The 72,089-nt window shown below is 42.1% G+C and overlaps 2 pseudogenes; both read right to left on the bottom strand.

The window, feature by feature from the left end:
• Positions 1–26,121: 26,121 nt before the first annotated feature.
• On the bottom strand, positions 26,122–27,160 carry LOC147724089 (28S ribosomal RNA; annotated as a pseudogene).
• A 10,548-nt stretch (positions 27,161–37,708) lies between these two features.
• On the bottom strand, positions 37,709–38,747 carry LOC147724088 (28S ribosomal RNA; annotated as a pseudogene).
• Between the last annotated feature and the right edge of the window lie 33,342 nt (positions 38,748–72,089).

The following is a 72,089-nucleotide window of genomic DNA, read 5'->3' as shown; positions in this document are numbered from 1 at the left end:
CAATGCATGTAGTTTTATTTTGTAAAATTTACATTGCACAAAGGAGAAAGTGGATCAAATCTATTTTAAAATTGTGGAGTCTGAGACAATGCCGACCTGCATTCTTGGCATTACAAATGCTAGAAAGTGAATGTTTTTCAAGACCCTCTGCACTATTTCTGAAAAGCACAATTAAGTGCATAAAAACTATTTGCACATGAACTTGCTCAATGTAATTTGCACAAAGTGTTAATAGATTTTATTATACTACGCTCTGAAGATTACTGGTTTCTTAATCAAATTTTATGATACTCTACAATATGTGTTTTGACTTTTAAAACTGTATGCTTGTATGGTTTTTATCTGAAAATTGAATTAAGCTTATTTGATTGATTGAGTGATTGATTGATAATAAACATATAAAAAGAACACATATTATAATGCTAATTACATATAACTAAAAGGTACAAATATTATAAAAAATAAATAATAAATACATTTATAAACAATATTTATTTAAAAGGAGCAAATATGAACAAATAAACACAATATTTAAATCATAAATGTATGCATTTTATTTCCTACCCTATAATACCACACCAATGAAAAAAGACCAACATTTTTATTTAAATGTATTTCCACAATTAACATAATAATGAATATAAAAATATGATTAATAAAAATATAATAAACATTCATTAAGTACACATCCTTTAACACTATATCTGCAAAACACCTAAAATTAATTACACAATTACCATAATTATTTAATAATGAATTAATTTAAATTAATTTAACAACTAATTAATAATTCATCAATAGAAAATAATTTCTTCCCACCATTCCCAGTATTTACACCTATAAACACCACAACACACACCTAAAATTAATTACACAATTAGCATCATTAATGACTAATTAAATAATTTTAAATAATTAACAACGACATAAATCAATTTACACATTGAACACTATAACATCACAAATAAACAAATATTAATAAATAGAAATTGTTCAATAAATGTTATAAAATTAAATAACTTCCCACGCTACTCCCAAATAAACCCACAACCCACTAGGGATCTAAAATTGCAAAGATCAAATAAAAAAATGAATAACTGCTAAGAAATATTCAATACATTTTATATAATTACATTACTTCCCACCCTATTCCCCTTTAAAACCACAACCCGATAAGGAACTGAAAAAGCAAAATTAAAATTAAAATATTTTAAGAAGTACTAAAATGTTAACACATATAATAAAAATTCTAACAATTCTTATATAAAAAACATCACTCACATATAAAATATATACTAAAATATATAACATTAAAAATTCGATATTTTTATTAACTTTAGTTTTGCAAATGATATTAAACACTTCGATTTTTTTTAAATCAATATTACTTCCCTAAAATCCATATTCTTGACCACCAGAATTTGTCTGTCGATATTCCTGACCCACAATATTTTTGACACAATATTTATGCAATTCAATCTTTTTTCTCAACATTCTGTCCCTGCCTCCTCCTCCCCATGCACCTTTAGTTTCCAGATAGAAGGTTTTATTGTTCTGGAGACAGAAGGTTGCAGGGAAGGGTGGAATTACTCAACTCATTATCATGCTTCGGGGGCGTGGCTTGCGCGCCGCTTCAGCATGGCGTGTTGCGCTTGAGCTCCGAGGCGAGTTTGTCCCGTTGAGCGATTTTCTCCATTTCTTGCTGCCCTTCTTGACGGAAAAAGCAACCCTCATCAGCGGAACATGTGGAGAACTGGTTGACGCTGTTTTTCTGCTGTTTTGACCACCGGCTGCATGATTTCTGCCTCACGCTTCACAAGCGCTCGCATTCCTCGCGAGCGGCAGCCATTTTCCCGCTCATGACGTTCCTGTCATTTTACTTCAGAGGCGCCGCCACGGATACAATTTTGCTGTGTTGCTTGTCTGCCTAATGCATTTCGTCCTCGACGCCCACTACTGGTAACATTTTTGCCTTCTTTATGCTACTTTCTTGCTGCTTGGTTGGGTTTTAAGCTGTTCTCACGCTATTTTTCTCTCAGTCCGCTTCTTTCATAGAGGTGTTGACATTTTGGCTACGAACTCATTACGGTGCTCCCCTGCTCTGCTCATACTTTCACCGCTAGAATATCATAGCGCACTTTGAGCTTGCTCTCCTATTTTTTACTATTTGTGGGTCACTCTGCGCAACTTTTGTGTTTTCTCTCTTCCTCAAGTGGTATTCTTGCAGGCTATTACCTCAACACTGTCAATATGAATCGGTCTTCGACCAACAAAGACTCTAAGGATGTTGGCACGTCGTTGAAAAGGCTTAAGTCAGTCTCTCCGACGCCCGAGTCTCCTCAGTCAGACACTGCTTCCACATTGGACACGATATTAACACGCCTTAATGAAGTACATGATATTGCGCAGTCAACAAAAACTAACACAGACTTGCTACAAGTGGAAGTGTCTGCTATCAGGAATGACTTTAAGGCTCTTTCTCTTCGTGTACCAGCGACAGAATCACAAATCAGTTCTGCAGAGGATGGTATGCAAAAACAATCCAGATCCCTTAACCACTTTGAACGCTCAATGGCGGCATTGCGCAGAGATCTCACTGAGCAGGAGGACCGTAATCGTAGATCTAATCTGCGCATTTTTGGTCTACCAGAAGATACAGAGAAATCATCTTCCTCTATGCTAGACTTTTTATCTCAATGGATCCCGGATACACTCCAAATATCATTCCATAGAGATTTTGAGATAGAAAGAGCACACCGTGTCCCAACGTTTCGACCTAAGGCAGCAACCCAGCCAAGAGCAATCATTTTTAAGCCTTTGCGACATCAACACACTGAGTTGATTCTCTCTCATATGCGGAAGGTTAAGCAAGTCAGTTGGGATGGCCATCGTATTTCCATTTCCCAGGACTTTGCCAGAGACACAGTCATAAGAAGGAAGGGCTTCCTGAACCTTCGAAAACGACTCACGGAAATGGGCATTCCTTTTTCGTTTTCTGGTCCATCCAAATTTCGCATTACACATAAAGGTCGTTCCAGAATCTTCGATGAACCGGCGGATTTGGCGACATTCCTGGACAACCAGTTGGAGATAGAGATGGAAATCCAAAGAGCAACTTCGCAGACTCCTGGTGCCTCAGGAACTTGAACTGTCTCTTCTCTATCTCTGGATGTGCTTTTTATGGCTAGATGCCTCCTCTCTTGTTCCAGCTAATTTACTTGTCGGTTTATCCTTCTAACAATGTTCGTCCTAACGTTGTCCTTCTTTCGTCCATACTAATCTTGTTTTTCTCCTTCTTCCTTATATTCAACCTCCCTATATTTTCATATTGTTTATCCTACGACAACACTTTTTCTTATCCTTCCACTCTTTCTCTTCTTACTTCCTATCTGTCGTCCTTTTTTCAGTTCCTTCTGAATATTTATTTAACACTGTCGTTCCTCTTTTTATTCTGAGTCTTTTCCTTTCTCTTTTTTCATCCAAGTTGTCTCACCTCTCTGTTTTCTTACTTCGGTGATTTAGCTTCATATTCTTCTCTATTACTGTCATAATTTGTTTTCACTTATGATGTTATTGTTTTAAAATATGCATTTTACCTGCCTTACATTTATCTACTGTTTAAAACTTTTCATATATAATTAGCGTGTTAGTACTTATTTCACTAGCATTTCTTACTCGCATATATCTCCTGCTAGGATGTTCTTATATTATAGTTGATGTACAACTCTCTTTCTTATTTGCTCTGCTATTTACTATAATTGTTCTCTTTCTTCTCTTCTCTCCCTCTTTTTTATCTACAATACTCTTTTTCTGTTCTCTCACGCACCTCTTTTTCTTCCTTCTGTTAGTCGACTTCATAGTGAGGTCATATGCAGGTCTACGTTATTCTTTAACTATGTCTTAACTTTCTATAATATGTATTGTATTCAATTAATGATATATGCTGGTTAGCTTTTTCGTACATATTTACACTGTTATTATTTTTCTCTACTATTGTTGCTTAGTATAGATATTAATCTCGCTAGGATATTGTTACTCTATTCTGCATTAGAGTATTCTCTTCTTTATCAGTTTAATAATTGCATTATAATAATGTTTTCCGGTGTTATTTGCTCCTTGCTTTTCCTATTATCAGTTGCTGTATTTTAGTATTGGGCTAATCTTTTTTACCCACTTATGCTCCTAATACGGGTCCCTTACTCGCTTCTTCCACGTTCTCCCTTGCATGATATGGGTCTTTTTTAGACCTCCCCTCCTGCCTCTTCTCTCTCTCCTTTCTATTCTATTTTCATCTCTTCCTTTTCTTTTTTTCTCCTGGTTCTCCCACATGGATGCTCCCACAGAATTTCTTTTGATTAAAATTTGGTTCCTTATATTTTTCACGTTCGTTCTTTTTCTGTTATCAGTGTTGTCTTCTTTTGATCCCTCCTTTTTTACATGCCAGGTTTAAATGTGTTATCCCTTAATGTTAAGGGTTTGAATCACTCAGTGAAAAGGTCTAAAATCTTGGATTACTGTAAGTCCCTCTCTGCAGATTTAGTTCTTTTTCAAGAATCCAAGATCACTAGCAGAGAAGCGCTGTTTTTGAAGAAGGAATGGGTGTCGGATGTTTCATGTTCCGATGCCTCTGGCAAACGAAATGGAGTTGTTACGTTAATTTCAAGGAATTCCGGTCTATCAATTCTCTCTTCTGAGCATGATTCTGAGGGTCGTTGGCTCTTATCTAAACTGTCGGTTGGACAACATGATTTGTATGTTATGAATATTTACGCTCCGAATGTTGATGATCCAGCGTTTTGGAAATCCATTACTAAAATTTTGCATAATACCCCACATGCTGGCAATCTCATTGTTGGTGGCGATTTTAATTTACCAATGGACCCTCTTTTAGACAGGAATTCTGCATTTCAGTTTCGTCCTCCTAAAGCACACAAACAAATGCTTAACATGTGTTCCATTTCTCTTCTTCACGATATCTGGCGTCTTCATAATCCCACTGGTAGTGATTTCTCTTTCTTCTCCTCGCCGCATTCCTCCTTTTCTCGTATTGATTATCTCCCAGTTCATTCTTCTCTTGTCTCCTCTTCTTCTTCTCCGCTTATACACCCCATTGTCGTTTCTGATCATGCCGCGGTCACTTTTACGCTATCTTCCTTTGCTCCTAAACCGCGTGGTCATTCATGGAGGTTAAATACTGAAGTGTTACATGACTCCTCTCAAGTGGCGGAGTTTTCTACGGATATAGATACTTTTTTCCGTGAAAATGAGGACTCTGTTTCTTCTCCAATAACTCTTTGGGATTCTTTTAAATGTACTTTCCGGGGTCAAGTCATTAAATGTATGTCCAAACGTAATTCGGCTATTAAAAAAGAGCTTACTGACTTATCATCTGGAATCAAAACTCTAGAAGCTTCTTTTCGACACACCAAAGATCCGACTAATCTACAGCAAATAAAGCTCCTAAAATACAAATATAATACGATTGTTACTAAAAGGGCTCATATTGGTGTCCAAGCACAAAAGTCCAAGAAGTTACTTCTGAAGAATCGGGCTGGGAAGCTTTTGGCTGCTACCCTAAAATTTCAAGATTTCTCTTTTAAGTCCTCACAAATTTCTTCTATTACAGATCACACTGGCTCTAAAAAGTTTCAAACGGAAGAAATTCTTGAAGTTTTTCGTGATTTTTATAACAAACTATATACCCCCTCTAACCAATCCTCTTTTGACAAATGTCAAGATTTTTTACAATCGATTCCGATTCAGTCAGTCTCTGAGGAAGATCGTTCCATCCCGAACGAACCTATTTCTCCCGAGGAAATTGTTGCTGCGATCAAGGCCACCCGTTCTGGGAAAGCCCCTGGCCCGGATGGTTATCCAATATTATTTTATAAAACCTTTCTTCTGTTGCTTGTCCCCAAGTTACAATCTGTCTTTAATGCTTTTGTTCAGGATTGCTCTGTTTCTGGTACGGCTGCTGAAGCCACCATAGTTGTGATCCCGAAAGAAGGGAAGGACCATTTGGATCCTAAAAACTTCCGGCCTATTTCGCTCCTAAATATGGAAGCAAAGATTTTTGCTAAAATCCTGGCTAAGCGTTTAGAATCCTTTATTCCCCACCTTGTACATCCCTCCCAAACTGGCTTTGTTAAGGGTCGTCTGGCACGGGATAATATCCGCACTTTCTGTCATATTATCGGTGCTGCCAAACGTTCCCAACTCCCGGCCGCGGCCTTGGCCTTAGATGCAGAAAAGGCCTTCGATAAGGTCTCTTGGCCATTCCTTCGCGCTGTCCTATGTGCACATAACCTTGGAGACTCTTTCATTAATATGGTAATGTCTTTATATTCCCAACCTAAGGCTAACATTAGAGTCAATGGTGCTACGTCTTCATTCTTTAATCTTTGCCAGGGCACAAGACAGGGTTGTCCCCTATCCCCACTCTTATTTTTATTATCTATTGATCCTCTTCTTCGGTTGATTGATTTACATCCTAATATTAAAGGTTTTTCTTTTGGTTCTCATTGTCTTAAAACTGCCGCATATGCCGACGATGTTCTCATTTTTTCAGATGATATCGCCTTGGCCATCCCTGCTATTTCTGACACCATCTCCTTGTTTTCAACGGTATCGGGGTATACTCTAAATAAGGATAAGACGGAGATGTTTCCTTTAAATGCCTATTGCTTTCCTGCTCATATGGGTTCGGCTGGTTTTAAATGGCAAGCTACACATCTCAAATATCTGGGACTTTATTTCTGTTCTACTTTGCATACCACCGTTGCTTATAATGAATCTCAGACTATTACCAAAGTACGCCGTCTTCTGGATACATGGTCTCCAAAACATATTTCATGGTGGGGTCGCTTACAAACCCTTAAAATGATGATCACGCCGATTATCAATTTCGTCTCCTCCATGTTGCCGCTTAAACTGTCTGATTCCTTTTTTCGAGAAATTGATGCTATCACTTCTAAATTTTTATGGAATGGCAAACAAGCTCGATTAGCATATAAATATTTACGTCGACCTTGTGATATGGGTGGATGTAACTTCCCGGACTGGGAGAAATACCAAACTGCTTTCTTGGCCTCTCAGGGTGCTTTTTGGTTTTCTCCTCCAACTCGCCATGTCCCCTCTTGGATACTCATAGAACAGGAATTAGCATCACCTTTACCACTTGCCTCTTTTTGTACTACATCCACTTTGCATATTCTATTTTCCCGCTCTATCATTATTGATACAATTACTGTGATTAAGAAATTAGATAGGAAGATGGTAACTCCGTTGCATAAAACTAGGTGGTCTTCTATCTGGAGAAACTTCAAAATCAAGATTGCTATTTCTCCCGCCCTCATGTCTTACTGGGCTGCAAAGGGAATCTCTCTTGTCCAACATTTATATAGTGATTCTGGCGATCCATTACCTTTCTCTACCTTGGCACATAAACACTCTTTAACAAATCTTGACTTCTATACATTTCTTAAAATCAAGGTTGCTGTTTCTAAAACTCGTCTTCACCCCTCCTCCTCCACCATTTCGCTTTTCCACATTTGGCTCAAAGCTGGTCATGTTGCTTCCAAAATTTATAAATTTCTGTCTTCCACGTCGCTTCCTGATCAGACGGTGGCACAACAAAAATGGTTGCGCCATTTTGATCACAACATCACAGATCATATCTCATCCGAAGCTTGGCAATCCATTGGTAAATTGGCTCTCCGTAATAAAATAGCTCCTTCCCTAATGCAATCTAAATTTTTCTCGATCAATCTCCTCCATTGGACGCCTAAGCGTCTTCATTCGCTCAACCTTAAAGACGACGACCTCTGCTGGAGTTGCGGATTGGTGGCTGGTGATTTTCCACATATGTTCTATCATTGCTCCTTACTTACACCTTTCTGGGACCTTATTCAGCAACACTTATCCCTTATTTTTAATATTGAGCTTCAACTTTCCTTTCCTATAGTCTTACTAGGCCCCTTGGCTGCTCCTACTCCTCTTCCTTTAGACCCGATAGAATTACAACTGTTAGATCTTCTCTTAACTGTAGCGGTTAAAATCATTCTTATGGAATGGAAATCCTTTTCGTCTGTCTCTTATCATACATGGTGGGCGTGGGTATCCTTCTTACGCAGTGCCCACACCTCAGTGGATTTGGCACACCTGTCGCCTTCCATCTCTAAAGGGGTTTGGAAAGCCTTGGATGAATATATGGAACTCTCCTCGAAAGGGTTAGTACCTCAATTCCCTGTTGATCCGTCTGTCTAATTGTTGTTTGTTTTTTGTGTCTCATTGGGTCGCTCGTGTGGGAATCCTTCTTTTTTCTCTTCTTTCTTCTTCTTTCCTGTCCTCTCATCCCGTTCTTCTTTCTGCTGTGTTTTCCTCCCTTCTTTTCTTTTTTTCTTTCTTTTCTTCTACCTCCTCCCTTGTCCCCATCCTCAATTAAGAGAGTGATGCGTTTTGCTTTTGATTACTGACAGCCTATATTGGTTCATATTATCAACTTCGCATTGAGTGTCTTTTTTAATTTTATTTACATCTATTTTTCTTACTTCTTAAGTGATGTATATGCTTATCTTTTTCACTTCTGTCAGAATGTATCACCTCTATTGTACTTGGTTTTTATTACTTGGATCATTATCTCTCTCAATAAAATCTTCTTGAAATCAAAAACTCATTATCATGCTTCCGCCGACGCTTTATGGAAAGGGTGAGGAGGAGTTTAGGAAGGAAGTAAGGAGGGCTTAGGAAGGTACATGCAAATGCAAACATCCACCCACAAAAGAGTAAATATTGCCATTCACAAGCTGCTTTTCTAAATGTATTACAGCCAAAAAGGACCCAAAACAATTTTAAGTGTACTGCAGCCCTGCTTTATAGTACGTCCAGCACCACACATGCTTCTGTCAGTCAGGGACTTATATTAAATATTTTAAATTAATTTAACATGTACGCTCTAATAAAATGTACAAAATGATAAGTAACTATAAAAAGTATGAGGGTGTGAATATTTAAAAATTATTTTTAATAATACTAATTACAAATTATTATTTTGTATTTATTATTAATAACTCATGTGATTCGAAGCATTTCTCCGGTGTCACATTCTATTCATTTAATTCTATATGAATAATAAATAAAGTTTTTTACATGTTTTATATATTATGATCATTCCGTTATTTTTTTAATAATTATTAAACGTTATTCATTTTTCTTATTACTGTCAGAAAGGGTGAAGAGCAAAAAAGTCGAAAGTTACTCGTAGGTGCAAGAGTAAATGTACACGTGAATAAACCCGAAATTGTAGATTTACCTTTGTGAATAGATACCTGAATGTCTAAAGCCTCTTTACTCTAATGTAGCGGACTGAATGAGTTTAATGTCAAGCCGTAGTTGCCAATGTTTTTCCATAGCATCATATGCTCACACCTAACAGTCACCTCCTTATGTGTATTCGGAAGCCTGTGCTGTTTAGCTGAGGGCAAATGCCAGCAATTGCTATTAAAGGTAGCAGAAAAGGCCTCCCACCATCAGAAAAACGCAATTGTCACCTATTTAAAGAATCAAAAGAAGGAATCTGGCACGCCATGGATGAAGGTAACCAAAAGAATATAAACGGTCGGCTTGCGCTAGGGTATGTTACAGAATGTATGTTACAGTTTTTTTTTTTTTTTTAGAAAGCTCATATAATAGCGAGGGGAAATGAATGTAGTTATTTGTCTTGTAAAGTACAGGTTAGTGACAGCCACTTCATAGCGCTTGATATGCATGGGTATTTGTAGCTCAGGTTTGGTTGGCTCTTTGAGACACGAGCCTGTTCTCTCATTGAATGACTGCAATGACGAGGCAGGTGATGTTTTCTTTGTCCAGGCTCCTTCTTCTAGTTTATGTGGATTTGCGCGTCACCGCGCGCAACTGGAGAAGTTCTGTTCCTCCACCTTGAGAAGGGCATCTTTTGACAGGGCCTCTCTCTTGCCCTGCCATTGTGCTGGTGCTTAGACCAATAACCATGGCAATGTAAAAGGCTCCCGTTGTCGCGTTTTATTGTGTGTTAACACACAGCCGGCCCATATGGATTTTCCAGTCTGAAGAAGATGCTGACAAGATGATAAGGGTAGAGTTGATAACAAAAGAGTCCCCTATAAGACAGAGGACGGGCGATGCATAAAAGGAGAAAATCAATAGGATGCCTGCCATAATCTAATCCATTAATAACCCTCGCGCTATAAAGTCAGCTATATTTCGGTGGCTTATCAGATAAGGAAAAAGGGGGATAGACATTAACACAGCGGAGGTCACAGAAGGGATAGCGGCGGGGCTGAAGGGAGCACGTGGCACAAAACCAAGCGCAGGCTGGATCCCGATGATAACCGGCGGGAAGTAATTCATTCCGCGCGCTCTGCAGTTTCCTTTCTCCTTGACAAGACAACAGCAACGTGTGCCGGGCGCTGCGCGTGTAATGGAAGCGGAGACAAAATGTGCCCTATCAGGCGTGCGGCGCACAATGGAAAGCGAGCGGTGCCTAATGAGGGGGGCTCCGTCCTGACAAGGAAGATAATCAATGAGGCAATATTCGAATCTACAGATGTGCCTTTCATGACCTCTGCGGGGAATCGTACATAATTAATGATGTCAGCCCTCGCAGCGGAGCAGGTCAGCCTGTTTCACAAACCTGCCGAGTCCAATTAAAACCTACCATGCGCTTTAAACGGCAGCTGAGGGTTGCCACGAGCCGCGGGTACAAAAGCAGCCACTCAAGCCCTCTCCAGACTGAAAAGGAAAGGATTGGAGTCATTGTAATGGGAGTTAGGGCCATCTATCACAACACCTTTAAGGAGTATCTCTAGTGAACCATGCTGAGAGCAACGTACTTGAGGAAAAGTGTTTTATACTATATGAGAACCTGTGATCCTTGACAGTGAGTTCGCCTCCTGTAACCGGGCGAAAACGTACCTGCTCAACATGAATAAAGTATAATACGTAGGATCCTGCTATCCCTGTATGAAACCTGCCTCTAATTTACTTACTACAGGAGACCTGTGATGCACCTGTTCACTTGTAATAAAGAAATTCCATGGCTGCTCAAAAGTAACAAAAAACGACAGTTGATTTCTGGCATCACAATGTCTACTGTCAGAGACAGCAGCCAAGTTGAAAGGCAGGACACATAGCATAGGATGCAGTTAAAAAAAAGGGATATTTTTTTGTTTCTCCTCTGTTTTTAGGTCTCTCCTGATGTAGCACATGCGCTGTCACTTGTGAGTGTCTAGGAAATACAAAAAAACAAAACATAAAAAGAGCTTTCAGCCCACCTGGTGCCTCTCCTGTGTGAGTCAGTGTTCGGGGGCTGAGGCAGCCCTGCGAGCACTGAATCACTGAAATAGGCCGATCGGCTCATTTCAGTTTCAGTTTCATAAGTTATGATGTTAGCGCGCCATGCGCTCAATCGTCATTACATATGAAAATAAAGGAGGATGGAGCAGCTCTTCCCCACCTCCTGAGGCCAAAACAAAAGAAATGAAATCCCTCTGCTGAAAACAGCAGAGGGAATATGCAGTGGTGTGGGGAGGACGTAACGGTTACGTCAATGGCACACCACTGCTGAATTCATGGACTTAACCGATACATCCATGGCACAGAACTGGCTAAACAACAAAATGACATCAAACGTGTAAATATAACTCAGATGCACACAGAAAACACCTTTCACAAACTGCATGTGAGAGGACTGCAATGGGATACATGCAAGCCTAAATATGTGGGGGCTTGCCCGCTGAGGCAAGAAATGAACACCTTGTGAAAGTAGTGGTTTGGGGTTGACTTTGTTGTTGAAGGTGGTGGTGCATTCCCAAGTGATAAAAGTAGCAGAAAAGAGTGCATCCAATGGACAACAACCTAAACACATAATACACCATGCACTTCAGCTTCAGAATACTGTGTGCTGATTCTGTGACAGACTGTGGTTTACTAACTGCCAAACTGGACGTGTGCAGAGTATTAGCAGTTATATTTCTTCTCAATCAAATGTAAAACTCTCAGCTGGCTGGTGAGAACTGACTGTGCTGGGTCATTACACCCCATACCTACAGTAAAAAAAGCACTGTGACTTGGCCAGAATTGACCACATCATAGTGTATTTATTTTCCCTACTTTTAGAATTGTTGCACAGCAGCGAGACCGAGATGGGCTGCCAAACGGTACACTCCTATGGAGTGATACTCTTTAAAATGAAATGACAGAAGGTAATGGGGAGGCAAGCAACAATGGGGTGAGCAACGATGGGACAGAGTTGGTGGGACAGATGGGGCAAGTGAATGAATGAATATTGATTTGTAAAGCGCGGACTTAGCCCAAGGGCATCAAGGCGCTGCCCGCGAGGCATTAGGATGTGGTGATAAAGGGAACATGCTCAAACTGTCGTATCCAAGAAAAGCCAGGTCTTTAAGGGACACCTGACTAGAAAGTGCTTCTGGGAGGGAGTTCCACAGTTTGGGTGCAGCCATCGAGAAGGCTCTGCCACACCATTTAGCCTTCTTAAACCTAGGAACTATCAGTAGGTTTTTGTCCGAGGACCGAAGCGGCCTTCTAGGAACATAGTGATGGACCATCAACTTAATGCCCTCTGAGCCAGAGCCATAATAGGCTTTGTGAGTCAGGCATAGGGTCTTAAAAAGGATCCTACAGTCCACCGGCAGCCATTTCAAAAGCTTAATCGAGGCCGTGACTGAGTGATGTTTAGGAAGATTCAAAAACAGCCTGGCCGCAGCATTCTACACCATCTGCAAACGACGAACAAGGCCTTTACCAATGCCCAAATACAGGGCCTCATAATAGTCCAATCTGGACGTTACTAAGGCAATGACAGCCTTTTTGCGTGCTTCAAAGGAAAGGTAGTGAGAGATTTTTCTAAGGATCCTAATGATCCCGAAGCAGGTGGAGACAGTCCCATTGACCTGAAGGTCAAGAGAGAAAGCGTTGTCCACAATCACCCCTAAGTTCTTCCTGTGAGATACTGGACAGGGACAAACACCAAGTGTGTCCGTCCACCAGTCACTGGACCAGATGTCCTGTTTACTCCCAAAAATCAGGACCTCAGTCTTCTCTCCATCCAAGAGGAAACTGCCTCCATACAGCGCCTAAAATTGAGGGCAGAGTCCATTACACTCTGTTTTATAGAAACCATTATTTGGGTGTCGCCTGCATAGGAAAACACCTCAAGCCTAAGAGATCTCACCACATTTGCGAGCGGGCCACATACATATTTAAAAGTGTTGGGCTCAAAGAGGAGCCCTGAGGAACACCGCACAGCAAAGGTTTAGGGGCTGAATAAAACTGGCCCAACTTCCCCATCTGTGCCCATTCACCAAGTAAGGAGGCAAGGAGCCCCAGAGCAGCACCCCCGACACCCATCTCTCTGAGACAAGCCACCAGCCTGTGAGGAGACAGAGTGTCAAAGGCTGCAGTGAGGTCCAATAGCACAAGAAGGGTAGTATGGCCTTCATCCACCTGAGTCCGGATGTTGTTAAAGACAGCCATCACGGCTGTCTCCATGCTGTGGTGACTCTTAAAGCCATGTTGGGAGCCATCCAGAATGTGGTGGTCTTTTAGGTAAGTGCTAAGATGAAGATTAGGATAGGCCTCCAGAATCTTGGCAGTGACAGGAAGCAAGGAAATTGGCCTATAGTTTTTCAATTCCCCAGGATCCAGGGACGGTTTCTTCAAAAGAGGTTTCACTGTAACTTTACACAGGAAAACCTTGAAGGTTCTACACACATGAACCCTTGCTGAATTCAGAATTTTGTATACTTTCTAGAAATGTATAGCTTACCGGGATCCATTATTGGTTTCACACTAATTTCTACCGCAAACTGAAGAAGGTTGAAAGCACAAAAAACAGGGAAAATAGGCTAGGTCCCTGTAAAATGCAAAAAACTGCATAGAACATTTTGGTTTTTTGACAAAAGTCTGCCTGTTCCTGAAATCTGGGAAGAGGTGATTTTAGCACAACAAACCCTCCCTTTGTGGATACCATTTGCAGGGAACAAACTGTACGCTTTCTTCTGCAACACTTTTATTCAATGTTTCACAAGAAAAAACACATTTAGCTGTATTTTGCCTAATTTATCCGTCCCCTCCATGGGAATTCACAAACCCCTGGTACCTTTAAAATCCTCAGGATGCAAAAAAAGACGACGACCAAATCACATCGATACAGATTAAACTGGAGGATATGTAAAATCGACAACGTCGCCAAACTCTAAGACTTTTTGGTGTCCGTGAAGGCTCAGAGGGGGCTGACCCGAGGACTTATACGGTGCAGTTATTTCAAAAGGCCTTCCCTGATCTTTCTGATTGGGATTGGGACTCTCAGCTGCAGAGGGTTCATAGATTGCCAACAGTTCCAAGTAACAAAGTCGGGCAATATCCACGACCGATTATGATTTATTTTGGTATTTTTTTGTTGAGACAGGCAATTGCTTTCATAGCTTGACCTAATTCACCAGTCAAGGTTGAGGATGTTAGCTTTTTTGTTAGATCGGATTTAAGCAAAGCTACCATGGATAGGGGTTGGAGGTTACGTCAATATATAGATCCAATAAAAGCGCTTGGAGCTCAGGTTTTTTTACAAGAACCCGCATGCTTAAAAATCTTGAAGGATGGCCAAACCTACTTCTTTGTTGGAGAAAAAGAAATCGAACAGGCCATTGCTAAGTGGCAAACCGGGGTTACAGATCAAAAGTATATGGGGGCTATAAAGTATTGGCTTCTGGATGTCTAGAAATCCTGCATGAATTCTAATGCATACCTTAGCTAAAGCTCAGATTGTATCCATGGTTAAGCAGGAGTGGGGTATCCTACATTAAGATTGTAAAAGAAGCTGACAGTATTATTGCCTGCAGTATTAATCCTTTCTCTCCCTTACCTATTTTGTTTTTCGTTCTCTTTTTGAATGGCCAGAAGGAAGGTAACTGTGGTCTAATTTAAGAATTATTCTAAAGTCTGAAGAAATTGTTGATATATTTTATGAGGGAGTGCGGGGGCGAGGCTCATGGCCGAAGCTCGGCAAGGAACTGCTTTGCCAACAGCAGCTGGGTAAAGGGGAGAATCGTCTTTCATGGGACAGGGAGGGGGGAGGACGTACATGTCAAGTTTGGGGTTGGGGGGGAGGTCGGTGGAAAAGAGGGCAGAAAAATGAAAAATCATCACTAGGGCACAAAAGGTTTAGGATAATTGTTGGGGTGTTAGCTAATTTTGTTAATAATAGTGCATTAAGAATTGGTATATTGGACGCAACAGTAGAAGTAGAGGAGGAATTGTTAAAAATCCGAAAATGTAATCATGGATAAGTTTAAATGTATGGTTTGGAATGTGACGGGCTTAAATAGCACAACTAAACGTAAACTAGTCCATGAGGAGTTGAGAATGTATCAACCCCAGATAGTAGTCATAACAGAAACTCATATTGCTTACAAAACCGAAATTTGCTAAAACATTTAGGGTACGCGGTCATTATATGTACTACCCAATCAATATCTGCGAAAGGTGTAGCAATTTTAATAGACAAGAAATTTAATTGTAGAGTGCTAAAAACTCAATCGGACCAGCGAAGAAGGTGGGCTATTATACAGTATGAGAAGGGGAGTAAAAAATGGGTAGTTTGTGCAATATATGGCCCCAATGTAGATGACTCTGCTATTTTTGAATATCTTAGTATGGAAGTGTTAAACTGGGAGGGCGAAAAATTGATCATGGGGGACTTTAACTGCGTTATAAATTATGGCTTAAACTCTTCTGGGAAAGGGCGGATTCATAGAATGCGCAATACGCGGGCCGCCATACTCCAAATGGCAAGGTTACACTCCGTTAAAGACCTATCGAGAAATAAATATGCAGCAATACCAGGATATACATTCTTCTCTGCTCCTCATAAATCTTACTCAAAGATAGATATGGCATGGGTATCAGAGGGTCTAATTAGAACAACAGATATGGAAATCTGCCCCCGCGTAACAGCGCATCATAATCCTATTATTTTAGTATTTAAGATCGATACAGTAAGGAGGGAGATTAGACCGTTCTCTTTCCCGAGATACTTGCTGACAGATGGTGATTACCTTGATAATATGGCACAAGACTTAGAAGAATTCTTTAAAATTAATACAGGGACAGCATCACCAATAATTGTTTGTGATACAATGAAAACATTTGGCCGGGGTATTACACAAAAATATATTTTTCTCCAGAATAAGAAACGCAAAAATGAAATGGAGTCTCGGTTGAGCACTCTACGAAATTTTGAGTTGCAGCATGTGGAAGCGGTAAATAAGGGCCAGACAAATCAGTAGACTCTACTTCTAGCATTAATTGATGCCAGAGTGTTAGTGAAGAAGTTTCTAAGAGATAAAATGGCCACAAGCTATACTAAATGTCGACTTGAAAAATATGAATATGGGGAGCATATAGGGCAGGTACTGGCCTATCAAACTGCAGAGGCAAAAGCAAAAACAAGAATAAGTGCTATAAGGGGGGCGGATTGACATCTGCATACCGAATCATCTGCAATTTTAGAGCAATTCCATATGTTTTATCGGAAGCTTTATTCACTTGCATGGGCCCCAAATCAGGAAGAAATTGATGGTTATATTGAGGATAGTTGAATACCAGTATTATATGCGGATGCAACTACAGTAGAGGATATAGTATCAGTGGGAGAGGTGGAAATGGTGATATCGACACTACCAACGGGAAAGGCGGCGGGAGATGACTCACTACCTTTAGAATTCTATAAATCATTTAAAAAGGTATTGTTGGTACCTATGTGTAGAGTGATCCAAGCAATGGCAAGCAATGGACAAATACCAAAATCGTGGAACATAACACAATTTATATATTTTTTTAAAAAGGGTAATTCACCAACAGAATGTGGATCCTATTGAAAGATTTCTCTTATTAACACTGACGCTAAGATCTTCTAAAAAATGTTGACTACTCGATTAGCTCCACTTATGCCTCATTTAGTTTCAGATAAACAGCATGGTTTTATTATGGGGAGGGACACCACTACTCACGTAAATACGGCCATAGCAGCGTTTGATTTCGCAGATAAGAAGGGGATCGAATTTGGGATGTTGTTTTTAGACGGTGAAAAGGTGTTTGATCGCGTTAGATGGGATGTTTTATGGGCAGTACTGGCTAAAAGCGGTTTTGCTATTCAGTTTTTGACCTGCGTAAAGGCTTTATATTGCAATCCGCAGGCTAAGCTACCTTATGGGGGACTATGCTCACCTTTATTTCAGATTTTGTGTGGGACAAGGCAGGGATGTCCTCTGTCCCCACTGCTATTCGCTCTGCATATAGAGTATTCATATTCACATTAAAAAACTTCATGCAGATTAAACCATTGGAAGCGGGGATTCTTAATCTTAAGATTACGGCTTATGCAGACGACATTGCGATCTGTGCAGTCAATCAGGATGAGGCGTAATAAATATTAGGAAAGAAGCAGAAAAATTGGTAAAGTTGCAGGGTACAATCTAAATGCAGATAAAACCCAGGTGCTCACAACTGCTGGGCTTCATTATTCTAACATTGGTTTTCGTGCTGAGGTGACCTTTTGGGGTGTAAAGCTAGCAGCGAAGATTAACCAGATCATCGATTTAAATTATGAACTCCTTCTAAAAGAAACGATTAAATTGCTAAAAATTTGGCACAGGCTCCCTATAGGATTTCTAGGCAGATGCAATTTGATAAAAATGAAAATCTTACCCAAATTCTTATTTTTATTCAGCTCTATCCCTCTGAAAATCCCTGATATATTATTCAAAAAACTCGAAGGCGCTTTCAGTAGCTTTATTTGGGGTTACACAAATTCTAGAAGAGCGATTGAGCTGCTCAAAGCTGGATTTGAACAAGGTGGACTTGGTCTTTTAAACTCCACTTCTGGGCTTTCCTCAGTTTAGGCGAGAACGACTCTATATTTACACTCATGCTAGGAAATCAGAGAGATAAATTCCTCTATGGAATCAGAGACCCACATTTTTACAAATGGGTAAAATTTAAGACCATTGAAGATATTGTACATATCTGGCAGGCAATGGCTATAAGGTGCAATTTACTGGCATTTCATAAAAACTACCCGATATGGGGCAATCCCTTCTTTCCTGTTGTGTTTAACGATCAAGCAGGTAAATCCTGGGCGACCTTTGGAATAACTAGTCTGGGCGATCTATGTAATGATAGAGGGCTCAAGCTATTTGAGGATTTACAGCTAGTTTATAAACTCCCTGATCACTTTTTGTTTAAATATATGCAGATTAAAGACTATCATGCGTCCAATGTGGAAGCAAAGGAAATTAAAAAATCAGATATCTGGGATTGTGTTTATGGGGGGAAGTCTAAATCTATTATCAGCTTAATGCATGCTCATCTACACAGCTTTAGACGGAACATTGGACACAAACATTGGGAACAAATGTTACACTGAGAATGATTGAACAGGTTTTATGTAATGTTAAGGACTCGGTTCATTCTGTTAGTTTGCAGCTCCAGCAATTGCGTACTACTTGTATGTTATATTATACCCCGGCAAGAATAGCTAAATGGGCTCAGGGAAACAAGACAGGGGATAAGGTAAAGTGCCCAAAATGTGGGTTATATGAGGCGAATTTGAAACATATGTTTATGGAATGCCCAAAATTAAGGGGATACTGGAATAAAATTGAACAAATACTTTATTCTAAACTAGGACTGCATCAACCGCTTATAGATCTTGAAATTATGTTGGGATTTAAGGATAATGCTCCAGCAATAGCACGCCTCTTTATAACCGTGATGGCTGCCGCCAGGCTGGCTATTGCCAGGGTGTGGGCCTCTGTCACACCACCTACGGCAGAAGATTGCTGGGCGATTATTAGGGATATTTATGGTTTAGAAGCAGCCCTAGCAAAGGCAAGGGGAATCAGATCACTGGTCAAGTTAGAGACGCTATGGGGACAATTGGCTTTGGATGGAATATAGTAGGCTGACTTGTCTAAAATGTAATATTATGTCTTCCTCAAAACTTCTTTGTACATATTATGTTACTATAAGGTTTTCTATTTGGCTCAATGTATTTATATCTTAACACTCTTTACATTTATGTATATTATTTAGTTTTAGTGTATATTAATATGACTTCCTGCCTGATGCTCAAGATTACACTAATGCTTAGTTTATGTTTATCGTACCAATATGCCCTTTATGATGATGATGATGAATACATTTTTTTTTAAATAAAAAAAAATCCTCAGGATGTTGGAAGAAAAGGATGCAAATTTGGTGGAGATACCTTATGTGGACAAAAAGTTATTGAGGCCTAAGCGCCAACTACCCCAAATAGTCAAAAAGAGGCATGGCATGGGTGGGTCGGAAGGTCTGCCAGCGAAGGGGTAAAAATAAATTTTTAATAACCTTTTAAGTGTGGCAGTCAGCCAGAGGCTGACAGCTGCACTACCTTCCTAGTGCATGATATACTTAAAGGCTCCTCTGGTGCTCTGCAGCACACAGTGCAATATATATTTGAAGGCCCCTCTGGTGCTCTGCACCACAGGGAGTTCTTTATGTTTATTGTTTTACATTAGGCTGCTCTGGGAAGAGCTGCCTGAGCAGTCAGATTTTTGTTTTTTTTACCACAAATATGATCAGTGCACAGGGTGCACGGACATCATTGCAGTAAAAGTGAAAGTAAAACGAGTGGATGGGCTCACTTTACCTCACTGATTCAGTTCTTGAGGCTATATTTCAGTCCACCCAGCATTGATTCTCATGAAAGAGTCATCATTGGAAAAGGGAGAATGTCCCCTTTCATTTGGTACCTGCTTCCCAGTAGATCTGTCCTAGGGGAGGATGTATGTCATTACATCACATACCAATACCACGCATGCCATTACAACGCAGGTATTATTACGCGATCTCAATGATAACGACATGACATTACATTGCAAACATTTACCACAACTATGCTTTTACCAAGCATGCCATTATAACGCAAAGGCATGCGTGGTAAAGCTATACTCATGGTAAAAGTATGCAAGGTAAGTGCCTCTACCCTACCCTAACCTAAACACTAATATAGTACCCCTGCACAACCCTCCCCGACCCCCAGTCCATACCCTACAATAACACTACACTACCCTGCATGACCCACCCTACACTATCCTAAAACACTACACTATACATGCACTACAACACTACCCTAAACCCTAAAACACTACACTACTCAAACACTACAACACTACCCTAAACCCTAAACCACTACACTACACAAACTATACAACACTACCCTAAACCCTAAAACACTACACTACACAAACACTACAACACTATCCTAAACCCTAAAACACTACACAAACACTACAACACTACCCAAAACTCTAAAACACTACACTACACAAACACTACAACACTACCCTCAACCCTAAAAGGCTACACAAAGACTACAACACTACCCTAAACCCTAAAACACTACTCAGACACTACAACACTACCCTAAACCCTAAATCACTACAAAAACACTACAACACTACCCTAAACCCTAAAACCCTACACTACACAAACACTACAACACTACCCTAAACCCTAAAACACTACACTACACAAACACTACAACACTACCTTAAACCCTAAAACACTACTCAAACACTACAACACTACCCTAAACCCTAAAACACTAGAGTACACAAACACTACACAAACATTACAACACTACAACAGAAGTAACCCCCACCCCAAGCGCAAACCCCGTTACCTCACTCTCCTTGTGGTTCCTCTCTCCTGCTTCCAGCAGCGTCTGAGGAGCGGAGTACGTCATTGTGAGGAAACAGCCTCAGTTCCCTCACTATGACATGAATAGCCATTACATCGCATGAGTTGTAAAAGCACATGCGATGTAATGGTAGTGCGTAGTAAAATCCGCGTTGTGATTGCTGTTTCCCCCTAGGGGGATCGCCACACTATATCGATCCCTAAGCAGCGATCCACCAACTAGACACAAGGGATAGAGTGAGCTGCTCCTTGGTGAGGGCTTGGGTTCCCCCATGACAATTTATATATGTTATTCTTTCAGCCACCCTGGGGGTGCTGGGGGCAATTACTACAGATCTGCCCCCCAGGGGGCAGGAATTCCATTGGTATGGCAGGGATGTGTTCTTGTTTAAATATAGGGGTGGGGGCTGCTCACCATGGACATGGCTATGCCCTAACCCCAAATAAATGAGGCAACAGTCTTACTGCCACCTCTGGGGGGGGGCAGAGTGGTGTAATTACCCCCCAATATTAATATTCTCCCAGGGAGGGGCAGAAAGGCCACTAGATGCCAGGAATTTGTTTGTAAATATAGGGCAGAGGGCTGTCCAGCATAGACATGACTATGCCCCCACCCCTAATAAACAGGGCCGTAGTCTTTCTATCCTGCCTGAGGGCAGATGGGTGTAACTACCCCGATCTGCTCCCCAGGGAGGGTTGAAAGCAATCTAGATGCCAGGGAAATAAAATAAAATATAGGAGGGGGCTGCCCACCATGAGCAAAGCTATGCCCCCACTTCAGCTACCCCAAGGTAGGCATATGGGGTAATTACGTCCAACTTGCCCCCCAAGACGGCAGGCAATTCACTAGGCTTTAGGTTTAAAAAAAAAAAAAAGGGGTGGGGGCTTTCCAGCATGGGCATGGCTATGCCTTTCCAAGCAAATGGGACAACAGTCTTTCAGCCCCCTTGGGGGCAGGAATATATAATTTTAATAAAATAAAGAGGTGAATCTTGCCCATCCTAACATCAGGCTCTGTTGTTTAGTTCCTACAAATCTATATAGGACCTGCACATTTAGACAACATAGACTAAAGCAGGGGTCTCCAAACCGGTCCTGGAGGGCCGGATCCATGCCAGATTTTTTGGATATCCCTAATGAGATACATGTAGTAATTTAAAAAATCTGGCATGGATCTGGCCCTCCAGGACCGGTTTGGAGACCTCTGGACTAAAGGATTGATGTTCAGACTGATTCCAGACACCCCCAAGACTATGTAAGTCTGCAGACCAGCTAGCTCACAGTCGCACTATAAGTCCCACAGCCTTACCAAGGAGGGAATCGTTTCAGGCAACTATCGAACATTACACCCCCAACCCCTCAGGGATTGTGGAAACAGTGCAGTACTTTTCACTCAGTTACTCATGCTCACTTTGTCTGAGAGAGATACACGGAATAAAAGGTGGGGACGTTTTCAAAAAGTATTTATTGAACCAGAGTCATTCTAGCATAAAATACGTGCACTGGTACATCCATTAGACAGAAACAGATATATATATATGGTCATAAGCACAAACAGAGTAAATATAAGGTAGAATTCTACCATAGTGCTAAAACAGTGAATATATGCAGGCATATAAATACATGACAGTAATAATGGACACTCCAACAATGCAGCCCTAACTAGATGTACCTAAATGTACCTAGACTGTATATAGATGTACAGCCCAGAATCCCGCCAAGGGAAGAGCCAACCCCATTACCTGATCTGAGAGTGTGAAAGACCCTGTGTAGGTCTCGAGTTGGACACTCTGAGAGGGATGTCAGACCACTGTGTGCTGGAGTGTCTGTGTGCAGGTTCTTCAGCATCACGTGTCAACATGGAAGTTTCTTCCTCTCTGGTTTGCCCAGCAAAAATGTGGTGCTTATATACGCAAAAGGTACCCTCAATGTTTCTACCTATATGTGTCATGGTACTGTGGGCATGTCGGTCAAGGATGACGATAGTGGTGACCCTTCAGAGTTATTATGCAGAAGAAGGTAATCCTGCTGTGATACTTAGAATCCTCATGCATAATAAATTAGGCTAGTTTTCGGAGAAAACCACACAACATTTATTCAGCACCTAACTCGGTAAAAGGTCAGCGCCAGAACCGTTATGTAGAACAATGGTAGGACAAATATAGGTAAAGGTTTGGGCAACTATCTAGGCCTATATTGGGGTACATCGGGGTTCATTACAGCCCCCCCCTTGCACCTAAAACCTCAACAGTCTTTCTACTCCCCTAAGGACTAAGTATTTCATCTGAATGGCAAGCGAGAGCACATTTAATTTGTTTCAGTGTTTTTACATTTAGGATAGGAGAGTGTGACTTACTCCCTATACAGTCCCCCTTGCAATGGTGACTGGCACAGTTTTTGGGTTTGGGGAGGCTACCACATGGATAAACCTAACAGATGAATGTGGGTCTCAAAGTAACAAGATGGCTGGGTTTAAAGTACAGCCTTCCGTTTGTGCCGTGCCTTAATGCAATGGCTTTTGCTTGCCCCTGGAGGGGACAGGGACTCTGCAGCCTGGGTTCTTGGTACCACATCTGGGGTTCAGGCACAGGGCTGCAGAAGGGGTCCTGACGGAGCTCAGACCTAGGGCCTGGAGACACCTTTCCCGATCCTGGGTGCATTGCCATGTGGTAGGGCAAGGAAGGGGACCCTGCCAGGGCTTACCAAGGGCAATGACCCGGCGCCCAGTCACAGATCCTCAACCTTGGCAGGAGGGGAAGGCATCCACTGGCCTGGTGGGCCCGGTCTTGGGCCCTTTGCCATGCAGCAGGCCACAGAAGGAAGTCCAGGATGGGGGCTCCCACCCAAGGGCTTGCCGGCACTCTGACCTGCCTCCAGGTCTGAGTTCCTGAACTGGGCTAACCAGGGAAGCCTCCCAGGCCTATGAGATCCAATCCAGGGTTCTTCACTATGCGGCAAGCTGCAAGACAGAGCCAAGGATCGGGGCACCCGCCCCAGGCCCGAATCAAAAGTGCTGAGACCTGGCCACACGGGAAGGGCTACTCAGGACCTTTTCATGGATGCTCTGCAATGATGTGGGCTGCAGGGCAGGGGCTCCCATCCAAGGGCCCACCAGAGCCATGGTGCAGGGCCCAGTCTGGCACTTTACGACACTGCAGGCTGGAGAAGGTAGCCCAGAGCCTTGGATGGATTGAAGTCTCGCACCAGATAGTTCCCTGACCCGGCAGTCTTGTCCGCTCTGTGAATCGGAAGCCCTGACCGGCTACACTCAGGTGTTTCCAACCAGCAACCCAAAGTCTCCAAATAGGCCCAACTATGCTTAATTGAACAGAATCCAGTCAGGAGAATCCCCAGGCAGCTGCCCTGTCCGGGTCCATGGAGGCCTTCCCCCATGTGCTTTGTGGCACCGAGGGCTGGTGCATGGAGCTCAGGTCCTGCTGGAATTCTGACTGAGGATTAACCACAACCTCCCTCCCTCCCTCCCTGCTGGAGAAGGAAGAAGGGGCTTCAAGGGCCTGTTTCTACCCCGTTGCCAGATTCAGCTCATTCTTAGAAGAACGGCAAACCTCACTGAGCCTGCCGAAGGTACTTCCAGGGCGTGTGGGGCACAGCGACAGTCACTACCATTCGAGACTGGGCCCAGACATCTGCTGAGAGCTTCTTGGAGATCCCCCGGATTTGTTTTCCAAGTTTACGCCCAGGGGCTGGGCCTTCATGCATGGCTGGTTTCCACTCTAGGCCTAAACCAAGTGGGCAAGAGAGTACTCCTCAGTGAGTTGCCACTGTGCCTTGGATAGTGACTGTTGCCACCATACCGTGGGTTCAGGCACTGCCTTGGGTGGGTGCCTTCCCCCTTCTTGGAGCTCAGGTCTTTAGAGCCATGGAGTGTTAAGCACATCCCACACTCTCTCCCCTCAGCACTGTACGACACTGCAGGCTGGAGAAGGTAGCCCAGAGCCTTGGACGGATTGAAGTCTTGCACCACATAGTTCCCAGACCCTGCAGTCTTGTCCGCTCTGTGAATCGGAAGCCCTGACCGGGGCTACAGTCCGGTGTTTCCAACCAGCAACCCAAAGTCTCCAAATAGGCCCAACTATGCTTAATTGAACAGAATTCGGTCTGGAGTATCCCCAGGCACCTGCCCAGTCTGGGACCACGGAGGCCTTCCCCCATGTGCTTTGCGGCACGGAGGGCTGGTGCATGGAGCTCAGGTCCTGCTGGAATTCTGACCAAGGATTGACCACAACCTCCATCCCTTCCTCCCTCTTGGAGAAGGAAGAAGAGGCTTCAAGGGCCTGTTTCTACCCGTTTGCCATATTCAGCTCATTCTTAGAAGAACGGCAAACCTCACTGAGCCTGCCGAAGGTACTTCCAGGGGGTGTGGGGCACAGCAACAGTCACTATCATTCGAGACTGGGCCCAGACATCTGCTGAGAGCTTCTTGGAGCTCCCCCGGATTGGTTTTCCAAGTTTACGCCCAGGGGCTGGGCCTTCATGCATGGCTGGTTTCCACTCTAGGCCTAAACCAAGTGGGCAAGAGAGTACTCCTCAGTGAGTTGCCACTGTGCCTTGAATAGTGACTGTTGCCACCATACCGTGGGTTCAGGCACTGCCTTGGGTGGGTGCCTTCCCACTTCTTGGAGCTCAGGTCTTTAGAGCCATGGAGTGTTAAGCGCAGCCCACACTCTCTCCCCTCAGCAGGCTTGCCATGGAAGCCAACTTTCCTCAACTATTCACCCCTTTAAAATTGGGGAATTTCAGAGCGCTTGGGGAGACAAAGTCAGAGTTAGTGCCCCAGGCCAGCACACCCGCAGGCCATCTGGGTGATCAGCCCTGTGACTAGTTGGCCCAGGCCAATCCAGTGACCAGATGGCCAGGGATGGCCCAGAAACCAGAGTGCTCAGATGGCCCGGCCTACCCAGTGACTAGATGACCCAGGTCAACCAGAGTGACCCAGACCCCAGGCCGACAAGAATGGCCCAGGCTCCAAGCCCCAATCCTCAGGCACACAGCAGTCTAATAACAAGAGTGGCCATGCACCCTGAGGGCAGCACTCAGGAGGCTCCTTCCCAGGGTTACTTGCCTCTCAGAAACTTATGTGGGGTAGGGTTCCTGCTTCAGTCATCTGGTCGCCCTGCTAACATGTAAGCAAACATGCCTCCGTCCATATATCCAGTGGCATAAGGTGGGAGAGGGAGGTCCCTATTGCCAGGTACACATGGTGGAGGCAATCTCCAGTGGGCCTGCAACAACTCCTCATCCCTCCTGCTAGGATGGTGGCAGAGGGACCCCCAGGAGTAGTGGGAGACCATGAACGGAGACAAAACCTTGGCTCAGAAGATGACTCTTAATAGATCACAGTGAGGTAACTGCTAAGCTACTTAAGAAACCCTGACCCAGATGCATGGTGTCTCCTATTGATTTAGCACCAGATGCCCCATGCCTAATAATCATGCGGTGCACTGAGGGAGATGAAGGCAACCCAGGTCCATCCATGCTCAGGTTTTCAAGTAAATGATTCTATTTACGTGCCCAGAAGCCAACTATCCCAGGCCAACTGAGGCTCCATGGCACTGCATTAATATTACAGTATTACAGTTTAGGGGGGATATGACTTAGAGGTGTTCAATTGTCCCAAAGACGTTAGCTTCGCCCCATTGACTCCTAAGCGAAGCACATATACCAAATGTCTGAACCTGCGGTTCGTCTCATACTGAGCAGGATTACTATTGCAACAACACATCATCAGTAGGGTAAAACTAACCTGTCTCTTGACGACTTAAATACAGCTCACGTTGCCTGTTAGTGGGTCAACAATCCAACGCTTGGTAAATTCTGCTTCACAATGATAGGAAGAGCCACAATCGAAGGATCAAAAAGCCATGTCGCTATGAACACTTGCCGCCACAAGATACTTTTCCCTGGAGTAACTTTTATGACATCCTGCTTGAAACCCAAAAGTCAGAAGGATCGTCAGACCCACTATGATGGTCTGTGTTCATACTGAAAATCGAGATCAAGCGAGCTTTTGCCCTTCTTCTCCACAGGAGGTTTCTGTCCTCCTTGAGCTCAGATTAGGAAACTTGCTATTATCATTTGACAGGTGTGCCACCCCAGTCAAACTCCCCACCTGCTACTGTCCCCACAGCAGGTTGCGTCTGAGGGGTGCTGGGTGCTTGTTGCCAGAAGTACGAGTCCCATGATGCTCACCCCAACCTCCTTGGGTAAATGAACACATGATAACAGTAGTGGTATTTCACAGGCAGCCCAGGGGCCTCCCACATATTCTACACCTCTCATGTCTCTACACAGTACCAGACTTGAGTCAAACTTAATGGGGCTTCTTTTCCTGCGGATTCTGCCGAAGTCGATTTCCTTGGCTGTGGTTTCACTAGATAGTAGGTAGGGACAGTAGGAATCTCGCCAGTCCATTCTTGCATGTCACTATTTAGATGAAAAGGCATTTGGTTGTTCTTGTACCAACATATGATGGCTCATTCTGGTACCAACACACAGTAGCTCATTCTGGGTTATTAATACTGCCCATCAGCGTCAAATCGGTCTTGCTTCCAACAACACAACAATGGTTCCAGAGGACAGATATAATTTAAGCTTTCTTCACAGGAACATGCATCACATATCAGACAGTACATTCTCCAGTACCTCTCTAACTATATAAATTGCGTGTGTCTTACCTCACTTCTGGGTCATCCAGAAACAAGTGTCCTATGCAAAGTACGGTATGATTAGCATGTTATTAACAATCATTTATGTGATCTACACTGATTATATGTATTATATATAAGTAATTAGTTAAAATATATCCTGAATAAACACACAGATCAATTATCATCATATATCAGTGTATATTTGAATTCACACATATAACACTTATAGTACTACATCTAATGAATAAACATTATCTAATTCTAATGCTATCATTTAACTTTAATAAACTTTTAAGTATCAAACAAACAAATATATTTAAAACATTATACTAATATATATACTAGAGATGAAATATGTGTGATGTAATACGGTGTACATTTGAGTGTTAAGATAAATAATTAGTAGTCCATGAATACTTGGCACATTTTTAAAGTGTCAATTAAAGAAGTCAGGCAAACATTCTTCTTAAATGGAAAATACATTTGTAGTCCAAGATCAGCTACGGAACAACTAAGAGATAAAATGGCCACAAGCTATACTAAATGTCGACTTGAAAAATATGAATATGGGGAGCATATAGGGCAGGTACTGGCCTATCAAACTGCAGAGGCAAAAGCAAAAACAAGAATAAGTGCTATAAGGGGGGCGGATTGACATCTGCATACCGAATCATCTGCAATTTTAGAGCAATTCCATATGTTTTATCGGAAGCTTTATTCACTTGCATGGGCCCCAAATCAGGAAGAAATTGATGGTTATATTGAGGATAGTTGAATACCAGTATTATATGCGGATGCAACTACAGTAGAGGATATAGTATCAGTGGGAGAGGTGGAAATGGTGATATCGACACTACCAACGGGAAAGGCGGCGGGAGATGACTCACTACCTTTAGAATTCTATAAATCATTTAAAAAGGTATTGTTGGTACCTATGTGTAGAGTGATCCAAGCAATGGCAAGCAATGGACAAATACCAAAATCGTGGAACATAACACAATTTATATATTTTTTTAAAAAGGGTAATTCACCAACAGAATGTGGATCCTATTGAAAGATTTCTCTTATTAACACTGACGCTAAGATCTTCTAAAAAATGTTGACTACTCGATTAGCTCCACTTATGCCTCATTTAGTTTCAGATAAACAGCATGGTTTTATTATGGGGAGGGACACCACTACTCACGTAAATACGGCCATAGCAGCGTTTGATTTCGCAGATAAGAAGGGGATCGAATTTGGGATGTTGTTTTTAGACGGTGAAAAGGTGTTTGATCGCGTTAGATGGGATGTTTTATGGGCAGTACTGGCTAAAAGCGGTTATGCTATTCAGTTTTTGACCTGCGTAAAGGCTTTATATTGCAATCCGCAGGCTAAGCTACCTTATGGGGGACTATGCTCACCTTTATTTCAGATTTTGTGTGGGACAAGGCAGGGATGTCCTCTGTCCCCACTGCTATTCGCTCTGCATATAGAGTATTCATATTCACATTAAAAAACTTCATGCAGATTAAACCATTGGAAGCGGGGATTCTTAATCTTAAGATTACGGCTTATGCAGACGACATTGCGATCTGTGCAGTCAATCAGGATGAGGCGTAATAAATATTAGGAAAGAAGCAGAAAAATTGGTAAAGTTGCAGGGTACAATCTAAATGCAGATAAAACCCAGGTGCTCACAACTGCTGGGCTTCATTATTCTAACATTGGTTTTCGTGCTGAGGTGACCTTTTGGGGTGTAAAGCTAGCAGCGAAGATTAACCAGATCATCGATTTAAATTATGAACTCCTTCTAAAAGAAACGATTAAATTGCTAAAAATTTGGCACAGGCTCCCTATAGGATTGCTAGGCAGATGCAATTTGATAAAAATGAAAATCTTACCCAAATTCTTATTTTTATTCAGCTCTATCCCTCTGAAAATCCCTGATATATTATTCAAAAAACTCGAAGGCGCTTTCAGTAGCTTTATTTGGGGTTACACAAATTCTAGAAGAGCGATTGAGCTGCTCAAAGCTGGATTTGAACAAGGTGGACTTGGTCTTTTAAACTCCACTTCTGGGCTTTCCTCAGTTTAGGCGAGAACGACTCTATATTTACACTCATGCTAGGAAATCAGAGAGATAAATTTTTCTATGGAATCAGAGACCCACATTTTTACAAATGGGTAAAATTTAAGACCATTGAAGATATTGTACATATCTGGCAGGCAATGGCTATAAGGTGCAATTTACTGGCATTTCATAAAAACTACCCGATATGGGGCAATCCCTTCTTTCCTGTTGTGTTTAACGATCAAGCAGGTAAATCCTGGGCGACCTTTGGAATAACTAGTCTGGGCGATCTATGTAATGATAGAGGGCTCAAGCTATTTGAGGATTTACAGCTAGTTTATAAACTCCCTGATCACTTTTTGTTTAAATATATGCAGATTAAAGACTATCATGCGTCCAATGTGGAAGCAAAGGAAATTAAAAAATCAGATATCTGGGATTGTGTTTATGGGGGGAAGTCTAAATCTATTATCAGCTTAATGCATGCTCATCTACACAGCTTTAGACGGAACATTGGACACAAACATTGGGAACAAATGTTACACTGAGAATGATTGAACAGGTTTTATGTAATGTTAAGGACTCGGTTCATTCTGTTAGTTTGCAGCTCCAGCAATTGCGTACTACTTGTATGTTATATTATACCCCGGCAAGAATAGCTAAATGGGCTCAGGGAAACAAGACAGGGGATAAGGTAAAGTGCCCAAAATGTGGGTTATATGAGGCGAATTTGAAACATATGTTTATGGAATGCCCAAAATTAAGGGGATACTGGAATAAAATTGAACAAATACTTTATTCTAAACTAGGACTGCATCAACCGCTTATAGATCTTGAAATTATGTTGGGATTTAAGGATAATGCTCCAGCAATAGCATGCCTCTTTATAACCGTGATGGCTGCCGCCAGGCTGGCTATTGCCAGGGTGTGGGCCTCTGTCACACCACCTACGGCAGAAGATTGCTGGGCGATTATTAGGGATATTTATGGTTTAGAAGCAGCCCTAGCAAAGGCAAGGGGAATCAGATCACTGGTCAAGTTAGAGACGCTATGGGGACAATTGGCTTTGGATGGAATATAGTAGGCTGACTTGTCTAAAATGTAATATTATGTCTTCCTCAAAACTTCTTTGTACATATTATGTTACTATAAGGTTTTCTATTTGGCTCAATGTATTTATATCTTAACACTCTTTACATTTATGTATATTATTTAGTTTTAGTGTATATTAATGTGACTTCCTGCCTGATGCTCAAGATTACACTAATGCTTAGTTTATGTTTATCGTACCAATATGCCCTTTATGATGATGATGATGAATACATTTTTTTTTAAATAAAAAAAAATCCTCAGGATGTTGGAAGAAAAGGATGCAAATTTGGTGGAGATACCTTATGTGGACAAAAAGTTATTGAGGCCTAAGCGCCAACTACCCCAAATAGTCAAAAAGAGGCATGGCATGGGTGGGTCGGAAGGTCTGCCAGCGAAGGGGTAAAAATACATTTTTAATAACCTTTTAAGTGTGGCAGTCAGCCAGAGGCTGACGGCTGCACTACCTTCCTAGTGCATGATATACTTAAAGGCTCCTCTGGTGCTCTGCAGCACACAGTGCAATATATATTTGAAGGTCCCTCTGGTGCTCTGCACCACAGGGAGTTCTTTATGTTTATTGTTTTACATTAGGCTGCTCTGGGAAGAGCTGCCTGAGCAGTCAGATTTTTGTTTTTTTTACCACAAATATGATCAGTGCACAGGGTGCACGGACATCATTGCAGTAAAAGTGAAAGTAAAACGAGTGGATGGGCTCACTTTACCTCACTGATTCAGTTCTTGAGGCTATATTTCAGTCCACCCAGCATTGATTCTCATGAAAGAGTCATCATTGGAAAAGGGAGAATGTCCCCTTTCATTTGGTACCTGCTTCCCAGTAGATCTGTCCTAGGGGAGGATGTATGTCATTACATCACATACCAATACCACGCATGCCATTACAACGCAGGTATTATTACGCGATCTCAATGATAACGACATGACATTACATTGCAAACATTTACCACAACTATGCTTTTACCAAGCATGCCATTATAACGCAAAGGCATGCGTGGTAAAGCTATACTCATGGTAAAAGTATGCAAGGTAAGTGCCTCTACCCTACCCTAACCTAAACACTAATATAGTACCCCTGCACAACCCTCCCCGACCCCCAGTCCATACCCTACAATAACACTACACTACCCTGCATGACCCACCCTACACTATCCTAAAACACTACACTATACATGCACTACAACACTACCCTAAACCCTAAAACACTACACTACTCAAACACTACAACACTACCCTAAACCCTAAACCACTACACTACACAAACTATACAACACTACCCTAAACCCTAAAACACTACACTACACAAACACTACAACACTATCCTAAACCCTAAAACACTACACAAACACTACAACACTACCCAAAACTCTAAAACACTACACTACACAAACACTACAACACTACCCTCAACCCTAAAAGGCTACACAAAGACTACAACACTACCCTAAACCCTAAAACACTACTCAGACACTACAACACTACCCTAAACCCTAAATCACTACAAAAACACTACAACACTACCCTAAACCCTAAAACCCTACACTACACAAACACTACAACACTACCCTAAACCCTAAAACACTACACTACACAAACACTACAACACTACCTTAAACCCTAAAACACTACTCAAACACTACAACACTACCCTAAACCCTAAAACACTAGAGTACACAAACACTACACAAACATTACAACACTACAACAGAAGTAACCCCCACCCCAAGCGCAAACCCCGTTACCTCACTCTCCTTGTGGTTCCTCTCTCCTGCTTCCAGCAGCGTCTGAGGAGCGGAGTACGTCATTGTGAGGAAACAGCCTCAGTTCCCTCACTATGACATGAATAGCCATTACATCGCATGAGTTGTAAAAGCACATGCGATGTAATGGTAGTGCGTAGTAAAATCCGCGTTGTGATTGCTGTTTCCCCCTAGGGGGATCGCCACACTATATCGATCCCTAAGCAGCGATCCACCAACTAGACACAAGGGATAGAGTGAGCTGCTCCTTGGTGAGGGCTTGGGTTCCCCCATGACAATTTATATATGTTATTCTTTCAGCCACCCTGGGGGTGCTGGGGGCAATTACTACAGATCTGCCCCCCAGGGGGCAGGAATTCCATTGGTATGGCAGGGATGTGTTCTTGTTTAAATATAGGGGTGGGGGCTGCTCACCATGGACATGGCTATGCCCTAACCCCAAATAAATGAGGCAACAGTCTTACTGCCACCTCTGGGGGGGGGCAGAGTGGTGTAATTCCCCCCCAATATTAATATGCTCCCAGGGAGGGGCAGAAAGGCCACTAGATGCCAGGAATTTGTTTGTAAATATAGGGCAGAGGGCTGTCCAGCATAGACATGACTATGCCCCCACCCCTAATAAACAGGGCCGTAGTCTTTCTATCCTGCCTGAGGGCAGATGGGTGTAACTACCCCGATCTGCTCCCCAGGGAGGGTTGAAAGCAATCTAGATGCCAGGGAAATAAAATAAAATATAGGAGGGGGCTGCCCACCATGAGCAAAGCTATGCCCCCACTTCAGCTACCCCAAGGTAGGCATATGGGGTAATTACGTCCAACTTGCCCCCCAAGACGGCAGGCAATTCACTAGGCTTTAGGTTTAAAAAAAAAAAAAAGGGGTGGGGGCTTTCCAGCATGGGCATGGCTATGCCTTTCCAAGCAAATGGGACAACAGTCTTTCAGCCCCCTTGGGGGCAGGAATATATAATTTTAATAAAATAAAGAGGTGAATCTTGCCCATCCTAACATCAGGCTCTGTTGTTTAGTTCCTACAAATCTATATAGGACCTGCACATTTAGACAACATAGACTAAAGCAGGGGTCTCCAAACCGGTCCTGGAGGGCCGGATCCATGCCAGATTTTTTGGATATCCCTAATGAGATACATGTAGTAATTTTAAAAATCTGGCATGGATCTGGCCCTCCAGGACCGGTTTGGAGACCTCTGGACTAAAGGATTGATGTTCAGACTGATTCCAGACACCCCCAAGACTATGTAAGTCTGCAGACCAGCTAGCTCACAGTCGCACTATAAGTCCAACAGCCTTACCAAGGAGGGAATCGTTTCAGGCAACTATCGAACATTACACCCCCAACCCCTCAGGGATTGTGGAAACAGTGCAGTACTTTTCACTCAGTTACTCATGCTCACTTTGTCTCAGAGAGATACACGGAATAAAAGGTGGGGACGTTTTCAAAAAGTATTTATTGAACCAGAGTCATTCTAGCATAAAATAAGTGCACTGGTACATCCATTAGACAGAAACAGATATATATATATGGTCATAAGCACAAACAGAGTAAATATAAGGTAGAATTCTACCATAGTGCTAAAACAGTGAATATATGCAGGCATATAAATACATGACAGTAATAATGGGCACTCCAACAATGCAGCCCTAACTAGATGTACCTAAATGTACCTAGACTGTATATAGATGTACAGCCCAGAATCCCGCCAAGGGAAGAGCCAACCCCATTACCTGATCTGAGAGTGTGAAAGACCCTGTGTAGGTCTCGAGTTGGACACTCTGAGAGGGATGTCAGACCACTGTGTGCTGGAGTGTCTGTGTGCAGGTTCTTCAGCATCACGTGTCAACATGGAAGTTTCTTCCTCTCTGGTTTGCCCAGCAAAAATGTGGTGCTTATATACGCAAAAGGTACCCTCAATGTTTCTACCTATATGTGTCATGGTACTGTGGGCATGTCGGTCAAGGATGACGATAGTGGTGACCCTTCAGAGTTATTATGCAGAAGAAGGTAATCCTGCTGTGATACTTAGAATCCTCATGCATAATAAATTAGGCTAGTTTTCGGAGAAAACCACACAACATTTATTCAGCACCTAACTCGGTAAAAGGTCAGCGCCAGAACCGTTATGTAGAACAATGGTAGGACAAATATAGGTAAAGGTTTGTGCAACTATCTAGGCCTATATTGGGGTACATCGCGGTTCATTACAGCCCCACCGTTGCACCTAAAACCTCAACAGTCTTTCTACTCCCCTAAGGACTAAGTATTTCATCTGAATGGCAAGCGAGAGCACATTTAATTTGTTTCAGTGTTTTTACATTTAGGATAGGAGAGTGTGACTTACTCCCTATACAGTCCCCCTTGCAATGGTGACTGGCACAGTTTTTGGGTTTAGGGAGGCTACCACATGGATAAACCTAACAGATGAATGTGGGTCTCAAAGTAACAAGATGGCTGGGTTTAAAGTACAGCCTTCCGTTTGTGCCGTGCCTCAATGCAATGGCTTTTGCTTGCCCCTGGAGGGGACAGGGACTCTGCAGCCTGGGTTCTTGGTACCACATCTGGGGTTCAGGCACAGGGCTGCAGAAGGGGTCCTGACGGAGCTCAGACCTAGGGCCTGGAGACACCTTTCCCGATCCTGGGTGCATTGCCATGTGGTAGGGCAGGGAAGGGGACCCTGCCAGGGCTTACCAAGGGCAATGACCCGGCGCCCAGTCACAGATCCTCAACCTTGGCAGGAGGGGAAGGCATCCACTGGCCTGGTGGGCCCGGTCTTGGGCCCTTTGCCATGCAGCAGGCCACAGAAGGAAGTCCAGGATGGGGGCTCCCACCCAAGGGCTTGCCGGCACTCTGACCTGCCTCCAGGTCTGAGTTCCTGAACTGGGCTAACCAGGGAAGCCTCCCAGGCCTATGAGATCCAATCCAGGGTTCTTCACTATGCGGCAAGCTGCAAGACAGAGCCAAGGATCGGGGCACCCGCCCCAGGCCCGAATCAAAAATGCTGAGACCTGGCCACACGGGAAGGGCTACTCAGGACCTTTTCATGGATGCTCTGCAATGATGTGGGCTGCAGGGCAGGGGCTCCCATCCAAGGGCCCACCAGAGCCATGGTGCAGGGCCCAGTCTGGCACTTTACGACACTGCAGGCTGGAGAAGGTAGCCCAGAGCCTTGGATGGATTGAAGTCTCGAACCAGATAGTTCCCTGACCCGGCAGTCTTGTCCGCTCTGTGAATCGGAAGCCCTGACCGGCTACACTCAGGTGTTTCCAACCAGCAACCCAAAGTCTCCAAATAGGCCCAACTATGCTTAATTGAACAGAATCCAGTCAGGAGAATCCCCAGGCAGCTGCCCTGTCCGGGTCCATGGAGGCCTTCCCCCATGTGCTTTGTGGCACCGAGGGCTGGTGCATGGAGCTCAGGTCCTGCTGGAATTCTGACCGAGGATTAACCACAACCCCCTTCCCTCCCTCCCTGCTGGAGAAGGAAGAAGGGGCTTCAAGGGCCTGTTTCTACCCCGTTGCCAGATTCAGCTCATTCTTAGAAGAACGGCAAACCTCACTGAGCCTGCCGAAGGTACTTCCAGGGCGTGTGGGGCACAGCGACAGTCACTACCATTCGAGACTGGGCCCAGACATCTGCTGAGAGCTTCTTGGAGATCCCCCGGATTTGTTTTCCAAGTTTACGCCCAGGGGCTGGGCCTTCATGCATGGCTGGTTTCCACTCTAGGCCTAAACCAAGTGGGCAAGAGAGTACTCCTCAGTGAGTTGCCACTGTGCCTTGGATAGTGACTGTTGCCACCATACCGTGGGTTCAGGCACTGCCTTGGGTGGGTGCCTTCCCCCTTCTTGGAGCTCAGGTCTTTAGAGCCATGGAGTGTTAAGCACATCCCACACTCTCTCCCCTCAGCACTGTACGACACTGCAGGCTGGAGAAGGTAGCCCAGAGCCTTGGACGGATTGAAGTCTTGCACCACATAGTTCCCAGACCCTGCAGTCTTGTCCGCTCTGTGAATCGGAAGCCCTGACCGGGGCTACAGTCCGGTGTTTCCAACCAGCAACCCAAAGTCTCCAAATAGGCCCAACTATGCTTAATTGAACAGAATTCGGTCTGGAGTATCCCCAGGCACCTGCCCAGTCTGGGACCACGGAGGCCTTCCCCCATGTGCTTTGCGGCACGGAGGGCTGGTGCATGGAGCTCAGGTCCTGCTGGAATTCTGACCAAGGATTGACCACAACCTCCATCCCTTCCTCCCTCTTGGAGAAGGAAGAAGAGGCTTCAAGGGCCTGTTTCTACCCGTTTGCCATATTCAGCTCATTCTTAGAAGAACGGCAAACCTCACTGAGCCTGCCGAAGGTACTTCCAGGGGGTGTGGGGCACAGCAACAGTCACTATCATTCGAGACTGGGCCCAGACATCTGCTGAGAGCTTCTTGGAGCTCCCCCGGATTGGTTTTCCAAGTTTACGCCCAGGGGCTGGGCCTTCATGCATGGCTGGTTTCCACTCTAGGCCTAAACCAAGTGGGCAAGAGAGTACTCCTCAGTGAGTTGCCACTGTGCCTTGAATAGTGACTGTTGCCACCATACCGTGGGTTCAGGCACTGCCTTGGGTGGGTGCCTTCCCACTTCTTGGAGCTCAGGTCTTTAGAGCCATGGAGTGTTAAGCGCAGCCCACACTCTCTCCCCTCAGCAGGCTTGCCATGGAAGCCAACTTTCCTCAACTATTCACCCCTTTAAAATTGGGGAATTTCAGAGCGCTTGGGGAGACAAAGTCAGAGTTAGTGCCCCAGGCCAGCACACCCGCAGGCCATCTGGGTGATCAGCCCTGTGACCAGTTGGCCCAGGCCAATCCAGTGACCAGATGGCCAGGGATGGCCCAGCAACCAGAGTGCTCAGATGGCCCGGCCTACCCAGTGACTAGATGACCCAGGTCAACCAGAGTGACCCAGACCCCAGGCCGACAAGAATGGCCCAGGCTCCAAGCCCCAATCCTCAGGCACACAGCAGTCTAATAACAAGAGTGGCCATGCACCCTGAGGGCAGCACTCAGGAGGCTCCTTCCCAGGGTTACTTGCCTCTCAGAAACTTATGTGGGGTAGGGTTCCTGCTTCAGTCATCTGGTCGCCCTGCTAACATGTAAGCAAACATGCCTCCGTCCATATATCCAGTGGCATAAGGTGGGAGAGGGAGGTCCCTATTGCCAGGTACACATGGTGGAGGCAATCTCCAGTGGGCCTGCAACAACTCCTCATCCCTCCTGCTAGGATGGTGGCAGAGGGACCCCCAGGAGTAGTGGGAGACCATGAACGGAGACAAAACCTTGGCTCAGAAGATGACTCTTAATAGATCACAGTGAGGTAACTGCTAAGCTACTTAAGAAACCCTGACCCAGATGCATGGTGTCTCCTATTGATTTAGCACCAGATGCCCCATGCCTAATAATCATGCGGTGCACTGAGGGAGATGAAGGCAACCCAGGTCCATCCATGCTCAGGTTTTCAAGTAAATGATTCTATTTACGTGCCCAGAAGCCAACTATCCCAGGCCAACTGAGGCTCCATGGCACTGCATTAATATTACAGTATTACAGTTTAGGGGGGATATGACTTAGAGGTGTTCAATTGTCCCAAAGACGTTAGCTTCGCCCCATTGACTCCTAAGCGAAGCACATATACCAAATGTCTGAACCTGCGGTTCGTCTCATACTGAGCAGGATTACTATTGCAACAACACATCATCAGTAGGGTAAAACTAACCTGTCTCTTGACGACTTAAATACAGCTCACGTTGCCTGTTAGTGGGTCAACAATCCAACGCTTGGTAAATTCTGCTTCACAATGATAGGAAGAGCCACAATCGAAGGATCAAAAAGCCATGTCGCTATGAACACTTGCCGCCACAAGATACTTTTCCCTGGAGTAACTTTTATGACATCCTGCTTGAAACCCAAAAGTCAGAAGGATCGTCAGACCCACTATGATGGTCTGTGTTCATACTGAAAATCGAGATCAAGCGAGCTTTTGCCCTTCTTCTCCACAGGAGGTTTCTGTCCTCCTTGAGCTCAGATTAGGAAACTTGCTATTATCATTTGACAGGTGTGCCACCCCAGTCAAACTCCCCACCTGCTACTGTCCCCACAGCAGGTTGCGTCTGAGGGGTGCTGGGTGCTTGTTGCCAGAAGTACGAGTCCCATGATGCTCACCCCAACCTCCTTGGGTAAATGAACACATGATAACAGTAGTGGTATTTCACAGGCAGCCCAGGGGCCTCCCACATATTCTACACCTCTCATGTCTCTACACAGTACCAGACTTGAGTCAAACTTAATGGGGCTTCTTTTCCTGCGGATTCTGCCGAAGTCGATTTCCTTGGCTGTGGTTTCACTAGATAGTAGGTAGGGACAGTAGGAATCTCGCCAGTCCATTCTTGCATGTCACTATTTAGATGAAAAGGCATTTGGTTGTTCTTGTACCAACATATGATGGCTCATTCTGGTACCAACACACAGTAGCTCATTCTGGGTTATTAATACTGCCCATCAGCGTCAAATCGGTCTTGCTTCCAACAACACAACAATGGTTCCAGAGGACAGATATAATTTAAGCTTTCTTCACAGGAACATGCATCACATATCAGACAGTACATTCTCCAGTACCTCTCTAACTATATAAATTGCGTGTGTCTTACCTCACTTCTGGGTCATCCAGAAACAAGTGTCCTATGCAAAGTACGGTATGATTAGCATGTTATTAACAATCATTTATGTGATCTACACTGATTATATGTATTATATATAAGTAATTAGTTAAAATATATCCTGAATAAACACACAGATCAATTATCATCATATATCAGTGTATATTTGAATTCACACATATAACACTTATAGTACTACATCTAATGAATAAACATTATCTAATTCTAATGCTATCATTTAACTTTAATAAACTTTTAAGTATCAAACAAACAAATATATTTAAAACATTATACTAATATATATACTAGAGATGAAATATGTGTGATGTAATACGGTGTACATTTGAGTGTTAAGATAAATAATTAGTAGTCCATGAATACTTGGCACATTTTTAAAGTGTCAATTAAAGAAGTCAGGCAAACATTCTTCTTAAATGGAAAATACATTTGTAGTCCAAGATCAGCTACGGAACAACATTATATTGAGGCCAAATACCCTGACATCCTATGATAAAGCCATGAAATTTCACAGTGGAACAGTTTGTGAGGGTTTTGATTTCCTGTAATAAATCCTGATAGTAGTTTATGTTACTTTCAAATGGTTGTTCAAGAGCATTTTGTGAGTTCTCATATCAAATTGAGAGCTCAATCACCACCAGAAACAAATATCATAAAGTGAATTTGTGGATCTGGTCAAATCGAGCAGGCCTGACAGCAGCCCTTCTGGCCCTTGTCCACCACAAACCTTCAAGTACATTTTTCTAACTACCTCTGCTGCCACACTAGTAAGAAGAATCATGAATAATTCCTTAACTACGGGAATCTTTCCAGAAGACCTAAAAAAGGCATATATACACCCATTATTAATGAAAATTAACCTAGACCTGCTTGACCCCAACAACTACAGACCAATTAAAATTGACCTCTCCTGGGCAAACTGATGGAGAGAGTAGCATTTGCCCAGATATCACAATTAATTGACGATAAATCCCTACTTTCTGACTTCCAAGTAGGATTTTGTCCAGAAAGAGGTATAGAATCTGCCCTCATCATCATTCGGAATGACCCCAAGGACACCGTAGATTGGAACGGGGTTGCTGCACTGCTTCTCTTGGACCTCTCAGCTGCCTTTGACACAGTTGACCATAACACTCTAATACAAAGACTCTATGACTCTACTCTTAGAAGGATCACATCATAACAGAAAGACAAAACAAAACAAATATCATCTAGTCTACTCCCTTTCTCACTCAAACAGTACTTCCCAAAAGCAGGGGTCCCTTGAGCTTTATCATCTCACCCATGCTTTTTAACATCTTCATGAAGTCATTACCGACAATCATCAATTAATTTCATCTTACATGCTATAACAACCACAGATGACGCTCAAATAATGCTTAAATTGGACAGCCCAAAAGACACTGGACATACTCACATTTTCAGTTACCTCAGAACTGTTGATCAGTGGATGACATTGAGCCATCTCAAATTGATTGTTTCAAAAATGGAAATACTCACATGTGGCGATTGGAAAAATTATGACCCACTCATCGCCAGGCCTGAAAATCTGGAAAAAACTCCTAAAGTTTCTAAGAAAGTAAGAAATCTTGGAATTACCATGGACTCCAAGCTACCAATGAATGCCCAAGAGGATGAATTAGCAAGATCAAGTTTCATTACTATGAAAAATCTGCTGATAAAAAACAACAAGGGCACCCAATCGAGTCAGCATAGGACCTCGAGGAACATATTAATGAGAGCAACAGTGGTCCCATGCATAGAGGAGTTTCAAGCACAAAATAAATATAGACACATTTGAAACTATCAGCCTGATTCATCAACGGGCCGTTTTGCGAGCCCCTAATAGCGAATCATAGCGATTCGCTATTAAGGACTCGCAAAACGGTAATCATGTAGGAATCGCATAATAAAATGCGATTCCTACTGATTCCTTATTTGCGATTAGCAAATTGCTAATCGCAAATAAGGATTAACTCGCCATTCATTCCTATGGGCCAAAAGGCCCATAGGAATGAATGGGGAGTATTCCTTATTTGCGATTAGCAATTAGCTAATCGCAAATAAGATTGCGATTTGAAGGGTGCCAGGGGTGTCCACAGGACACCCTGTAGCACCCCTCAAATGAAATTTCACACAGGTGTTGCACACACACATGTCCAAAGGACATGTGTGTGTGTAACATGCGACTCAGAAAAATGCATTTAAATGCATTTTTCTGAGTTTTCGCAATTTACCGCGAGGTCTGACCTCGCGGTAAATTGCGGCAAGAAATTGCGAATTCGCAAATTTAAATTGGATGTTGAATTGCATTTAAGGAATCTCTAATAGAGATTCCTTAAATGTAATTCCTCGCACATTTGCGACATCGCAATTAGCGATTTTCTGCATTTGGGATGCTGAATCCCAAATGCAAAAATCGCTCTCGCAAAGGGCCGGATCCTCAGAATCCGGCCCCTTGCGAGCGCAATTTAGGTTCATGAATCGGGCGGTATATTATGTACTGACTTGCCCAGCCGGACAGAGGTCCAATTTTTACTTTAAATAACAAATGTTTAGAGAAGATACCTTCAACAATTTCTTAGAGAGGGGCACAAGCCTGTACTCAAACATGTACAAATTGTCATAGTGAGCAGAGTGGACAGAAAGTAGAACAAGATTTTTAGGCAAAAGCTGTTGTTTTCTGTAGATATTACAATAACAGAATTTCCATTACCACCATTACTAGCCTTATAGTAATTAGTACATATCACAGTATATGGTGTTTCAATTGTCGACGGCATTTCGATCCCATTTAAAGAATCACAGGGATCATCATCAGGACTGAATAATGCCTAATTATTACAAGCCATGATAGCCCTGAGGGATAGCCTGGGCACAGTTGTCGGAATTGGTGAAGTCACGTTCCATTTTTTGAGGGGCAATAATTTCAAGGAAGGAGCCTTAACAGTGGACTGCAGTAGCTTCCCAGGCACCGGCCTGGGAAGCTACTGCAGTCCACTGTTAAGGCTCCTTCCTCACACGACCAAGCACATTGCTGGCGCGTCGTTGCAAAAAACGGGGAGATTGTTCTCCGTCCGACTTTGAAATTATTGCCCCTCAAAAAACGGACCGCGACTTCACCAATTCCGACAGTGATCGCATCATCCTTGCGCTGCAGCTCACTTTGTAACCGGCTGGCACCAACTGTGCCCAGGCTGTCCCTCAGGGCTATCATGGGTTGTAATAATTAGGCAATATTCAGTCCTGATGATGATCCCTGTGATTCTTTAAATGGGATCGAAACGCCGTTGACAATTGAAACACCAAATACTGTGATATGTACTAATTACTATAAGGCTAGTAATGGTGTTAATGGAAATTCTGTTATTGTAATATCTACAGAAAACAACAGCTTTTGCCTAAAAATCTTGTTCTACTTTCTGTCCACTCTGCTCACTATGACAATTTGTACATGTTTGGGTACAGGCTTGTGCACCTCTCTAAGAAATTTTTGAAGGTATCTTCTCTAAACATTTGTTATTTAAAGTAAAAATTGGACCTCTGTCCGGCTGGGCAAGTCAGTACATAATATAGTTTCCAATGTGTCTATATTTATTTTGTGCTTGAAACTCCTCCATGCATGGGACCACTGTTGCTCTCATTAATATGAAAACTCTGCAACGTATTTTCCCCCACCTGCGATTTAAACACAAGGTCACGGCTACTATCTCTCTTGTACTGTCTAAATTTGATTACAACAATGTCCTCTACCATGGATCATCTTTATCAATTATGAAAAGACTACAACAGATTCAGATCTCTATTACCAGATCACTCCTACATGTACATCCACAAGCCTGCATCTTCCCTGCCTTGATAGCCCTAAATTGGTTACCGGTTTCCAGAAGATCCACTTTCAACTTGCTTCGTATCACCCACAAAGTAATACATGGATCAGGGCCATTTTTCATCAGGAATGAAATCACCAAAATACATTCAAGAAAGGAACCTCCGCTCCAGATAAGCATTTCACCTTAAAATCGCACCATAAGAGTTTGTTCTACCATACATAACCCACATACCCCAACACAAATACACAGCATATCTCTCCATATATAAGCATTTAATTTGATTATATGTATCTAGATATATGTATTAATTATGTTTATTAATATATAGATATTCTTTAGGTCTGCTTAGCATATGTACATATTATTTATGGTTATATTATTCTATGCTTAACATGTACATAGGTCACTGCATAGTTTTAATCTAAGTTATTTGATTAAATACTTATGGTTCTCCGTTTATCTGTCTATCACAATTTGGAAATTCTGTTACACATAGTTATCTACAATTGCTTGACTATTGAAATATTGGAAAGAAAAAACACTCACAAATAAATAAGCTTAAAGTACAGCAACACTTGAAAGTCTGGGCTTGTTAAATACAACTTACATTTTAATATATTACCTTCCCTATACACATATACCTTCCATGTACTTATGTATCTATATATTTATTACTTTACACCTACTGTTAAAAAAAGAAAAACAATGCAATGCACTACCCTATGTTTCACCCTATACTGCTCTCAGTATATCCTCTACCTCCACTCTATGACTCATCCCAAACATTATACTACTACTGTGATTTCCAAAATAACCCTTTCTATACTATTCCCTCCTCTATCCCGCCTTGCATCACCCCACAATAATTTTACTACGAATCAATCAAAATTATCTTTATGTAAACCAATGGCCTTTAAACAGCACACCATTAAGATATAATACAAATACATATATAAAAGCAAATGTCATCTAATAAGACCATATAAAATTGTTATATAAAACATGTGTTCCAATAAAATCTGCAGGTGCCCATGAAAGGTACATCAACCCTCCTTCTAATTCTCTGTAAGCACTGCCCTTACTGCTCTCATGAATCGTCCAATAGCACATGCTACATCTAAAAACACATATTGGTTAAAAATTCTGTGACATACCCTTGAGAGATAATTCCATATTTCAGGAATATTGGGCGTGACCACTGTCTCCGCTGTTGTTCGATTGCTATGCAGTCCAACAAATATGCAACTAGTCACATTTAGTGTTCAACCCAAAAGAAAAATTCCCTCCTATACTGACCATTTTAGCTTTATCATATCTTTATCTTGCGCTGGCTTAAGACCAACTCTTACTCTTATGACTGCATTTCATGGCAGCTTGTTAGGTATGGTATCCACAGAGTGGTAACTCACATTATTCCGCCATGCCTTAAGCATAAAGTGCACCCATTTTTTCTCTTTTAAATATTGATTGTCACTTTTGTAGGACAGTTCTTTGCCGAGCGCTTTCAAGTCACTTTTTGAAATGTCAATCTGTAGGGCTTGCAGAAGCAACCTTACTTGCATATCTTTAGACACTGCAACCATGTTGGTCCTCGCCCTTCTAGCCCATTTGAGTTTGCTTTGCACAATTTCATTCTTGCACCACTGAGCAAGTTTCTTTCCTTCCTCCCCATTAACCCATAACATTTTCCCCAGAACCTTATTAAGGCTTTTGCAGCCAAAATATTCCAAAATATTCCAGGAAATCATGCCATTTTCCAATCCTATTGCTTGTATCATGGCAGAGCTGGTGATTAAAAGCAAGTACTTCAAGCACTTCCCATCATTCACATCCTACCTGCTATTGCCACTTATGTATAGCAATTCAGCCCATATTGCAGTTGCGGGAGGATCATTTCTATGTAGGCTTTTAGGGCTGGTCTACATGACATTTCTCCAGAGGCCTTATACATTTTTTTCACCCCACTAACCAAGGCATTAGCCCTGGTCTTCAATGCCTCTAGATGAATTTTCCATTTCAAGTACCGTTCAAACCAGACTCTAAGATATTTATATTCATTAAAAAGTTCCAAACACTCCACGCCTAGATTACAATTAAAGTTGCTTTTAGATTTTTCAAAGCAAAGTATCCTAGGGGCATATAATCAAGGAACGGCGTTATAATTATCGCCGCTTCAGCGGCAGGAAACTGCAGCTAAAAGGACGATAATGGGCTTGATAATATGCCATTGAGAATTCCAATAGAAGCCCATGTTAACACCAGAGCATGGGCTTCTATTGGAATTTACAAAGGCATATTATCAAGACCATTATCGCCGCTTTAGCTGCAGTTTCCTGCCGCAAAAGAGATGATAATTTTAACGCCATTGCTTGATAATATGCCCCCTAGCTTTATCCATAAATACCACCATTTTTTGCCACCTACAATAATCCTCAAACTTGGCTAATTTTCTTTGCAGGCCTATTTCTGTCTGGTCTAAAATTACAAGATGGTCTGCATACAGGAGACATGCCACATGGTTACCATTCATTATAGGGCTAAAAGCATTTCCGGTAACTAAGGTCATTAGTAGATCCACAACAAATATAGAGAAGAGTAAAGGAGCTAAAACACACCCCTGTCTTAACCCATTATTCACTTGTATTTTTTGTGTTAATGTTCAGCAGTATCCATAATCACATGGCCCAGTTGCTCCTATGTAGTTCCTGAATCAGTCTTCATAGGTCTTTTGGGATATCTAATTTTTCCAAAGTCTCCCACAGGAGTTTTCTATCTACCAGATCGAAAGTCTACAAAGCAGCAGAATAAGCTCCCCCTTTGCTACACAGACTTGCATGCAATAGAACAAAGCGAAAAACAGTGCTCGATTATCGAGTGCCATTCCTTAAAACTCCCCTGTTCAGGTGGTACTATGTCATTAAGTTCTGCCCAATCTTTTAACATTCCTAGGAGAACTTTTGCAAACACCCTTTGTGCCAAATCCAGGAGATTAATCAGCCTATAATCTTTTAGGCTTTTTATATTTCACTTTTTATGTATCGGCCTGATAATTGCACCTCTTCAACTTTCAGGTGTAATCCCTGTTTCCGAAATGCCCTCAAACAACCTATACAACAACTCTGCCCACCAATCCAGATGAGTTTTTATAATTCTTGCAGACATATTGTGAGGTCCAGCAGCTAGGGTGAGGTTTAATCTTGCGATAAGATTTCTAATGTTACTTAATGTAAACATAGATCTTATATCCTCGCCTACCTTCTTCCAAGGAGTTACTTGCTTCTCCCCCGTCTTCACCTTTATACCATATATTTCCTCCAAGTGGTCCGCCCAAGCTTCTTCTTCTACCACCTGGTTCATTTGTCCCTGGGTTTTCTCTGACCTCTCTTGTAGTTTCTAAATGTTTTTTATGTTTTTACTTTCTATTGCCTCTATCATACTTCTCCAGCATTTCTCTTTATGTTCTCTTTTCTGGTCTCTGACCACATTTTTATACCTATGCCCTACCTTCATCAGCGCATTTTGTCTGTCTTTGCCATACCTTATTTTGAGGTTTCTCTCCCCATTACTTATCTGCACCTTTCGAATCTTACATTCCTCAGTAAAGCAGTTATTTTTATTGCTTTGATTATTCTGGATTTTTGAGTTTCTTCTTCCCTTCCCTTTTAAGACTACTCTAAGGCATTGTAGCACCTGTTCAATGGTATTCTCATACCCTTCCGGATTGGGCTTCAAGTTGTCACTTAATAATATATTTTGCTGCAGTTTTGACAATGTTTTAATATGCTCTTCAGTTAATCAAGTGGTCAGCTATTTAGGATAATCTATCCTAATGGGGATCACCTTTTCCCTTTGAATAACTTTTCCTCTCCTCAGTTTTAATTTCAGTCGATGGTGATCACTTCCCTCTTCTGAGCCCACTATGAAGTCCCTTATTTTGTCAAAGTTTCAAGCATACATATACATATAATCAATTGGGCATAACTGTTGGCCACTCTTAAAAGCCTGTTGTGCTGGGCAATCCTCACCTAAACACCAATTTAAATGGACTAGACCGTTAGAGCCTAAATCATTTCCCAGCGCTATATCTCATTTGATGCATCAGTTCTTGGAAATGTTGCCATCTCTATTTTTAAATGATTTTAGCATTTCTTTGTTCTCTCTATCCACTTTAAATGGGCTTATTCAGTGATTCAAGTCCCCCATCAATATAAGAATATCTTTCGGATAACTTTCACACAGTCGATAAATGTCTTCTTTCATGCTTCCCATTTCCTGCCTATATCCCTTCAGATCGCCCCCGTATGTAGGCACTAACTTTTATTAGCTTTTCGTTCCTTGAGTATGGAACTGAGGTTCCACCTTATATGCTAACGTCCATTTACATATTTCTGATGGTGGTGGCACCTTTCTTGCCATTCTAGTTGATATTAGGGTTACTATCCCCGTGTAGGTCGTCCTTGCTGACCTTTTGTGGCAAACCGATAAACCGGGAGATAACCTTTTATTATTGGGCTCACATTGCACAGCCAGGTTTCTTGCAGACACATGATCTCGTGGGTATCTATTATTTTTTTAAGTTTCTAGATTTTGATATTTTGCTAAAGCTATTAATATTCCAAGAAAGAATCCCTAGGATCTGTGATGTCCCAATATCCCAATCTATTTCACTTAGCCACCCCTCCTCTCTCTGGGTTGGCGTAGTATAATTCAAGGACATATTGCCACAGCTTTCATCCCTCCAGTCTTTTACGATCCTCTCCCTGGTTACTATGATTTCCATACCTTCCTTTCTACCCAGTTCCTGTTCAATTATTCGTATTTATCTTTGCCCTAGCCGTGCATGGTGGCACTGGGATGATCATCTTTGATTATTTGCTGCAGGTAGTTCTGCGTCAGGGTCTACCTTATTCCTTCCGTCTGTAACTTCTTTTCTGCTTTTATTAATGTAGAGTTTACTAAGCATGGGTACACCAGGGTGTTGGTGACCTCCTTCCTGTTTTTATTTTGAATGAACGCTACTTGCCGAAGGTCATTTGTCCCTATTCCTTAAAGGCTGGCACATTTAGAGAAGGTTAGCAATGGCTGTGATCGATTAAAGTGGTGTCATTTCCTTACTCTTTTACCCCCATACCTATAGTTTAGTGCTTCCAAGTACAACCAAAGACTTTTCCCCTCTTTAACCACATCGATGCTAGTGTTATTTTCCTCCTGTGCTGAGATTTTGGTTTCCCCATTGTTCATGACGAGCTCAGCTCGTCATGAGTGTATGGAGGTGTACACCATGACGAGCTGAGCTCGTCATGAGCGTCCAAGGAGTTATTCTCCATTTCTTTTTTCTGTGCTTCCCTTTTTCATTTCCCTCCTCCATGCCGTTGAGTTCCCAATAATCATTCCTTGCTCCAACCAATTGTCTTACCTTATTGGCAATCTACTTCTCCAGCTCTCTTTTTTCATCCTTTTCTGATATTAATTATATTGTCTTTCCTTTTTCATTTTCATCCTTTATTCCTTCATTCTGTGCTTCAGCTTTTCCTGAGTTTTCTGGGGATTCTTTTTTGTACGCAGATTTTCTAATTTCTTATTCCTTCTATCACTATCCCTAAGGCTGGCACTGTTCTTTTTTCCTAATGATTTCTCCTTCCCTTTTATGTTCTTAACCACCCTTCTCGCTCTAGGTATATATTGTCTGTAACTGTTTGCCTCTCAAGATTTCATTAAAAGCATTGGGCACTTTGAGATGTATACACTGTGAACCCCTACTACATGTGTAGCTTGCTCTTCCAGCTCCCTGTTTATATCTTCGCTGCCTACTGGTCTAACTATAGATGTCATATGTTCTCGAACTTGTTTCAACTTGCCCAAAATTAAATGTAGCTGTTCTTTTTGAAATTTCAGGATATTGTTATTCATCTCGGATACTTTTAACAGTCCTTGTAAAGTCTTTTGCAGAATCATCATCACATCCAACATAGTTGAAGAAGGGGTCGCTGAAATCTCTAGGTTGGAAGTAGAGTAAAATACTGATGTCCTCCTTCCTTCTCATCTTGTAGATGGCTTTCTTCGGTCATTCTGCTGTTGGTCTGGTGAGCTACCTTTTTACTTCTCTGTTTGAGGCTGCCTTAGCCTCATCAACTGTGTCATTTCTCGTTGTGGAGTCTGTTGTCTGGCCTTTGTCTTTCCCAATTTGCCTCTACCAGGTGCCATCACCGCTACTAGCAAACCTTTTTTCTTACACTTCTTTAAGGTCCCCTACTTCGCTTTGAAGTATTTAGATTAGCTTACTCTGCTTAGTTGCAGTTCAAATGAAAATGAGAAAGAATTTCTTAAAAACCACACTTCCACTTACCTCTGCTGTGCCTGTTTGCCTGTACGCCTGTATGTTTTGACCTCTCCTGTCGCCGCCACCACCCAATTTTGCAGCATGCAGCTCCCTCCAATCTTCTATGATGCTAAAATGCTAGGCTTTTTAATCCTAGATTTTGTAGGCTTTTGGGAGAGTATGCCTAATTTGCAATTTTTTGCAGGTAATCCAGTCTTTTATGGTGTATTTTGACCGTAGATTCTGCTTTAAATCTTCTCTTCTTCATAGCCCCCCCCTCCTTGGGGAGATGAGGGATATTGTGCTGTCCTACCTACAAAGTACGCTCCAAGCCTTCACAAAACTTCTTTCCCTGGGCTTCCCAGGGCTTGGGGTCATCGTCCGACGCAAAAATAGAATCTTTTCTTTTCTTATGATGATCCTGGCGAATATGTCAATATCAGTTTATAGAACACCGGAGTCCTCGTTCAATGCTGCAGGTGGGTGGGCACGAGCACGACAAGGCGTACATGCATTGTTGTGCACTGTAGTCGGTTACAGCTCGACTACAGCAAAGGAGGAGTTCACAGTGTGAAAAAGTACATTTTAATACTAAACTCTCCCGAAAATCCTTTCTAAGTTCTTCCCTCATGTATCTCTTCTTAGACACATTTGAGACCTCATTTTATTACTAAGACTTCCCTAATCCTTTTCTAGAGACTCTTCCCTCGTCCAGCTCTCATTTACCCACCCCAAACCTCCTCCTACTACTATGATCTCCCAATAAACACTTTCTAGACTCTACCCTCTCTTATCCCTCCATTATCCTTTTCCATTAACCTAACAGAATCATATGTCTACCACTCAAATTAATTCAAATTTCCCTATACAAATTCACCACTAATCCTTTTTGAGTTCCTGAGTAGCGTGCTACTCGCTGAATAGCGCTTCAGGGCCTTGTCAGGGGTAGTAAGCGTAAATTAATACAGTTACAATTACAATCTTTGGTGAATTCCACATCAGGTTTTCATAATTCATCTTGACGATTTTAAATTTGAGGGTCCCTATATGTCATCCAACCACACCTTTTCACTCTTTCAATGATACGTGAGCAATTGTTTCACATACATCTTTACAATATCTGCAAGTAACAAATGTTCAATCACCCCTTTGGAGATGGTTTCTCTGGTGTACTAAACATTTTCTCTAAGCATCAGTACAGCTATGTATTTGCTTTCCTTCAATTTCATTCACTTACTAATCCAGAATTTTGAGGTTGGATATTTTTCTAGATATTTATTACCATCACCTTGTACAGGGAGATTTTTCCATTTTGCAAATTCCTCTTTTCTCCAGTCATATGCTGCTAACAATAGTAAATCATAGATTAGCAATCTATTGTTAAAATGTTTTAGTTTGAGGGTTTTGATGATATTATCAATTTTGTAATTTATTATTCTGCCCGCAAACATGCACAAGTGAGCAATGTACAAATATGGACATATCTGAAATATAGTAGATTCTTTATTTTATTGAGTGCTTTTGTTGTGCACAGCTTTATGCCTCCATTTGATCTCTTGGAGTAGCAAGACCACCCCAGGTATATGCAGGTAGGTTGAGGAAGTGTTTGACATATTTCTTTACTGTCTGGCCTAGCATTATGAGAGTATTTGCTTCTGTTCCTGCCATTTCCAGTTTAAATAAATGGAAGATTAGGAACCAGATATTAGCATAATATTTCAACCTTTTGTGTGACCGTGAGAGGTAAACTGTCAAGTTTTTTAACCCAACTTTTCAGAACCTCATTTATTTTAAAATTACCCTGAATCATGTCGGATCATAATCCCTTAATACTAACACTTGAGATAACATCTCTGATACAGACGCCACAAACTTGGACCTTTGAGAGGTCTTTGCTCCTTGAGAGTGAATACTGTAAACATATGAGATGCTGGATTTCAAATTTTTTGTTGGTTAATAATGGCAGTACAACGGAAAATTTTGTTTGGGACGCTTTAAAAACAGGTATTAGGGGTGAAACTATACAATGTTCACTCCGGAGCAACAAATGTGCAAGAGAATTACTAAGATTCTCACAAGAAACTTTAAAGAGGTTGGAGGAAGAGCTTATAAGGGTAACAAGAAACTCTTCTACTACAGAAGAGATAAATAATGCACAAACTCAGGTTGCTATAGCTAAGGCATCAATTACAAATATATACATCAATAAAGCTATTAAAAAATCTACTGCTCACCGGGAAAAAATATATGAGGTTTGTGAGTCGGTTGGCCAACAATTAGCAATTCGGATGAGACAGCAGACTACACAAAATCTAATACAAGAAATTCAAGATCCAATAATCAGTAGTGTAACTGACTCAGAGAAGATCCGAGAAGCATTTTGGCATTTTTAATGTCCTCTTTATACAGAAGAGGGAGAAATAGATCAAGAGAAAATTGCTGATTATCTAGATAGAGATACCTGTGACAAACTTAACATTGAAGACCAGCTAATTCTGGAAAAGGCCCCCGACATCGAGGAAATAAGAAAAACCGTGAAAGATCTTTCCCGTGGGAAAGAAACTGGAGTAGATGCCATCCCACTCGAATTTTACATAACATTTCTGGATCAACTCCAAGAAATCTTGTTGAGCCTATGTTTACACTTATTTAGAGGAGGGCAACCCCCCCACTCATGGTCTACGGCTAAAATTGTGATATTCCCTAAAAAAGAATAAAACCTCCCGACCAGATGGGTTCGTATCGACCCATCACCTTAATAAATGTAGATTCTAAAATCTACTCTAAACTACTCGCTAACCGTATCTCGTCAGTAATTCATAAAGTTACATCCAAAGTTCAGCACTGCTTTATCCCTGGGAGAGACACTACCGACCACACGGAGAGTAATTAGCCTGTTTTACTACACCCAGGTGGCAGGAGACCCGATGGCACTTATTTTACTTGATGCCGAGAAAGCCTTTGACCGGGTCTCCTGGCCATTCTTGTGGCAGGCATTGTCCAGGATCGGCTTCAATCACACATTTATACAAGCAATACAAAAACTTTATATTAATCCTCAAGCGATGGTGATGGTTAATGGAGGGAATTCAAAAGTGCTAAAAATCTCGAGAGGAACACGGCAGGGATGCCCTTGATCCCCGCTGTTGTTTGCTCTCTATATTTATCCCTTTATTAGGAGATTACAAAATATTAGTACTATAACTCCCATCCGGATAAATGAATACTCAACAAAAATTCTCGCTTATGCAGACGATATTGCCATTGTCACTGCTAATCCAAACTTGGCTATGCCAATTATTGAACAGGAGGCACAAATATTTGGCACTATTTCAGGATATGCTTTGAATCGAGGGAAAACCCAAATAATTATTAACAACAAATGTGCTATGATAGACTCACGTATAACAAATTCAGCCACTTACCTAGGGGTTACAATAACTTCTGAACTAGAGAATTTAGTCGACCTGAACCTTAAACCTATTTCAAATAAAATACAAAAAGACCTTCACCGTATCAATAATTTACATCTTTCTTTGATAGGACGGACAAATGCCCTAAAAATGGTCTACTTTCCAATACTTTTGTTTTTATTTAGAGCGATCAATCTGGAAATCTCAGATCATTGGTTTAAAACAATGGAACGTATCTTTACGGATTTTATTTGGGCATATACTCAACCCCGCCGTGCCTATAAACTTCTCACACTTCCCAAAGAAAGAGGAGGGTTAAGTCTCCCAAATCTCAGGTTATATTATTGGACAACAGTCCTGCTATATAATCATGAGCTTTTTTTTCTTGACGGAACAGGGATATCTCGGGATAAAGACGCACCGACTATTCATCAAATAATACTAGATGATCGAAGTATCGGCTATCTTTGGAAATATCTCTTTGATAGCTATCATAAAAAAGTTAAACTAAAAACACTCATAGCCGTGTTTAAAGTCTGGAAATCTGTGAGGAAAATGATAGGTCTGGGACGGTTATCTATCTATACTCCAATACAAAATAACCCCCTCTTACCAGACATTTTTAAAGATTCCTATATTGATAGATGGATCATAGCTGGAATTACTAATATAGGTTGCTTCTTCTCCGCAGAAGGGATATATTCTTTTGAATTTTTGAAAGACAAGTATCATCTTGAATGGAGAGATTTCTTTAAATATCTCCAAATTAGAGATTTTTTAATACGACGAGTGAGGAGAGAAGACAATATGCCTAAAAACATCATAGCTGAATCTCTTAGCCATCATCAGGAAAAAATACGGATTGGGGGATTTTACCAATTATTACTTACATATTTACCTGATGATAGGCAAAAGATTATTCAGAAATGGCAAAAGAAATTTATAATTTCAACTGATGAATTTGAGTATGTAAATGAGCTATCACAAACTGTACTCATGTCAACCAAATTACAAACACAATTTTATAAAATATGCTTCTTCATGTACTATACTCCAGATAGAATTGCCAAATGGGGTAATGGGAGAGGAACATGTTGTTTTCGCTGTAACTTGCGGATTGTATACATATCTTTTCATCTTGTCCCGCTTTAACCTCTCTCAAATCAAAAGTTGAACATTTCCTCTCATTAATCCTTAAAACTGTGGTTAATCTATCTGATCAAACAGTTCTATTAGGCTTAGTAAACTGTACTAATTTGAATACTGGTCACGAACTGATTTTTATCTCGATGGCCGTTCTAAGAATCTGTATAGCATCGGCTTGGCTAGATCCTATCGCCCCCTCATATCAACAGTGGTTTTCAAGACTGTTAGCAATTTTTAATTTAGAAATGGCAATATATAAAACTAAAGGTAGGAAACATAGAATAAAAGGTTTAAAAATATGGTCTCCTTTAATAGAATGGTCTGAACTTTAGACACTCATTTAACAATAATATGGCTAAAACTGTTTAGATGTAATGTATACCCATCTATCCTAATGTATATCTGTATCTTGATGATTCATCTGTTAATTTAAATATTCAATTTTATGTACTATTATTATTTATAAGCTCTTGAAATTCTTTTTGTTCTACATTCAATCTGCCCGATCAGAGGGGGGGGGGGGGGGGTGGCTGGGGGTTGTCTTTTCGTTGTATAAAATCCAATAAAAAGAGTTTCAAAAAAAAGAACATCATTTATTTTGCTGCTACGTGTATGACCTGTGTGAGTATCAAAGCTCAATCCGAGGTATAACTCACAACTCAATCCTAGGTATCACTCACTGTCACCTGGAGGTATGTTCTCAATATTTTGTTTTTCAAATTCCATGGCGTCGCAATTATTCACCCGGATTTTGTCTTTATAGTGACTTATGAGAAAAAGTGTGTCTCTTTTTCACATTCAGTATTAAACCTGTTTTTTTACTGAATTTTTCAATGATCTTCAACTTAGTACTCAGTCCTTCACATGAGCTACTGAGTTCTGCAATATCATCGGCAAAGACTAGAGCTGTTATCTGCTCAATAAGTCCATCTGAACCAAATGTAAAGACCTTACCCTTTTTCTGAAGATCACATATTAGGGGATCATTGGCAATGTTAACAACAATACATAATGAAACTATATCTTTTTGGGACGTGCAAATCACCATGGTCAATCAACAATTACAAACTAAAGTGTACAAAAAAGCCACAGATCGTAATTCAAGTTTACTTTTCCAGAGCTTTCATCCTGATACCCTAAAAAAGCACTTACCAACTTCTCAATTCATTTGCCTAAAAAGAATCACTTCTGATGACAAAATTCTTAATGATTCACTCATGGAGCAACAAGAACAATATTTAGCAAGAGGATACCCTAAAGAGATCTTAGAAGAATCTTTAAAAAAAGTATTCAAATTACCTAGAGAATGTTTATTGATGTCTTCAAAACAAACTTGAGAACAAAAACAGTGTGTGTGTTGAAATTTTCTAGTGAATCACAAAAGATCAAAAAGCCATTAATCACCATTGGTCTTTAATAAAAGCGGAACCTGATCTACAGAATCTATTCAGTGAACATGTGACCTTTGCCTACAAAAGATCAAAAAACATGAAAGAGATCCTCTCTACTAAAAAAGAATCAAAACCTCAGCACAAAGGGATAGCGAAATGTCTCAATTGCATCCACTGCAATAATGTTATAATCGGTAAAACATTCATGCATCCCACCAAAGGCCATAGGATTGATTTGCAGTGTACAGGAACATGCGACTCCAAAAATGTCATTTATGCAATTAAATGCCCGTGTGGCAAGACATATGTTGGTCAAAATGAACGAAAAATCAAAGTAAGAATGACTAAACACAAGAGCAATATACGTACTATGAACAACAAATCTACCATAGCTATGCATTGGCTGGAAACCAACCATCAAATTTCTCAATTAGGATTTACCATACGTGAGATACTTCCACAATGCAGCGACATGGATCCAGTACAACAGCGTCTACAGGCTGAATTCTTCTGGATTAAAAAACTACATTCTTCCCAGCCGATTGGGATGAATGACAGAATTGAACTGGCATGCTTTCTATGAACCATGTTGACTGTTACACAGCAAAGGGTCAGCGGCCCTTCTTTCCCCTGCTAGCGACTCATACCGAACAGACTAATATGAACCCAGCCAGCACTTAAATTTGACCCTGTAAATCATGCTTCGTCATAATTCACCACAATTCTCTTAATTTGCATATATGTGATTTCTGATGTTTATTTCATTATTGTTTATACTATCATTGTGAATACTGTATCGTAATTGGAATTTCCCGGTGACTAAATTACAACTTATACCAAATTCTACTTAACTCCCATTGACTAGTTAAGTTGATCACATATCTAGCATTCTAGAACCCCTGGATACTTCAGAGTCACTTGTTTTTACCCGCAGTATCCTGAAAACTTTATTATTCCACTCTCCATTCGTTCTTGACATTAAAATACACGTGATCGGAACTCCCATCCAATAGTCTAGCGTTTTTTAGTTACTATGGCTACTGGCCCGAATCGAAAAACGGCTACTTGATCGAAAGTTTTCTCTACTTTCCTGCTTGTCAGGTGAAGTTTTTCCACATTAACTTTCGCCGTATTTCACTGCTAAAAATTCTTTGTTACCAAGTAGTTATGTGTCAGATTATCTGACATCACGTGACCCATCCCACGATACAAGAAGCCTCGTGATTGGCTTCGTGCTTATCCATCCGATCCTGCAACCGGAAAGGAACGAGTACACCACGTTGTTTCTAGTAAGTTTGCTTCCCGACGTCAAATTTTTATTTTTAGCCTCATTATTGTTTGCTACTCCCTGTAGCATTCTGATTACCGTAGTTAAAGCCTTCTCAGTTTAGCAGCCTTTTTATTGGACTATTTAATTTCCGTCAGATACGTTAGCCACCCATTCTGAACACGTTAGACGGCACATTGCAGCATCATGCCATCTCGGCTTATTTTAGCAATCACATATACACTGGCTGGCCTCAACATCATGTTATCCGGTAAAGAGTGTCCTCCAGCACTTTTTTGTTCTGAAAATGTCTTTCTAACTATGGTAATACCTCCATGCAGTGACTTTATTGTTTCTTGATTAACTTAGGCAATATGTATGTACTTGGTGTTTTCTGAATGCTAAGGTCCTGTATGTTTGTCATTTTTTGACAGGCCCCTGACAAAGGTTTTGTTCATTAACCCGAAATGCATTGGGCATATTATAAACAACTGAATATTCATGACTAGAATGAATTCTTTGCAACATAATTGAATACGATGAGGAGAAATGAACTAATAAAAGAATTTATGAAATCAACGAACTAAAGATTTATGAATTTATGGAACTGATGAACATTGTAAACTGATCATGATGAGTGAGTGAAGAAACTCCCCCGTTTCATGTCAAAGGAGCGCATCATTTGTGGTTTACTGATCACACATTGTACACAAACAACAGTGGGAATAACATATCACCTTGTTTTACACCAAATGTACTTGTTCATTCTGGTGTAGGTTCATTATGTTTACCTTTGAAAAACATTGATTAGTATGTATACAAGTTTTTTATTAGATCTCAGAAGTATGACTTCTTTATACAGTCTGTGTAAGATTTACAAGCACTCTTACCTGTAGGATGCTTGTTAGAAGATTTCGCAAAGACGTTATAGACCAACTTCCGTTGGCTCTAAGTAACACCCAGTGATGTATTTTTTAACACTAAGGTTATTAGGTAGAATTTAGGGAGGAGGGCCGGATCGGGGACGCTACCTGTTCCTTGATTGTCGACCTGCGAAGCAATAAGGAAGAATATTGTAACATCAACTCCTTTTGGCTGTTATTCCATCCTAAGATTTGTACTCTTTTTGTTCTACCTCAAAGAGGAGCCTACCTGCGACTTCTGAAGTTAGGCGTCGCGTCCATGTTGTCGTTGTGAAGTAGATGGAGTAGGTGTTAATAGTTTTCGTGGAGACCAAAGGGGCAGTCTTGTGTAGAAATGTGTATTCCTACATGAAGATGTAAAGAGTTGGAATATTTGACTGATTTTCTATACCAAAGAACTATCAATTAAAAACTGAAGATTTGAACATTCCATCTTCTGCGTCACTTACTCTTTTAACCCTCTGGATTTTGTTTCTTCACAACCGGAATGTCTTATGAGAAAATCATAAATAGAGACAATCTATTTGAGGCTTCCAGTTTATTTTGTTGCCAATGGTTACCCCTAGAAAAGTATATTTCTGTGTTTGTTCCAGAGTACCTTCCTTCATTTCGACTTTTCCCTTATTGTTCCTATGTTTGTGCAGGACCATATATTTTGTTTTGTCTGTGTTGACTACAAGGTCACGGTCCTGGCAGAACTCCTTGAATCTTGAAAGGTCACACTGTAGGCCCTTTTGTGTCTTGGAGAGTATAAGAGTGTCATCCGCAAACATAAGCAACAGACTCTTCATCCCAGCTAAAGTGGGTGCATCCGTGGGATAATTATGAAAATACTGCACTACCCCATTTATATATAATGAGAAGAGAGTTGGTGCTAGAAAGCACCAATGTCTTACCCCCTTCTCTACAGGAAACCTTTTAGTGGTGCTCCCCTGCGCATCTCATCTCACCTGTGTGTAGTTGGCATTATGTAGCTTAGCCAGAATTTCTGATGGCCAAAAAGATACGCCACATCTTAGTACGGGGAACATGGACACAGCAGATTTATACTCGGCATACACAACCAAGAGGAGACCAGCGATGGAGGGGAACACTGCAATTGCGAAGTAAAACAAGACGTTTTTTTAAATACAGCACGGGACCGCGCATCTAAAGAAAGCAGGAACACAAGGACCACTCCTTCCATTGCATAAAATAAATCCGAGACGTGCAGCACCCCGCGCATGAAGGCGCTGAAGCAAAAAGAGTAATCGTAAACATTACGAAATAAAAAATCGATAAGGGTGCAAACACGAAGACAAAGATCGTAAAAGATAAAGAAACACACGATCTAGAAAGTGAATACTAGAGCATACGACCAGCAACGATTCAGATAAATAAAAGAGACAGAGCCCTGATGAGAACCTATAAAGTGACAGGAATGGGTTCGAAACGCGTCGGCTTTTGAATCAGGAATGCATTAATTTGCAGTACATTTAATGACTTTGACAAATTTATTATGCACTATTTTGCTACTTGTTGAATAATAGTATCTAAATGTTCACTTTGTCCTTTGTTTAGTTAGATATCATTTATGTGAGTCTAATTGTTGATCAAAATGAAAATGGTGTCTATATATGTAATGTAATTTATGTGGTGTTTATATATGCAATGTGTAATGTAATCTGTTTTGAAAATTTATGTTGGAATTGTTGAATGTATTTAAGTGTCTTTTTTGTACCTAAACTTTTTTGAATATAATGAAATAAAAAGCTAAAAGGTATTAAGTAAATATACCAAACAGACCATATAGTAATACTGGTTTGTTTTCCTCAATTGGGAGGTGTCAAGTAAGGTGAAGTTGGCAAATTTTTTGTACACATATTCTTCAATCCAGGCATGGATTCTGCTCAGTACCAACCTAGCCCGATACTTTTTGTATGCAGTCAAGGCTTATCGGCCTATAATTTCCTGGTTGAGAGCGATCCCCTTTCTTATAAATAGGAAGTATTTCTGCTCCTGCCCAAGTACCAGGCACAGATGTTCCACTTGCAATGGCGTGCACAAGGAGCTGGATGTAGGATGCTCAGTTAGGTATGTCATGAAGGAACAGATCTGCGGGGATACAATCAGGCCCGGCTGTCGTGCCTTTCTTGGAAAAGTACAAAGTAGAAATGGGAGGTGGCATATAAAAACAGTCTTGCACCTCCCCACAATGTCCAAACTGGGCTTTAAAATGCGATACCCACTGGTCTGGGTCTACGCAGTTCACAGGCACCCTACTAGGTGCCCCACTGCCCCATTTCACCAAGTGCCAGAAGGTAGTCATGTTTCTCCCCGAACATGCCTTAAGCAGTTCAGCCCAGTCTTGTTCATCCCAGTCCCTTTTAGCTCAGTATTGGGCTGCGTTATATTCAGCCCTAGCCCTTCTAATATCATCCCTGTTTTTAGACCTAATTGACCTAGCTAGGGTTCTATAGGCCATGCGACATGAAGTGTCATACCAGGCTGCTGCCTTAAATCCAGAGTGTATCTGAGGTTTTTTGTTTTTAGAAATAAAGAAGCCTTTAAGCTGATTAAAAAGTTCCTTGTGGAGAATTAAGCTCTTCCTGCATAGCACATGTCTGTAATGTACCTAGTGCATTAACTACCAAACTACTCATTTGCATCAAGTGCTCATCTTTTTTAATCACGTTTGACCATTTAACTCGCTGTAACGGCCGGATTCTCGGACCAGATAGGATCAGCTCCTCAGAGCACCTCCAACCCAGCCGGAACGTAATCACCTCCCTCCTTAGGACGTATTTACAATAGATAGGTATATGCCTTGTTCCTAAGGATGGGGAATTAGCAATATACATGCATAGGTTTTCCACAATATCCCACTCATACCTGTTAGTCTCGCGGCGACTTAGGCCCAGAGTAGTCTACACTAGGGCAGTTCTGATTAGTTACCATTACACACTGACCACAGTCAGTGCTCGCTCGGCAAGCCGCAATCCTGCGTGCCTACGCACCAGTGTCCTCCCTGGTGTTCACTCACTCACAGCCCGATCCGCAATCCGGCGGATCTACGCACCAGTGTCCTCCCTGATGTTCTCTCACTCACATTCTGATCCACAATCCGGCGGATCTACGCACCAGTATCCGGCCTGGTGTTCTCATTAACGCTGCTTACCAACGACGATCACTTTCCTATGAATACCTTTGGAAGGAATCTCTCATTGGCTACTCGGGATATGATACTACAATATTAGGAATTATACAACAACTTACCAAATTAGAGGATGTGCAATCTATTCTTCACATCAAGGGGTCCCTCTCTCCCTCATTGCTCAGTCACTTCTTACCTGACCGGGAATTACATCTGTTCATGAAAACAATGCTTGACTAGAAGAACAGGTTACCCTGATTGAACAAGAATACGAGGCACATGCTGGTTCACTAAGAACTGGGGTACTTTATTACAATGATCCTAAAAACACAATACTACACCATGACATATATTCTGCAAAGAAAAGTGAAAGGTTAGAATGTGCACACTAGGGGAAAGAAAAGGTCGAAGTCACCTGATTAATGTGAAGTCTGGATTCAGCAGTCATCTAGGTTCCCTTCTCGTCTGTGCCTTGGCTCGTCTTAAAGTCACACTTCGGCAGTCACGGGTACACGTCTGCACCGCTATGCTCGGTCTTCTCTGCTTCCCTCCAAGTCACTGGTACCTTCCTTTCATTAGCTGCTTTCTCTCTGGCTGTTCTGCGCTACTACTCTCTCCTCTCAATCACAAACCATCTCCACTTCTCGGCTTCGATCTTATAACTCAGTTTCAGCCACTCTGGTATTCGTTCTCCTGACTAACTGCTTCATTCGGAATGCTCTGATCGTATAGGTCAAAGCTCGCCAGCTGCTCCAACTAAAATAACTTCAATCTTTCTAAGAGAGTATCAGCTTCTTGGTCTTTCTCGGACTTCAAAATGGTGACTGTCTGCCTGGAAATAATTTATGGCATTGATGCTAACGGCTAGCTGCCGCCTACAGACTGACTAACTCACTGCCTCATGCTTTCGCTAATATGGAAGCTTGTCCTTTCATGGAAAGTTACGGCCAGTAACCTGCCGCCCACCAAATTCTTGTACCTCCCCGTACCAAGGACACGTTCCCAGCCGGCCGGCCTGATGTTGTGTCTTCGGAGTGGAGAAAAATACAGTCTTTCGATAAGGGCCAGCCTGAGCCGGTTCTCTCCAAGCGAACAACACTTCGAAACTAAAACATTACATTTGACCTAGAAGCATCTCAAGCTGCCGGGGCAGAAAGCAAGATGGAGTCTCTCCCGTTTGAGGCCTACAAGGCCCGAAATAAGCATAACTCCATAGAAGGTATACTAACACTCTTGCAAAAGGACGGATTATCACTAATACTAATGAATCTATCCCCTAACATACGTTTATAAGCCCTGATCTAAGGAAAAGGGTACGAAAGTGCATTACTGTGCCCTATGAATAGGCCCTGTCTATGGTTCTAATCCTTGCACTAGAATGATAATAGACTGGAGTCACTTCCAATCACCCTCCCTCAAAGGAGGGCCGAAAAAGTCGGTCAGAACACTTCACCCTTGACTTTAGTCTATTAATCATTTGTTATACGGAACTAACATCTGTGGAGGAATAATAGGAAACAAAACTAACGGATCTATTTCTCATGCCGAATCTACAGTATTGGAGTAGGGAAGGAATGCACTGAATAAAGCAGCAAATAGCCACTAAAATACTAATAGTAATCACAATACCCCCTAATATCTGTTGTAGGGAATGTAAGTCAGGTAACCAATTGAAGAGCCAGTCAAACCAACCCTGGTCAATGTGTTTTCTAACCTCTTCAGTCAAGTCATGAAGTTTGTCAATGTGAGCTTGAATGGATTTAGTATGATCCGAAAGGTTAAAGCAACAAAGACCTTCAAAATCAGAACAATCATGTCCATGTTTTAGTAAAAGGTAATCAATGGCCGCACGATTTTGCAAAATAGCTCTGCGTTCACCCTGGGCATCTAATAACATATCAGATAAAATTGTAGAAGTATGATTAATTGATTTGACCATCCAACAGGCCATTTTTCCGATGGATTTAGCGTTATAAACAGCCAATGCTGGGACACCAATAATTGAAATAGCTAAACTAATGTATTCAGATTTGGAATAGAGATGTAGGGAAGAATCACAGTCCTCATGTAACATCATAGCATCACAAACTACACGGGAATAGGTATTAGGATGTGAAGAAAACATTAATAAACTCAGTTTAGTGATGGCACATGGGCCTCCGGAAATATTTGCGGGAATATAGGGCCAAGAGGTGTTGCCACAGGAAAATAACCAACCAGAAGGTAACAGCATTGTACGGTAATGGCTAGGGGTAACTACTATACTCTTACAAGTCATATTATTTTTAACGGAAGTACATGACTTTGGAGGTCTCCCGGAGCACAAAGTTCGTTCATGAGCCGAAAAAGAGGTTGCTGCTTTGAGCTTCAACTTTACACATTCAGTAATTGCATTGGGATCACAAATAAGGAAAAAGCACAGGTCACCCTGGGTGATATTATAGGTAGTGATTTGGGAATGAATCGGGGCCATTGAATCTGAAAGGATAGTACATAAAGGACAGTACTCGTGAGCTGCAAAATCACCTAGAATTACATTGGGTCGGGCATTTGATATATTAAAAATATGCTTCAGAGTCTCTAATGAGGCGGGGACAGCAACCAAACAGGTCGCTAGAATGTCAGTTACTGAACGCATCGGTGTCAAGCAAAAATGCGGAGAATTGGTAACCCGTTTAGCTAAAGTTGTCCAAAAGTTCGATGATGAATCCCACGCAGCGAAGGAACGCGGTACTCGGGTTCTCCAATCAACCAAAGTCTGTGGGTTCCCTCCTTTCCCGACGTAGCAGACCAAAAGGAGTCCAACGCCGGCACATCCTGCAGCAGCAGTCCAGAGAATGATCTGAAAGAAAATCAAATACAGGCATTATTCATTCTCGTAAATAACATTTGTCAGCTGGGACAGCTTCCCAGCTATCTTTCCCTGGTCTCATTACCAAAATGGTATTGTCATGACCGGTTGCAATGATTTCAGCTTGTTCAGGGGGATTTTTAGGCGATTGCACCCATATTCTCGCTCCAGGGTTATCTGTAGAGCCAAAGCCTTTCTGGCCTCGCACAGTTAGCAACGTTGGGGCAGTGCCTTTCTGAATCTCACCACTGAAAACAGGCATAGTTAGCAACTGAGCAACTCGGTCAGTCTTTTGAATCGATAAATCAATCTCACTGCTGTTCAGCAGGAGAACCTTAACCTCTCCCTGATAATCTCTGTCAATCACTCCTCCGAGTACTTGAATGCCTTTTAAGGCCAGGCCCGATCTAGGGGCAATCAGTCCAAAATTTCCAGTTGGTATACAGACACCAACACCAGATTCAATGATGACTCGATCTTTACTCTTAATCACAGTGTCATTCATGGCATGCAGGTCCAAGCCTGCGGAACCTGGGGTTGCTCTGCATGGAGCCAAGGCTCCGGGGGAAATTTCCTAATACATTACAGTGTTGCCAATGGAATTAGGTTTCGCCTCGACATTTGGGGGAAACAAACGCATCAAAGGAGATTCAGCATTCAAAAAGGGACGATTGTTCAAAATTAACAATGCTTGAAACAAATAATCTCTCCAATTCTTATATTTATTGTCAGTCAATTTTCGCAATTGTTCTTTAAGCAAACCATTCATTCTTTCAATAAGGCCTGATGCCTGTGGATAATATGGTATATGAAACACCCATTCAATATTATTTTCCGCACAAAATTCCTGTACCCATCTTCCATGAAAGTGGGATGCATTGTCAGATTGAATTTGAAATGGAACGCCATAATAGAGCATAATCAATTCTAATGTTTTAATGGTATTCACTTGGGTAGCTTGTTTACAAGGAAAGGCCACTAAAAGGCCACTGTAGGTATCGACAATTGTACAAACATATTGGCAATTTTTACTCATAGGGAGTGGACCAATATAATCAATCTGCCAAATTTGAGCGGGCAATTTTCCTCAATGTAAATGACCTTTAACAATTTGTGGTACTTTTCATCGTCTAGAATGTTGACAGATGGGACAATGCAAAATGGTATCTTTAATGTAATCTAAAGGAATATAAATTCCTCGATCAGCGGCCCACCTGCTAGTGGCTCTCTCTCCAAAATGTCCTGCTTTCTGGTGGGCCCATTTCGCCAATCCCGCCAAATCAGAATCTTGCATGTCCACCACTGCCTCAGCAATTTTAGATTTCTCATCTGCAATGTTATGAAAGAATTTGTCAAGGGAGTCTATTGGGGTATGAGCATCCACATGAAAGATTGTCACAGTACTCTGTGGGAGCATTTCCCAAATTTCTTGCCATAATTCTTTTCCCCACAGTTCTTTTGAATGCAATTCCCAATTATGAGAATGCCAAGTTGGTAACCAAACCGCCAGTCCATTAGCAGTGGACCAGGAATCAGTAAAAATATGACATGTGCCAGGCAATTCCTGTTTCAAAACTTGGTAAACTGCATATAATTCAGCAAATTGACTACTCTTACCCTCACCGGTTGTACTCAACAATTTCTGTGTGATCGGATTATAGGACACTGCCTTCCAATGCCGTTTCTCTCTTATGAACCTCGCTGAACCATCCGTAAACCACACATGTTTCCTGTCCTCCACGGACAAGTCATCAAACGGCTTACCCCACTTAACAGGAGATTCCTGTACCACAGGCACGGAGCAATCACTTCCAGTTTCAATCGATGGCGCCTGCGCCACTTGCTCATGTAAAGATGCTACACCTTTCGGACCCACACGTGCCCTGTCTTGAATGTACCATTTCCACTTAATCACACTCGCTTCTTGAGCATTTCCAATCCTATGAGTTTTCGGCGAACTCAAAACCCACTGCATGATAGGAATTTCAGGTCTCAAAATCACATCATGACCCAAAGTCAATTGCTCGGTATCCACCAGAGCCCAATAGCACGCAAGCAACTGTTTCTCAAAAGGTGTATAACGCTCACCAGCCTCAGGTAACTTTTTGGTCCAAAAACCTAATGGTACTTTTTGTCTGCCTTGTTTTTGCCACAGACTCCAATTTGCATAAAGACCTTGCACGAACACATTTAAATCCACATCACCCTCGCAAACAGGCCACAGATCCAAAGCATACTGAATCGCTTCTTTTGCCAAATTAAACGCATTTTGCTGTGGTTCACCCCATTCAAACACATTCTTTTTACGAGTAACTCGATATAAAGGGGCCAATATCTGACTCAAATGTGGAATATGCTGACGCCAAAAGCCAAACAAGCCAATGAAGCTTTGGGCTTCTTTCCGGTTTCTTGGGACTGCAAAATCTAAAACTTTTTGTTTAACCTGTGGGATCACCTCTCTGTGACCTTCATGCCAATTGATGCCTAAAAACTTTACACTCTGGGATGGACCTTGTAACTTATCGGGATAATTTCCCAACCTTTTTCACGTAAGCACTCAAGGATTTGATCTAATTGGGTCTGAACTTGATCTTGTGTTTCACCTTGAATCAAAATGTCGTCAATATAATGACATACCTGAATTTGCGGGTGTACAGTTACTTCAGACAAATGTTCCGCCACCAGACGGTGACAGATCATAGGACTGTGTACATAGCCTTGGGGAAGACTTCTAAACGTCATTTGACGTCCATTCCATGTAAAACTGAATTGTTCCTGACACTCAGGGGCAATCGGAATTGAAAAGAAAGCATTAGCAATATCAATGGATGCGTACCATGTACCTGGATGCTTTTGGATTCTTTCAATTAAAGTAATAATATCCGGTACTGCAACAGTCAAAGGGGGTGTATTTTTGTTCAGCTCGCGATAATCAACAGTCATGCACCAAGAATTATCACTTTTGCGCACGGGCCAAACGGGATTATTCCAAGCAGAAGTAACCGGAGTTATAACTCCTGCATCAACCAAATCCTGAATAGTGGCACTACTATCTTCATGGCCACCTGGAATACGATATTGCTTCTGAGAAACAATTTTTGTAGCCTGAGGGATTTTTATGGGGGGCATTCGCAAACGACCAACCCGTACGGGTCTGGACGATATATAATGTTTAGTTCCAAATTGATAACAGCCGTCATCTAAATGTAAAGTCATTCCTTTTAGAATGTCAATTCCAATTATGTACTCCAAAAGTGGTACAACTAATACAGAATATTCTTTTCGGGGAATTCTGCCAATTCTCATTTCGAGTGTAGTTTGCACTGCAGGAGTTTCCTTTCCACCTTAACCAGTAATTGTGAAAAATTGGCCTTTGAATTTCTTTGATTTTCCGTGAATAAGAGTGGCCTCCGCTCCTGTATCTACCAATGCTCGGGCCCTTTGGATATTACGATGTTTCCAAAAAATTTCAATATCTACATAGGGTCTATTATCTTTGTGAGCCCACCTGCGTACTGGAGCTTGACCTATTTCCTAGTCATTCTTACTGCGTTCTGTCAACCAGGACAAATCAGGATAAATGCTCTCATGATTTTTGGGTATTAAAACATCCTGCTCATATCCATCTCCATTACGAAATGGATTCCTGTCATCTGTATGGTACTGTGAGTTACGATCGGACAGTCTGTGTCGATCATCCCTTCTCCTCAATTCAGGGGACTGATCCCTTTCATCTCCATATCTGTTGTAGACACGATCATCTCTCCCCCTTTCTCTTTCCCCCTCTCGCCCTCTCTCTTTGTCACGACGAGGGGACACATCACGGTCATATCGCCGTTCACCACGATGATCAGAATCCACACGACGCCTGTCGTCACCACTGTCATCAGAACAACCACGATCACAATCATTCTTACGCACACGACGGGCACCCTCCTTTCGATCCAAACCACGCTTACGAAACATGTCCCATAAGCGATTATTAGGTTCACCATCAATGTCCTCCTTTTTCACACCATCATCCAACAGTGCAAGAAATATATCACGTCTAGAGAACTTATAATCCCCAGCAGTACGACCCTCCGGTCTGGACTGTCTCTCAGGTTTAAACCAGTCACCCAACTCACCAAGCTGACGAACAGATTCAAGCACCATAGACAAAGCATTACCAGTTTGATTAATTAACAAAGTCATCATAACCTGCTTGTAAGCAACAGGGAAAGAACGGATAATGCGATTCCGCACAGAAGATGTCAATAAGCCATCCAACAACCTGTCAGCAGTACTGAGAAAGATCGCAGTTTTCATCACCTCCTCTTTCAAACTTTCAGCATCGCGCAAAGTGTACCACGGCTTGTCATTGACAGGCCAGTCAGATTCAGTAGGATATTTATGGTTACAGCCATCAGTCGCTAACTGGAGTAGACTAATCTGGCCAGCACCATTAAAATTTCGAAAATGATCTTGTACAGTAGAATCGGAACTCAAAGAGCAAAACTTCAAGGCATCTCCTGCATCTAACATGATACCTGCAGCGCCCAATTCATAAAGGCGCACCATCCACGTAAGCAAAGCCTCACCAGGCCGTTGACGAAATCGTTGCAAAATGTCACTAACCTCCTGTTGAGTAAAGTCTTCCAAACTATCCAGAGCAATACCCTTCGGGTTACCAGGAGCTTGTTGTAATTTGCGTCAAAAAACCGGGTGCGCAGAAACCTCCGGACGAGCATCCGAAGAAGCCCGATCCATAGATTTAGAAGAACAATTAGGACGAGAAACGTCATTAGAATGGGAAGAGCGACCACGGCCGCTAGAATCATCATCTTTGTCACAAGAAGTAGATTTACAATCACGTCCGGAGCGAGAAGACTCGCGCCTGTCAGACTCCTCAGCCGAGGAACCATAATCATTCGAGTCCCAGATATTACCATCCCATTCATCGGGGTTCCAATCCAGTCCGGCTTTCGCCACGACCAGACGCACTTTCCGTTTACAAAACCGACCGATTGAACAAGAATACGAGGCACATGCTGGTTCACTAAGAACTGGGGTACTTTATTACAATGATCATAAAAACACAATACTACACCATGACATATATTCTGCAAAGAAAAGTGAAAGGTTAGAATGTGCACACTAGGGGAAAGAAAAGGTCGACGTCACCTGATTAATGTGAAGTCTGGATTCAGCATTCATCTAGGTTCCCTTCTCGTCTGTGCCTTGGCTCGTCTTAAAGTCACACTTCGGCAGTCACGGGTACACGTCTGCACCGCTATGCTCGGTCTTCTCTGCTTCCCTCCAAGTCACTGGAACCTTCCTTTCATTAGCTGCTTTCTCTCTGGCTGTTCTACGCTACTCCTCTCTCCTCTCAATCACAAACCATCTCCACTTCTCGGCTTCGATCTTATAACTCAGTTTCAGCCACTCTGGTATTCGTTCTCCTGACTAACTGCTTCATTCGGAATGCTCTGATCGTATAGGTCAAAGCTCGCCAGCTGCTCCAACTAAAATAACTTCAATCTTTCTCAGAGAGTATCAGCTTCTTGGTCTTTCTCGGACTTCAAAATGGCGACTGTCTGCCTGGAAATAATTAATGGCATTGATGCTAACAGCTAGCTGCCGCCTACAGACTGACTAACTCACTGCCTCATGCTTTCGCTAATATGGAAGCTTGTCCTTTCATGGAAAGTTACGGCCAGTAACCTGCCGCCCACCAAATTCTTGTACCTTCCCGTACCATGGACACGTTCCCAGCCGGCCGGCCTGATGTTGTGTCTTCGGAGTGGAGAAAAATACAGTCTTTCGATAAGGGCCAGCCTGAGCCGGTTCTCTCCAAGCGAACAACACTTCGAAACTAAAACATTACATTTGACCTAGAAGCATCTCAAGCTGCCGGGGCAGAAAGCAAGATGGAGTCTCTCCCGTTTGAGGCCTACAAGGCCCGAAATAAGCATAACTCCATAGAAGGTATACTAACACTCTTGCAAAAGGACGGATTATCACTAATACTAATGAATCTATCCCCTAACATTAGTTTATAAGCCCTGATCTAAGGAAAAGGGTACGAAAGTGCATTACTGTGCCCTATGAATAGGCCCTGTCTATGGTTCTAATCCTTGCACTAGAATGATAATAGACTGGAGTCACTTCCAATCATCCTCCCTCAAAGGAGGGCCGAAAAAGTCGGTCAGAACACTCGCCTATTATCATTTGACAATAGAGCCTCCACATAATCAGTACGTGCCTCTACTAGCGGGTTATGGTCACTCTCAGTGCGTTCACATACCACCATATCTATTAGGTTGGACCAAAATTCCTTATTAAGAAGGAAGAACTCAATACGATTGCTACGCAGCCCAATGCTAAAAGTATGCGAGCCCTGCTTATCTGAGGCTGATCTCCCATGGACCGCCCTGACTCTCTGCTCCAAACAGAACACTTTTAGTTGGAGGGCTGCACTTGTCTATTTGTTAATTGGAGGAAGATCCAACGGTGGGATGGACTACTGAGCATCCTCCTCTGCACTAAGGTTAACATCATAAAGGTTCAGGGGTTCAAACGTACAGTTAAAATCACCAGCTATTATCAAATTATTATCACCTCTTTGTTCAGTTAGAAATGTGTTTAAAAAATCGACAGTGGGAGAGGCTTTCCCACCTTGCACACCCCTTGCATAGACATTGATAAGTAGCAGGACTGGTACATTGCCCTGCTGTATCCTAATTATAAGGATGTCCTCGCAATTGATGTAGAGCTCCTCCACCTTATAGTGATTGGATTGTCTAACCCAAGTTGTGAGGCCACCCCTTTGTCTACCATGCTTCCCACCTTCCGCTACCTTTGAAAAATGTAAATAGCCCTGACGGTGTACATGGTCCACAGCCCAGGTTTTATGAAAGATTAGTATATCATGGCCCTCAATACAGATGGACCATTCTACTGAAGCAGTTTTTTGTGGAAGCCCAGCTACGTTCCATGAGGCAAATTTAAGGCCTACAGTGGCACCGGGGTTGTAGCTACTGCCAGGCGGATTGCAGGGGCTACTTGCCGCCACTAGGCCAATCACTCCGACATTCGGAAAGTTACCAACAGGTGATGAGCTACACTCCCCTGCCTTGCCCGTCCTGATTACACCCATAGCATTGGCACAATTCAGACCATTCAATGTAGGTGGTGTAAGGCCTCCTGAGTCGTTAGAACGTGGTACCCAACCACCCTCAGCCAACTCTGCCATTAGAGAAAGAGTCTTATTATTGTCAATGCGGAGACCTAGTCAATCAATATCCTCCAAGTTGGAAAAAAGCTCAAATCTATTATATGTGGGCACTGCATAATCATGAGGGCATGGAAGCATGTCTACGTCCCTTAGGCCATCCCTTCCTCTTACGTGAGCTGTAAAGTTGCTGCAGAAGTAACTTAATGGCAAAATATTAATGTTGTCCCTGCTTAGATGCCCGGACCCAGCCCTATCTAGAATAGTGTGGACTAGGCGCGGGGACCCACAACTCAGGACCACGCAGTCTCTTTTAAGGGCTTTTGGGGATTTGCCAACCCACGGAATTCTACGAATCATTTTGAATTCACTAAATAGAGCATTTGCCAACCCGGTTCTGGAATTCAACGAATGGAGGGCCTTATTCTTAAGTGATGACCAATGTTCATCACCCTTGAAGGTAGCACTGACACATTCGATTATATAATGGAATATGGTGTGGCTTTAGGTGTAAGGTGGAGAAACTTACTAGGACTCTCTGCCCCTCCTTGTAGCAACCCTGGGTCTTGACGTACAACGTGTTCCCTAATATGGGTAACATTAACAGAAGGTGTATGTATGCTCTGGGAATTTACCATAGGGACCTTCGCTTTAGTGTGAGGAGGGTAACCAGCCACATTAATGGGTATTCTAGTTTCGGACACACTTGCTGATCTTGGTCCAGTCAATCCCCCTGGCACAACCTCACTCACCAGAGGGGTTGGAGAAAAAAGGTGTTGCTCAATTTTGGCTAATCTCAAGTCTATACCAGACAGCTTTAAAAATAACGGGTCAAGCATAGCTCCGAGTTTCTCTTCAAATTTAGCACAAGGACATCCTCAAAATTACTGGACACCTGTGTATCAATAGCCATGGCTCTTACATCTCTGGTGCCCGGGATACCCGAGGCGGACACTTCATTGGAACCACCCACACTAGCTGGGATGGTCACTTTCATTTTTGCCATTTTGCATGCCTGATGCGTGGTTTTGGGCAAGCCACGCGCCTTCCTTTTTATGATTGTGCCTTCACCACCTGTGGGTTGTAGGGACCTTTGATGGCGGGTAAGTGCCTTTACAGGGGGAGTGGTGATAGGGATGGAGCTCTAGCTGCCACAGAAGACTCATTTAGTTTGGGCTCTAGGGAGATAGGATACACTGGGGGCGTACAATTAATTGCTGTGACCGACTCTGAGATGAGCGGGGGGAGGGTAGGCTTCAGAGGAGACTCTAAAAAGAATCTCCTTTCAGTTAACTCAACTTCGTGGATTAAAACTGACTCCGTCCGTTTCAGAAAGGCATCCAACATGCCTACAACTCATGGCCCTCCTACCCCCTTTTGTTTAGCCTTACTCATACTTTCTAGGTGGTGACACTCAAGAGTACTACAAGTAAAAAGTTTACAACAGAAAATGCTGATCAGATTCTGGCGCCTCGCACCGGTCGGCAGCTGT

Source organism: Lissotriton vulgaris, chromosome 4_1, assembly GCF_964263255.1.
Source record: "Lissotriton vulgaris chromosome 4_1, aLisVul1.2, whole genome shotgun sequence".
Lineage (NCBI taxonomy): Eukaryota > Metazoa > Chordata > Amphibia > Caudata > Salamandridae > Lissotriton > Lissotriton vulgaris.
Note: the sequence above shows the minus strand (reverse complement) of the source record. Positions and strands in the feature narration are given on the sequence as shown.